Below are 72089 nucleotides of genomic sequence, written 5' to 3'. Positions count from 1 at the left end.
TTTTTTCTTTCTCTGTGGTACAATTTACGACATATGACAACAGTCTAAAAATAGACGGTATGCTTGTAAGTGGCCAATTGGATTCAATAGTCTGATGTCACGTCGCCCGGCAACGGCGGCCATCTTGGTTCTAAACAAAAACAAATCATTACTTTATATTTTTCATGCTGGCTAGAACTTTTCATATGTCTTGTGATCAGAATGTGGAAAAGTCAAAACATGATCAAATTTATGTTTTTTTTTTTCCTCTGGATACGCTTTTATGCTCGCCGGAGAAATATTTCATACGGGCGTCCGCCATTGTTCCGATAGTTTAGAGCCAGTGTTGCTAAGTTACCATGCGTCATTAGGAAGGAAGTGACGTTACGACTATTGAATCCTATTGAAATGAAGGAAGGCAGCAAGTGACGGCACACATAGCATGTGGCGTATGGCGAACATCTTTTTCTGTCTGATTCCTGACAAATAATTGTATACGCACCCCATAACTAAGATTATTTACAGCTCATACTCATATCGTGCATTTGACTGTTTCCCTCTCGGTGAGAGATCCCAGTCAGAACCAAAGTAAACCTAAATACTGTTGTACAACTCCTGGACAAAGACAGAAAGCCAATCGGAAGGAAATATTATCAGATGTAGGGTGATGGAAAACAGAAGATCCCACTTCAAAATAGGGCCGCTTTAGGGTTCTCAGATCTAAAACTTCTTGAGAATGATGGATGTTCATGTTTATTGTTTCTTGGATTTACTTGAACGCGTATCTGAGTGAGAGAGGAAGAAATGAATTAAAAGCTGTAAACATTTTTTTTTTGAAACCAAAAAATAATGATAATTTTTTTTAAAGAACAAAAAAACAAAAAACAAAACAAAACAAAAAAAAAAAAAAAAAAAAAAAAAAAAACAACCAAAACAAAATAAAATAAAAACAAAACAAAACAAAGTAAGAAAACTAAATAAAAACGAAACACTTTTTTTTTCCTTCCTTCACTTATTTTTTTAAAACACAGACAATATTTAGTCTATCTTCCGTTATCCCAATCAGTTGATCTAGATCAACAAAGAATGTTAGTTATAGTAAGTATGTTTAATATTCCGTCACGACAGTAATCCCAAAATACGGTGGGCGGTCCCGAGAGGCGGAGCGATTTCACGTTGTGTGTGCTTATTTCTTTCGGTTCTGGTCTAGGCGCCCGACTGTCGGGGTGTCTTTTGAGGGTAGCATTGGGCATAAAAATAAGAACCAAAAAAAAAAAAAAAAAACCTCTCCGTCAACCTAAATAACTGCCGCCAACGTCTCCAATGTGAGGAGTTGATACGCCGATGCCTGATCTTGCCTGCGATTACCTGTCCGCCGCTTCAATGGTGCCTTTTTTATGACAAAAGGATACATATTATTAGCTATTATCCCTCGTCAGTTACGGGTTTTGGTATCGTTACCTAATACAATGGAGAGCCTAATAACTGTGTCAAGTTAAAAACACTCGAAACACAAAGACGCTTGCTTTAACTCTTTATATTTTTTTTTAAATGATGAAAAAAAATTACATAAATGGCACTTTTCAAATTTCCATGCATGGTGAATCTTGATCTTTTTATCTCTCTCTCTCTCTCTCTCTCTCTCTCTCTCTCTCTCTCTCTCTCTCTCTCTCTCTCTCTCTCTCTCTCTCTCTCTCTCTCTCTCTAATCCCTAGACGTCTATGTGAAGATAAAATAAATGATGCCGAATTTTACACAAAATTTGAACGTGTATTTACGCGTGCCGGTTTTAGAATTTATATTGAAGGCTCCTTTTCTTTTCTTTTCTTGTCTACCTTATTTTTATTTTTATGATTATTGTTAATGTTGTCGTTGTTGCTCCTGCTGCATCTACTGCTTCAGCTGCTGTTGCTGATGTTGTTGTTGTTGTTGTTGTTGTTGTTGTTGTTGTTGTTGACGTTGTTGACGTTGTTGTTGTTGTTGTTTATGTATTATTTTTTGGTAATGGTTCAGGGGAATAAAATCGTACAAATGATTGTCCGCCAACTATTACAATCAGGAAATCCTTTTACTTCTACTTGTTTTTTATATTTTAGAAATATTTTTTACATACTCCTCAGAATTTTAGAATGAAAAATTGACTAGAATGGAATGAAAAATGAAAAATGAAAAACAAATATTAAAAAAAAAAGTGTGTGTGTGTGGGGGGGGGGGGGGGGGGGGGGGCGTGAGGAGGAATAGCATGGAGTAAGGAGATTTAGGTTTATGACAGACGCAGCTTTAATGTTATGGATTTTTAAAACCTTGTCTGTATTATTATTTCCTGTATACCGTGATTTAGGTCAAAAAGGCAATTAATTTGATTTAGCATGAGAATTTTAAAAGTATATATATATATATATATATATATATATATATATATGTGTGTGTGTGTGTGTGTGTGTGTGTGTGTGGGTGGGTGTGTGATGGAAATCTGCTCCAAAGAATAAATCACTTTAAAATACATTTTCCCTTTTGCAATCTTATCGTTGACAATTATTGCTCACGAATTCTTAGGTAAGTAGTTCGGTAGACTCTTAGCATTTCTGGAAAAGATGATAAATAAGAGGATGTCCGGAGTCTTGACATGTATATAGACCCCAGACATCTTTCCCTCCATATCCGTCAATCCAAAAAACAAACAAACAAACAAAAGTCTGGTTCCTTCGTTTTATTCTGCATGAATAAAACCCTGGCTGTAGGCAGTTAAGGGAATTGTAAAGTGTTAGTACAAGAAGGTCGCCTAAGAAAAGACATGGGTACTTCATAAAATGGAATTTTGATTCCACTCGGCCAGCTGGGGAAGAAATTCTAAAGTTGTTGAAAGTATCGACCTTGGTCGACCCATGAAATTGCGCTGCATAAAAGTTAATATCTATTTTTATGTTAATACAATTAATCTGCATATCAGGTAACATAGTCAATAAATAAGATTGGTCTGTATGTCGTGAGCAGTGCCATTAAAAAAATATATCTGAAAATGGTATTCATTGATTATTTCTAACCCTCGTAGGCCTACCACCTGGTCAAGGAAACATGTAGAAACGTCACTGGCACACCTAGGGACAAGATGTAGGACCCAGAGATAAATATTTATTTGGCCCTGGTCTTTTATCCGTGGGAAATACACTTTACTCATACATTGCCATTTGCGACCATGTTAATGTGAGTTATTAATAATAATTGCTGACGGATATTGCAATGTTGTTGTTTTTTTGTTTTTTGTTTGTTTTTTTTGCGTGGGGTGGGGGGGGGGGGGGATCCCTATAATATCTAGTCTCACAAATTACTAATTTGCCTTATCAGATCGTGTAACTCTTCAAAGTCCCTATATTATGTACATTTTCTTTGACATCAATACTAAATGTTCTTTTTAAAGACATTTAATTGAAATACATACATACATACATACATATATATATATATATATATATTATATATATATATATATATATATATATATATTATTTTTAATGTATCTCTGCAGTAGGAGCAGAAAAACAATCGTAATTCTACGAATTTGTCCATAGAAGTAAGCAGATCTGACAAATACTACCGATGACGATTATATGCATGGAGGACCTGGGGCAATGGCCTATTAATTCATGAAAAGTGATTTGCGTCTTTTTGTGACCATCAGCTCCAAGCAAAAGCGCATTTCCGTCTACCAGGACCGACCGCAGTTTGAAGTCGACCGGTGGAGCGGGTGGCTTGATAAACGCACTCGGACAGCTCATTTCTGCGTGACCACCGAGGTAAAAACAGTCAGGTATGCTGCCGGACTCTGTTAACCCACGGCGGGCCTGGCCGATACTAATGTGGGGTGGGTGGACCACTGGAGTGGATAAGTGCTGATTAGTGCCAGAATGAATAGGACTGACTTATTATAATATACATAATAAAATAAGAAGAGGTTGGTTGGGCTGTGTGGGTGGTTGTATGGTTTTCAACCCCTTGGTACTTAACTTTTTTTGATGACTTTATTAATTTGAGAGTGTCTGTGGATACACACGTCGTGAAGTTGTACTGGTGCTGGTAATACGAAGAGAGAGAGAGAGAGAGAGAGAGAGAGAGAGAGAGAGAAGAAAGAGAGAAAGAGAGAGAGAGAGAGAGAGAGAGAGAGAGAGAGAGAGAGGCGGGGGGGGGGGGGGGGGGGCTTCAAGGCCCCGTCACGATACGGTCTGTTTTGGTGACAGTTTCATTGTGACTGGATCACAGTACCCAGAGCTTTACAATAAATACGGCATAAGATGCCTCTGCCATTGTTAAATCCACACCTAACAAAGCGTAATTTCAGAATAGACGTAAGAAAAAAAGACGATTTATTGGACCAGCCGAACAATGTCTTCTTTATCCTTTGTCACTATATCTCGTTCGAATCCAAATCCAAACGCGCGAGTTTTGCTCAATTTCTTATCGACCGTCTGACAGCTTTGCGTGGTATTTTGCATATGTGGCCTTAGATTAAAAAAATAAAAATAAAAAAAGAATATTGTCAATTTAAAAGATGAAACCTGTATCTCTATCGGTTGTTGTGCAATCGTAAATTCCGTCGATGTTGGTGGTGTTTTAATTTAATCACACTCAATCACATAATTTTACCGTTATGACGGAGAACATAAAATTATGTTGTCTATTTTCAGTGGTGTAGCTCAGTAATTCTCAGAGTGATGGTCCATGACCCTCCTAGAGCCCAACAGCCTTCTTTCTTGTCATATTATATATATATATATATATATATATATATATATATATATATATATATATATATATATAATGTGAATTAATAAGCAAATGGTACGATCAGACACCGCCCGCATTGCATTCAGATTTATTGAGCATCGTGAAAAAAAAAACACACACACAGGAAAAAGTAAGCATGACTGAGGATCAACATCAACAAATGCATAAAAGTGAAGCTTTAATTGATTTAATTATAGCTTTGAAAAAAAAATTCAAATTATTTAGCGAGACCGGAAAAAGTGACATCTCTTGGTGAAAAGGGGAAATGGGATCACTGTCTAGAATCCGTTTGTAAACGTTAAATCACTGTCGGTTTTCGCGAGTGCTTTTCATCTATGCCCTATCAAAGATGAAGTCGAAACTTAAAGCCCTCCCTGGTTTCAAACACGCTGTCTTCGCATTCTCTCTCTCTCTCTCTCTCTCTCTCTCTCTCTCTCTCTCTCTCTCTCTCTCTCTCTCTCTCTCTCAAAAAGAAAAGAAAAAAAAAAAAAGAATTATATCATCTCTTCCTTTCCTCTTTCAATGAAAAAGTGATCTTTCTGTCCTATTGATGACGTAGAACACAAAAAGAAATCCTACTCGTGACCTCAAGATGAACTGATTGTATAATAACATTTGCATACTAAAACATCCATTCAATTTCATTTCATAAGTTGAATTGAATTGAATAAAATCTGTCGAACTCTTCAATCCGAAACAATCATCATCGTATCATTCATTTAATATTATTTATTTCATTATAAATGTCCATTTAACAAATAATCACCAATCAAGGTCGATCCAAACTACTGACTAATAATGAAATTGATAAATCAACATGTGACATCGTAAATCAATTGAAGGAAAATCTTTTTAAAAAAAGAAAGAGTTAATACCATTTTATTTTTAAATTCGTTAGATTATATTTTTTCTCTCCATATTATCTTATGTCGCATTTCTTCAAATCCGACGTGCAGGTCTGATAACTCAAATTGTTATGGGCTCATTGTTGTAATGGAAATTCTCTCAAACCAACATAAAAATTCTCAATTACAACAATGTTAAATCAGACCCATAATTGCTCTCGATTATCAGACCTGTAAACATGTGAACTTAGTTCAAAACCAATGATAAACATTTTCTAAGATGAATAGTAAAATGGCCTTTCATAAGTTTCGCCTTGTATTCTTTGAGTTTTCCCCATAAAAGAAATTAATAAGTGTTATAATACATTTCTGACAGAAATCAGGAAATTATCTCTATCAAAAATATTGTAAACTCGGTGTAATGCTCTCTGAAAAATATAATATAATTCACGATGTTAGTAGAAAAATCTTATTAATGTTTGAACGTCTAACAAAGGTTGTAAGTGACCGCTGATTTGAAAAACCTAAGTTTTCTTCCTCGAGAAATTAGTAAAGCGCTTAGAGTGTGAAATCAGTGTTGCTGTATGGCTGAGAAACATGGCGCTTGAATAAGAACGCAAGCCCTAAAATACAGTCCTTCATCAACAACACTGTATGAGAAAAATACTACAAATTAAATGACATGATAAAATTAGAAATGCAGATCTATGGGAAACGACAGGCCAATAAGAAATAGAAGTAGAAATTAAGAGGAGAAGATAGAAATGGCTAGGCCACACCCTGAGAAGGCCTGCAACAAACATTACCAGGCATGCTCTTACATGGGAACCAGCAGGGAACGAGGAAAAGAGAGAGGGCGGCCTAGAAATAGCTGGAGAAGAGCATTGGTGGAGGACAATGCTCTCTGTAGATTGCTATGATCGAGAATCTAAAAACTGAATGCTTATGATGGAGAGAAGCCGAGAAGATAGCACGAAACCGGACACGGTGGAGGGGATTCGTCGATGCCATAGCAATCTAGAAGGCATTGGTCGATGGCCTACGCTCTAGCAGGAGTGAAGGGCCTAAGTAAGTTTGAGTGCGGTAACAATAATCGCCGCTTATAAAGGATATAAAAGTTGTCAAAGCTTTTAGATTATTATTTGATGACATCCTCATCATCATCATCACCACCACCATCATCATCATCATCCTCATCATCATCATCATCATCATCATCATCATCATCATCATCATCATCATCATCATCATCATCATCATCGTCGTCGTCGTCGTCGTCGTCATCATCATCATCATCATCATCATCATCCTCATCATCCTCATTATCATCATCATCATCATCATCATCATCATCATCATCATCATCTGTATATTCCCCGTGTGAATATAGAAAGTAAATATAGATTTAACAGACACACAAACACATACACACACACGCACACACATACGCACAAAAAACACACACGGTGTGTTTATGAGAGATAGATAGATCGATCGATAGATAGATAGATAGAGATAGAGAGGGAGAGAGAGAGAGAGAGAGAGAGAGGGGGAGAGAGAGAGAGAGAGAGAGAGAGAGAGAGAGAGAGAGAGAGAGAGAGAGAGGGAGGAAAAAAAGAGACACGGGAGAAAAATAAAAAAATTATTATAACTGCCAGGAATGATCTAGTCCATTTCTTGCTTGGCATCCGAAACATCCGCCCATCACGAGGCGCCATCTTGGAGTGGCTTTTTGATCTTTCTGATAGAGCAATGGCAGCATCCGGCCATATCGGAACACTGGGTTTGGTTGTCCTCAAGCTGAGAACAGGCGATTTCTTTTGTAAATTAACAACAAAGATAAATCTTTCTTCTGGAGATATTGTTTTAATATAAAGAGGAAGATTATAATATTTAGACGTCTACGTCATACATTGCCACTAAGTAGAGAAGGATTGATAGGGTATGGTGTATTTTGATTTAAAATCTTCTTTCTCTTTCACTTTCGCTCTCTCTCTCTCTCTCTCTCTCGCTCTCTCTCTCTCTCTCTCTCTCTTTCTCTTTCTCTCTCTCTCTCTCATAGCATATCAGTTGTTCTATTTCTCTATTTTATTTGTCACCGTCGCTGTATTGTTGTTGTTGTTTTGTTTTTTTAATTTTAATTTTGTTTTATTTTTTTTTTATTTTTTTTTTTTTTTTTTTGTCCTTCAAAAAATAAATAAAATGCCCGAGTCTCTACAAAATTCCTGAATGCAAAGGTGAAACATTGCCCGTAAGCAGGAAATCCACAAAATCTGTTAATTCAGAAATGGGACCTCCTTTACTCATAACTTCTCCCCTCCCCCCCCCCCCCCCCCCACACACACACACAATCATATACAGTCGAGAGTTTTACCCCCCCCCCTTTTTCCCTTCAGTGATTATATACTTAGATCTATTATGTCTGGTTGAGAGCACTTTGAGATGTTATATTAGCGTCCTGCCAAATTAAGTTTTCAGTACTGGGTTCAAATCTTTCCTTCTTTTATTTATAGAAACATCAAGAATGTAATTTTCTTCTTTATTGAAGCCGCTATATCAATTTTGGTCAATAATTTTACTGTCTGAAGCTTCAAGCAGCCTAATATTAATTTGCCTTGCCACTGTTATTCCCTTTCAGTCTGACACTCAGACCAAATAGACATATTTCATCTTCGTCTCCATCTCCATTCACATTCTTTGATGGCTGGTTCGGTTGGGTCAAAGATTGTTATCAGAGCTTACCTGAGCTCGACCTTCCAAATGCATTATCTATTTCTTATATTATTATTATCATCCTTCTATTCATCTCCCCTTGTGTTTCACCTGAAAATGTTCGTGTTTGTTGATGGTCGTATACCTCGTTTGTATTTTTTTATATGATAAAAACAAGTCCAATGTATTATTTAGATTGTATGATTCAAATGTTTATTTGTTATAATATGCTTATCAAAGTTGTAATTGTATAATTCTTAAGTTCAATTCTACACTGTAATATATTATTTTAAGTTGTATTGTTTGAAATAATTGCAGTGATTCCTTTTATCTGGTTTCGTTTCTCCACCAATATTTAGATATAATTTATTGTTATTCTCCACTATTCATAAATACAATAAGTGCGTATTGTTCTTCTCGTTAAACAATTAAAACACACGAAAAGAGCAATCGTGTCAGTTTTATTGCTATTGTTTTCATTTTAATTGTCTTATAATACTGTCTTTTATATACATTATGGGAATTAAGAAAAGAAACATGTTGTAATGATTTTGTGTAAATACCATAGAATTAAACGAATGAGAATACGTACGAAGCTTAAAAAGTGTCCACCAATGAAAGCATTCAGCGCCATTTTGTTGTTGGCTGAGAATGTAGTAATTACCATTCATTCGGTATCTATGTCAACATAACGACACAAGAACAACAACAAACAATATCAAAATCCACAATAAAATGTTTCAGAACTGTTGCGTATATTTATGGCACAACGAAGATGTCAAAAAATGAAGTTAGAGAATGTGTGTAATCATGTATTATGATAACCTGTAATGTGTTTTCCAACCACCACATCATCTACTACTAAAACCACCACCACAATATCATCACTAACACTACTACTACAACCACCAGCCCCACATCATCATCACTACCACTACTACTACACCACCACCAGCACATCATCATCACTACCACTACTACAATCACCACAACCACATCGTCATCACTACCACTACTACTGCAACCACCACCACCATATCATCATCATTACCACTACTACCACAACCACCACCACACTACTACTACAACACCACCACAATCACTACCTCAACTACTACAACCACCACCACAATAGCATCACTACCACTACTACTACAACCACCACAACCACATCGTCATCACGACCACTACTACTACAACCACCACCATATCATTACCATTACCACTACTACTACAACCACCACTACAACCATATCATTACCATTACCACTACTACTACAACCACCACAACCACATCGTCATCACTACCACTACTACTGCAACCACCACTACCACTATATCATCACCATTACAACTACTACTACAACCACCACAGCCACATCATCATCACTACTACTACAACTACAACCACCACCACATTATCATCACTACCACTACTACTACTGCAACCACCACCACCATATCATCATCATTGAAATATTTTTTAAAATTGAGCTTTATATAGTGCAATATCTACTAAATGTGCTCAAAGCGCTTTACAAGGGGTCCCTGGTCAACATTGAACATGTAGGATGGGACATGACGCCTGTTAGGCGATATTACAATTTTTCGGACAAAGACAACTCTGTTAACGGCCAGGTACTCATTTTACACCTGAGTACGGTGAGAGAATGTGAGTAAAGAGCCTTTTCCAAGGACTCAACTATGCGCCGAGCGCGAGGCTCGAACCCAGGACCTTCCGATCCGGAAGCGAGTGTCATACTACTAGACCACATAGCCGCATCATTACCACTACTACTACAAACACCACCACCACATCATCATCACGACCACTACTACTACAACCACCACCACCACCATATCATTACCATTACCACTACTACTACAACCACCACCACATCATCATCACTACCACTACTACTACAACTACAATCATCACCACCACCACACCATCATCACTATTACTACTACAACTACAACCACCACCAACACCACATCACCTCACTAACACTCAGTACTACAATCACTACCATTAGGTTTTGGAGCTTTACTTCATTTGAAATAAGGAAACTTCGGAATTGTATTTGGCATTGTGTTTATATATCATAATATAATTCTAATCAGTTATCTATTTAGAACTAGACACTATACAATATGTATGCCAAATACCACCCAATTCCCCTTTCTTGTGTGCGGGAATTCCTCTTTCGGCATTGAAATTGAGTGTGAGAGAGTCATCACTACACACATAAACAACAGAAACAATTTAAAAACAAGACTATGACACGCAACCACTCACACACGAGGCTATACTATTTATCCTTTTCTCTATATAGAATAGGACAAGACAAACAATAGCATTGACTCTCGCTACACTTCGCATTGATGTTTGTCGTCTCACGAGTTCAACTCTCGGTCGACCTGTCAATATTCCTTTTTGCCTCGGACGTAATCATTAATAGAATGTTGTGTGGTTTTGACCGTGAAGAAAACCTTAAGAAGTCACATTTATATCATTTTAGAGAGATCGTTTTGAATAATTTTGAGTTAAACGAGCGAGCAGCAACTTGTTTTCATGAACGGCCGATCAGCGCTTGTTTACTATAGTAACGCGATTCCCAGCCAACAGCAAAATGGCGGATATTTTTCTCATCGAGGCCGCTGGTTGGTTAGCCAATAAGAGCACCGTACGGTTTCCATTGGGTAAATTCCTTGGTAAATACTAATCTTGACTCCAGTCTTTTGTCAACTTTTTAACTACTCAGGTTAGTCGTCACAGGCTTGCAGTGCTTACAAAAGCAATCCCATGAGTTGGGAAAGTGAATGCCATGTATTTTATGATTATTAACCGTATCCCTCTCTCTAATTACTTTTTAAAAAATACCATTGAGTAAATTTGACGTCATCATCGGTCCTTTAAACATCCTCCATGCCTTGATACGATGTGGTATTCACACATGATAACCTCTCGAGTTAATGGTTCATGCTTTACCTAAGTAAGTATTAGCCAATCAGAATATTTCCTGCCAGTTACCCGTTCCCTTCCTTTGACAATATTTCCAGTCAACTGGCAAACATTCCTTAATTGATGAATCGAGTGTTACTAATCATTAACCAATCAGAACATTCCCTGCATTTAGCCCGTTCCGCTGTTTATTTCATGTAAACGAACGGGACAGACGGAAACATGTCTTATCTCATTGATCTACTCCAAGAAAAAGAGATTGCCGAAACGGTACTTTCGTAAAGTTTTGGTCCCTGCCGAGTGGAGTTATTTGACCAATGTTTTGCTAGCCAGATGTTGCTGAAGGGAAATGGCAGTCATTTTTTGTTTGTTTGTTTGTTTTTTTTTTACTAAAATTTCTGCTACTTAAGGAAAGGGCATTTTTATATGAATTAATCGAATTATAATAAAATGAATGCACCAAAAGCATAAATAAATAAATAATTCATATTTAAAAAATAAAGAAAACAGATGAAAGGAAAAACATATTATGGATTGCATTGACAGGCGTGTTAGGTTTAATAAATATTAAATAAAATGATATACATTATTATGTACATTGCGATCATAATTAAAATGAATAATGATGCGATAAATCAAATAAATAGATAAATAAACATGAACATCTAGATAGCACATTTCACTGATTTATCACGCTCAATGCGCATAAAAAAAAATTCATCTATTCCCCCCAGCAGTTCATAAAGAACCATATTTCATATTGTACCTGTTTCATATTGCCTGTTAGGCGTCTTTTTGTACTCTTAACATATCGTCACTTCCTATAGTCAGGATTCAAAATTGGAACGATTGAAATTTTGATTAGACTAGTTCCAACAAAGTATACGAGAAAAGAGGTACTTATCAAAGGTATGCGATGTTCGTCGATTGAATAACCAGGGACTCACATTATAAGATTAAAGTGAATAAAGGTAAAATAAAGGTATCATGTCAATAGCTTGAAAGGCATAGCAACAAGAGGTCACGTGACCATTAAGCAGGAAGCATCGAATCCACAGCTTCTTTGCACATGCCAAAAAGTCAAATTTTGTCAGTCCCACAGTTCCTGAGTATCTATCACACAATTTTGACATCGCAATACATGACGACACTTTGCATTTTTTTTAAAAATCGTCTCTGTGTTGAGAAAATGAGAAAACTGACTTATTATGGACACATCCGGAGACACAGCACCATCCAAAAATCAGTGCTAGAAGGAAAAGTAGCTGGCAGAAAGGCACGGGGCAAACCAACGAAGTCCTGGATAGGAAATGTGGAGGCAACAACTGGCAAAGAGATTATCGACTGCTCGGTAATGGCCCTTGAGCGCGAAGAATGGCGTTCCATGACATTCAACCTCTGTAGGGAGACGGAACTCCGGTAAGGTAAGGTAAGGTGTTAAAATTGGGAGTGATGCTCAGGATCAGTGGAGATATTTGCTGCGGGTATACAAGTACTTAAGGTGATTTTGGGTCTTCGGTTCACGGGTAGACATCAAGAGCAATATGTACGTTATTCTTAATTTTAGAGTAAAAAATAAAGCTACTGAAATGTTTATTCGACTAGAGTTTTAATAAAATGTAGACCTACGACAATTTACATCATTTTCAAAGTGTATGCAATGTACATTAATGGAATAAACTCATACTATAAGATCAATGTTTTTTTTAGTTGTTATTTTTTTTTTAAAGCTCACCAGGAATTGCAACGTGAGGTCACGGAGGAACCATCAAATGCACCTTAATATTTCCTGATTTGTATTATACATCTAACCCAGTCGTTATGCCATTGGTCGGGATTCACATTAATCCTCTCCTTACCAACTATAGAAAAATCGTCACATTCGTTACGATACAACCAATCTTTTTCTTATTCAAATTACTTTTGTACGTCATAAAATTTAAAGAAAATGAACAGTGTGTTGTAGGATATGTTTTGCTACAGAAACCATGTATCGCAAGAATTTCACTGCTATTATGTCTGAGTGATAAAAAATCTATTTTGTGTTAGTTGGGTGTGAGATTTGGAGAAAATCTTGAAAATGGCTGGTAAGGAGAGGGTTAATAACGTATTGTTTTAAGTGAAAATAAGTTTTTCGAGAAACTTATCTACTTTGACCAAAATTTACTTTCTTGCATGTATTAAAAAATTGACGAACTTTGCTCATCATAATATTATTTGAAAGTAGTCCGTAAGAGCCATTAGGCCCACGGAGATGGTGTTTATCCGGGTTTTTTTAAATGGCTGGATTGCTTTTTGGCTCGCCGCTCTCTCTCTCTCTCTCTCTCTCTCCCTCTCTCTCTCTCTCTCTCTCTCTCTCTCTCTCTCTCTCTCAGCCAGGCGGAAAGTGTCGTATCAATTGTATTCAATAGTTTGATGTCACGTCGCCCAGCAACGGCGAGCAGCGGGTGGTTCTAAACAAAGAAAATCGGTACTTTTTATTCTTCATGCTGGCTAGAACTTTTCATATGTCATATGATCAGAATGTATAAAAGTCAAAACATGATCATATTTATAATGTGTTTCTCCTCTGGATACACTTTTATGCTCGTCGGAGAAATATTGCATAAGGGCGTCCGCCATTGTTCCGATAGTTTAGAGCCAGTTACTAAGTTACTATGCGTCATTACGAGGGAAGTGACATCATGACTGTTGAATCCTATTGGATTCCGAGTTTGGCTCTCTGGCCCCGTGATGTTTTTATTCTTTGTTTTCATCTAGCACTTCTCTATGCCCTATAGTTCTCATTATATTATACTATCTCACAAGGATAACTTGATATAATTAACCTCCCCCCCCCCCCCCCCCCCCGACCAAAATAAAAAAGAAGGAAAAATCCAAAAAAAAAAATCTGAGAAGAACATAGTATACGATGCTTAGTTGTCTACGCGTATTTCCAAGGAACAGTTCTCGCGTCGTCACATGGGGAAACGTGATAGTGTGGGTTAAACCAGGTTTGCCCCAGTTTGTGAAAGAAGACAATAAAGGATTAAGACAGAGAAGTCGACAATAAAAATGAGAAAGCACTTCCGTGGGGAAATTGCTGTGACATATATAAGCGTTCAAAAATTTAAAAAATAAAAAAAAAAACTAAAATAAAAACTAAAAAAAAAAAAAGGTTTAAAACACTCTAGTATACCTCCGATATTATGGAGGGTGAACAAGATCATTTGGAATTCGATGCGAGTCGGCGAGTGAAAAAAACAAACCCCGAGACAAACGAAGGATAAGAGATTGATGGGTGCTGAAAACCGGTAATCTTTACCGGGCAACTTAAACCGGTAATGATGGCTTTGCGGCGCTGCTCTAGTTGAAATCGCCCAGCGAAGGTTTCCCCGGTTTGCCATAAAACGCAGACCTTCAGGTGCAATCAATGTCATTAGCAGTCGACCTTAATGCATGAGGAACTAGACGAAGTCGGGCTGATGTGGGTCGGATTTAAGGGCATTGCGACGCCACCACGCGGGACGCCACATAGCCCCTTGTATATTTAAAACCAAAGCAAAATGTAGATAGAGAATAGAAAAGAGATAAAGATTGTCTGTAATTTAAGGTTGCAATGTATTGTCTCAATTGTTTTTTTCTCTTTTGTTTGAACGTGGTTATGACGTAACCTATGGTTTTTAGAATTTTCGTGCACAGTTTTGTCCTTTTGGCAAGGCTATTCATGGAAGGTTGAGTGTAGATGATTTTAAATCAAAGCTAAAGCATCCCTTTAACAAAATTTAAATAAATAAATAAACTTTTTAAAAAACACACACACAACAAAAACTCCATATTTTTAAGTCTCTGTTAGTGTTGATATCGATGTTTCCATCTTTTGAATGATAACTGAAAGTCCGCCTGTGTGTGTGTGTGTGTGTGTGTGTGTGTGTGTTTGTGTGTGTTTGAGAGAGTGTTAGTACTATTTAGATTGTCATACGTGTAACTGTGAAGCGCATAGAGCATGACATAGTCACAATCATGCCTTATACAAGTGTTATATATTATTACTTATTTAGACGAGTCTAGAGTTGATTGATTGTTTTATTTATGATTTTGTATTATTGGCAACAAAAGCTCTTCAACGTAATTAGTGTCTATCTTAGTGTCAGAATGTTAAGATGGTAATATTTCATATTTTACACTGATCTCATGGAGAGACACAAAGCCTATTATATTTTGACGAACTAAAGCAACTATTATTTTTCTTCCAATCTTTAATCGCAAGAATCTGTAAAAAGAAAACAAATCGGAAACATTTATTTGAACAAAGCACCTCCCACTGGTATCTTTAATTAAAATGGTTTAAATGATAGCTACTGCTACAAAAGAATTGCACATTGCCCCCCGAGTTCTATTTGTTTGGAAATCAAGCAATGTAAACTGGCCTAAGCATATGAACACGAGATAAAATGGTAACAAGAGAGTAAAATACAACTAGGATCGCACACCGTGTTGTAGACATTGCATTGATTATTACGCTCTCATGATACAAATCTTTCCCCATCCCACTAACTCGATGTGTCCCGTCTCATCCAGACACAAGCACATGTCCTCACTAAGAGGAAAACACTCAAATTTTTACAAATCATATATAATATGTAAATAAAACATAATAAAATGCATAACAGAGAGATGATTTACAATGAAAAAAAAATAGCATCTCCCAAAACTAACTATACATTAGACTGTTTCCCTCCCAGCTAGGGTATATATATTGCGCAGTGTCCACTAATCGGGGGTCCCGATAGCTCAGTTGGCAGAGCACTCGATTCACACGCAAAGGTGACCGATCCCTGGTGAAGTCGATATTTATTTCCAGATCCCAAAGGATAGCAAGTAATTGCTATTGTCCGTTTCACGCTACAGAAACCGGGGTAAACTCCGGCTCCATGGGCCGAATGGCTCTGAAGGACTACTTTATCCACTAAATCAATTTGCTCAAAGAGCCAATAGCAACACTTGACATATTATAAGACGAGACTCGTGTGAGGCGATATTACATTTATTTTGCTGCAGAAACAACGCGCTACTGGTTAAGTACTCGTTTTACACCTGAGTACGGTGAGAAAATGTGAGTTAAGAGCATGTTCGCCGCCAAGAACGTTAGTCGAACTCGCGACATGGGAGGTTGTCATTTGCGTCACTCCAAAAAAATAAAATTTACAATTAATTGCAGCATGACTGATTTTCGTTCATATTTTTCATATTTAATTTTCGGCACTTGTGAAAATAATCAATATTGTGAACTTGCAGCCAAAATATTGCCCAACCATCTATATCAGTGACATACAAAGTACACCTGGTTACAACAAAAATACCCCCCACTGCCTTACAGGCTTGGGAATGTCAAATGAGTTTACATGATACATATATACTCATAAGGCCGCAATATATATGTGTGCGGCTAAGTGGTCTTGTGGTATGACACTCACTTTCGGATCGGAATGTCCTGGGTTCGAGCCTCGCACGGCGCATAGTTGATTCCTTGGAAAAAGGCTCTTTACTCACATTCTCTCACCATATCCACGCGCAAAATGAGTCAACAACGTTGTCTCTATCGAAAAAAATTGTAATATCGCCTAACAGGCGTCACGTCTCGTTCTACATGTTACGTGTTGCTGTTTTGGTCAGGGACCCTTTGTAAGGCGCTTTGAGCACGTTTAGTGGATATTGCACTATATAAAAAGCTTGAGTTTTTTTTTGTTTTTTTTTTTGTTTTTTTTTTCTTTTTTCTTTTTTTTTTTTTTTTTTTTTTGGGGGGGGGGGGGGGGGGGGGGGGGGGTTGGTTAATGTTAATAAAGATAGAATGATGAAAGCATAACTTTTTCAAAATTAATGTAACGTGGACTTCGTTTTAATAAGAATATCGTTATTTAAAGATTGGACAATTTTTAAACAAATGAGACATTCGATATTTATAGAGAGGTGATTGGCAGACCATTGTAACTAATCCGATCAATGTATGTTTTCCCATCTTTTCTTTTTTCATCCATCATCCATGTCAATTTCTTGTTTTCTTGCAGGTCTTGTGTTCTTTGTATCGTTAGTCTTGAACGTGTTTATCAGCATGACGTCCTAAACATTATGAAAACGTGTTATTCAATTTATTATGAAATGCCTCAGGTGAGTCAAGCGGTGGCGTTATTTTGACATTGCAGTATTTATTAACATACTGCCAATTCTTGGATGTCGCGCCAATTTTCTCTAACTTGAAGAGAAAGCCATCGAGAGAAATGGCAGATTTGCCTTTAGTTGTTTCTCCAAAGTTCGAAGACATCCTTCTGATCGTGCAATTATTGACAAATGGAAAGAATTCACCGCGTAGATGCGTTTTATACCAATGCTGAATCCAGTTTTGTACATGACAACGTAAACGCATTCTGTTTATGCATTTATTTGTAATTTAGCAAGGAGTCACTAAACTCTAAAACCAACCCTAAAATAAATTACTAACAACGTATTCATGTCTTATTTCGGCGAAAACAATGATTAGTTTATCATAAAGTTCACAAAACATTAATATCGAAAGTATCAATTGTAAAAATCAGTGCCACAAAGATAATACCAATAAGGGCCTTTGTCAACAGTAATACCGACAATGTAATATTTGTTTTATCTTTATTGTTCGAAATGAGTGCTGCAAATGTCATACACCCCGGGACGTAATAGTTCAAATGCGAGTGTCATATCACTAGACCATAAAGTCTCACCCTGAAATATAATTTGAATTTTTTTGGAATTTAAGAAATTGTATCTATTTTCCACTATAACGATTATTGTTAACAAGTCCGATAACTGTGGCTACACATTCAATTTCCAGCAACTAGTTCCTCCCGACCGCTATGAAACGATGGATCACATTTATGAGGTCTTCCCGCCATGGAACTTTGTCTGCAGTTCCAAATGTGTCTATTATTTTCCCTATTATGTGGATTAGGACTAGATTTTCCCTATTAATTCCCTATTATGTGGATTAGGACTCAACAATGACAATAGATTCTTTCACCAAATTATCTATTTCATCTATTCGACTTTGAATTCGACAATTATTCTGATTATTTAGATTTCCATTAATCCGGATACTTCAGCTAACTTCTGTCCGAATTTAGTGCAAATTGGTTGGCAAAAACTAGGGTTATAAGTTTTGGGGTTTCAATTTTTGTTGTTGTTGTTGTTGTTGTTGTTGGTATGAGGCAGTTGGAATAAGGAAGTATATTTTTTAAAGTTACATAATACAGACGCATAGATCTATAGTAAGTTGAAAACGTTTCGGTCTCAGTTCACGTTTTTAACGTCAATGCGTATTATTTGTTTCACAAATAAGGTAGCTTAGCCCTCTGGGTCTCCGTTCGTAGAACGGGAATACCTGCTAGTACATGTAATACGAGTGGATGCTGATAAAGACGTTCGATTTACTTGATGTTTTTGTTTTGTTTATTTATTTATGTTTTGTTGTGTTGTTATTGTTGTTGCTGTTTGTGTGTGTGTTTGTGTGTGTGTGTGTGTGTTTCAAGGTTGAAGTCAATTTAAATTAATAATAAAAATCAAACGGTCTTTTTGCCCTCATATCTCAATTACATGGCCTGTTGCTGTTTTACTACTGATAATGGATCTTTCCAATGGAAGATAAACACATTAACTTGGTACCATGATTATGAAAATTATGGGCAAATCTTCAGGTCAAACTAAAAAGTGATGAATAAATTAAAATGTATCATAAGTTTTGACAGTTGTGAATAAAACTCTTGATTTTGGATCATTTTGAAGACATTTCAAATTGTAAAAAATGACACAGATACATGATAGAAATTGTTATAAACGACAGCGTCAACAAAGCCTATTCCATAATATGTTTCACACACACACAACCATAATTTAATGACCAAACACTTTGTCTCTTTGCCCAAAATTTCGCATTCATTCTACTTTTTCATGCTAATCCATCACGGTATAACTAAAGACCAATTTATGCAAATGACAGTACATTATATTATGATCCCTATTTCCTCTTGGCGAGCGATATGTCCAATGTGTATGATCTAACTATACAGGTAGAGTAAATAAGTACGTTATATTATAGATAGCTAAAAAAAAAAACTTCACAAAGGAAGACCTAGCAGGCTCTAGCCCAAGGGATCGAGAAGATGTCAGGGTTTGAGTTATAGTGGGCCCTGTCCCCGGCGTCCCCCTGACGAGGAGTAAATCCTGTCGGGATCTTTAGCTGTCTCGGCGATGGACGTCACAGCGTCGGCAAAGGTATTCAATGGCCATAAAAATGGATTAACATAATCCACGTTGACTCAATTGGTCATGCATGACTGGTCGGAAAGATGTTCCTTCTATCCTTTCACCAATGGGGTCCTGCTCGCACTTGTGTTAAATTATGGCAGGGGATATCCACCAAAACAGTTTGTCATTTTATTTGTCTTGTGTGTTAAGGTCTATAAATACATGGTGTGAAAAATAGAACGGCATATTGTTAACAGCATTACACACAAGATGGCCGACTTCACGACTATACATTATGACCAATGGATGATTTATGTAAAATGAGAAATTATGTATTTTAAGGTGCTTGCTCACTTTAAGGTAAATTCAACGCCCTTAAGAAGGAGCATATGTCGTGTGTTCCTTTTATTTATTTATTTATTTATTTATTTATTTATTTATTTATTTATATATTTATTTACTTATTTATTTATGTATCCATTCGTTTCTTAATTTCTATGAACTGCTTTAAAAAAAAATAATTTATGTTTTTGGAATCTAAATATTCTACCCAAGGCCCAGCTGAATCGTGATTATGGTCTCATTAAAGAAAACCGACAGAAAGCAAGAGGAAGTCAATACATAAAATGAGAGCCCGCAATTGTGATAGAAGGTTGACAAGTCGTCTTTAAACATAATTTTGAAAAGAACAGAGAATGACAATGGCACACAATAAACAAAACAAAGCAAAATAAATAAATAGATTTTTAAAATATACACACGCACACACACACCCACCCCCCCCCCCCCCCCCCCCCCCCCACACACACACACAAATATTATATCAAAAATTGTTGTTTTTTCCTCCTCGTGCATCAAGAAAATATTTTTAAAAACGAGAAAAAAAGAAAATAAAAAGATGTTTGTTTTGTTTTGTTTGTAAGGATTTTACGGCGTTTGCGACATATTTAGGTCATTTCAGCGCCAGTAAAAAGGAGGAAAATGAGATAGTAATAAGATTATAGAATTACAATTAAAAGGACATGAAAAAAGGAAGAAAAGGGGAATGGTTTAAATGGGGAACAGATGTAGATTCCAAGAATTTACCATCAATGTACTTAGTTTGAGATCACCTAAACGTCTCATCCAGACACCAGCGCAGGAACTCACCAGGAGGAATACACTCAATAAATGTTTACATAATATATCCAAAACAGAATATATAACTAACAATACATAACAAGGGAAAAAATATCATCTCTCAAAATTATTACTAAACATTTGACTGCTTCCATCTCAGTCATGAATCTTCAAGATATTCTGGTCAAACACAATCTCAAAAGAGGACCTGATGGGGCATGTCTGTCGCAGACCTGATGAAACGCTGACAAGGAAGGCTCTGTGATAGACACCCGAAAGAGAGAGGAAGCGAGGCCGCCCCAAGGAGACTCTGAGACATACCGTAGAGAGGGACCTAAAGCAGAGAGGCCTGTCCCTCGAGATGGCCCCAAGGATAGCTGCTGACAGGACCAGGTGGAGATCCCTTGCATCGCCTCAAGTGCCAGCAGGCCCGGAGAGGATTGAGGTAGTGAGTGAGTGAGCTCCAGCGTGCATGCAATGTGTGTTGGAATTCGGCGTGTTAGAATCCAGAGAATAGGGAATGAGATTAGCGGAAGAGTAGCGTCCCTTAATTGGACGTCACCCATAGTCTGTGACGTCACCGGCGGAAGTGACGTCACAGACTATGGGTGACGTCCAATCAAGGGACGCTACTCTTCCGCTAATCTCATTCCCTATACTGTATTCGAGTTGGAGTGTAATTATCATCTCTGACAGTCTTCCTCTCAGCAAAATGCCCCTAACAATGCCAGGGCGAAACTAAATGGCTTTATTTCAGATCAAGGACACGAAGCCACATGAAAAGGATAAAAATGATCTAGGGAAGAGATTCACGACTGAAGATCGATTTAGAACCATTGGCTCTGGTGCCAATGTAACCCCTCCCTCTTCTGCCAACCTTAAACTGTTTTTCATTACAAATAGAGCGGTTTGTATTTTTTTTAAGGTGTATCAGGCTTACTAAACATGTTATTACATGTATCATATTGATAAAGCCAGTTTTTAATTTTTGTTTGATTGTTGATTTAAAGAGTTTTACGACGCTTGCGAGACATAATTTATGTCAAATCAGCGCCAGTAACAAAGGACAAAATGGGATAGTAAAAAAAAATATAAATATAGAATTACAATTAAAACATCCAAGAAAAAGTAAGACTAAGTGAAATTGGTTCAAATAGGAAACAATAGATTCCAACAGCATACCATCAATGCATACATAGTTTGAGACCATCTAAAAAGTCTCATCCAGACACCAGCACAGGATCCAAATAAGAGGAATACGCTCAAAAGTTTACAAGATGTGTTCAAAACAAACAAAAAATAACTATCAGCACATAACACAGAGATTATTTACAAGGTAAATAAATATCACCTCCCAAAATTAATACTATACATTTGACTGTTTCCCTCTTTGCCAAGGACTCCGGCAAGTGCCATGACAAAACCAAGTAATTACATTCCAAGACAAAGACAGAGCAATTCAGAAAACAGATATATGTAGAGGGATAGAAGACACAGCCAATGACCTCGTGCCCACCATGGGAGGTCAAAAGACCCCACCCAAAGTTTTGAATTATAGACACATTAGGACAAATACATATCAAATCTTTGTGCATTAATTTAAAGCTTTTCTACGGCCTCACCATGCTCAGTGCGCTTCATAACATTTCATCTATCTCCACCCCCAACAGACCGTATGAAAATCAATTTTATTTCATAAACTACAATCGCCTGTTAGGCATATCTTTCACTACCAATTGCCAGATATTCATTCTTTCCTGGTTGAGTGGGATTAGTATAAAACTTTATCCACAATACAGCGATGAAGTAAGTGTTTTGCTATCATTGTCACCATCTGGTCACTAACAGCGCTAAAATCGCTTGACTTATATGCCTCTAGTAATCATTCAATTAATTGACCAAATTTCGTTGTTTTTTTTTTTAATAAGATAAGTAGACAACAATTTCCGAAAATTTTCTGAATTTCAGAACCTATGGACATGTTGGGATATTTAATAAAGACCAATAAAAAAAAAAGCCTTATTCTATGTAACCACATATTGTGAAACCATCAGAATAAGGCAAATGGGCTTTCTTGGCCACGTATGTCGACGAGGGCACATTGAAAGCCTAACGCTTAGTGACTTAGTGGTCACATAGAAGGAAAAAAGAGCTCGTGGTCGTCAGAGGTTGACGTTCCTGACCAGCTTAGAGCTGTCAACGAGCAAAATCCCTACAAACTCAGAGTACACAAGGGAGGCACAGGATAGATCGTCGTGGAGGCATATGATAGGCAACGTGCATATAAGCGCAGACCACGGATAAGTAAATAAAAGAAAGCCAATATACCTATATGGTCCTAAATAATGGGAATATGTGACCCATCCCGTAAATCTGGTATTAAGTAGGAATGAACTAGACCAAGAAAATTTACTTTTATCCAGTTAACTGCCGATCTCTGGAAAAAAAAAACACGCAGGTATTAAAACATTTTTCCAGAAAACTCGTCCTTCAAATACACGATCGATTTAAATAACCCTCATCTTGGCAAAAACTCTCAGGGACTCCCGATAGCTCAGATGGTAGAGCACTCGCTTCACACCCCAAAGGGACCAAGATCAATCCCGGGTGCAGTCGAGATGATTTTTTACCCCCTGTCCACCCAGCAGTGAATGGGTAGCTGGTTCTGTTAGATTTGGCAGAAAGTAGTTTGCGATAGACTAGCGTCCGATCCAAAGGATAGCAAGCAATTGCTATTTTCCGTTTCACGTTATAGAAACGGGATAAACTCCGGCTCCTTGGCTCTGAAGGAATACTTTTTGGCAAAAACTCTCAAAGCTGGGACCTCGCAAGTCCCAGGTTTGAGAGTTTTTTGTTGTTGCCAAAATGAGGGTCATTTAAATCAATCGATATTGAAGGACGAATTTTCTGGCCAAATGTTTAAATTTAAATACGTGTCTTTCCATGGTACAGCAGTTAATCGGTTAACAAAATAATTAGCACTATGAAATGATAGCTTTTTCCTTTGTTTTTTTTTTTTTTAAAGAGACTTTATTATTTTCCTCACAACAAAACGTATAAATTTAAGTTTAGTCTCACATCTTTGGTTTGAAGTTCTATTTTCAGCATCTAATTTACCCTGACATAATACCGTATTGAGACGGTGGTTTACCTATTGTATGTTTGCACAAAGTCAGCGGCATGACCTTTCTGGTGATTTTTTGCTGTTGTTTTTGTTCGATTTTGTTTTTTTTTTGTTGGTTTTTCTTTTTTCTTTTTGTTTTTTGTTGTTGTTGTATTTTAAAATTGTCTTTTAATGTTGTTGTTTGTTTTGTATTTTTTCTTAAAGTAATGAAGAGAGAAGAGCTTTGTCAAGTACAAAAATATTTTTCATTTATGTTACATGGGAGACAACCCTAAATAATTAAAAACTACTCGGAATCTATTGCTTGGTTCCCTTGCATAGTGGCATTTCAGGAAAGAGGGCGAGATAGATAGATAATACAAATATATATATTATATATATATATATATATATATATATATATATATATATATATATATATATATATATAGAGAGAGAGAGAGAGAGAGAGTGTATGTGTGTGTGTGAGAGTTACGACGCTTGCAACACATTAAGGTCATATCAGCGCCAGTAAAAAGGGAAAAAATGGGATAGTAAAAAGTTCTAGAATTACAAATAAAGCACCCAAGAAAAAGTAAGACATAGGGGAACTGGGAACAAATAGGGATCAGATGTAGATTCCAAGAGCACACTATCAAAGTACTTAGTTTGAGACCACCTATAAGTCTCATCCGGACACAAGCACAAAATCCAACAAAGAGGAATACACTCAAATGCTTACATTATAAATTCAAAATAAAAATATAATAATACATAACAGAGAGATGATTTACAAGGAAACAAATATCATCTCCCAAAACAATAACTATGCATTTGGCTGTTTCCCTTCCAGCTAGGACTCCGGCCAGGGCCAGGACAAAACCAAGTAATCTCAATCCAAGACAAAGACAGAAAGCATGTTGGAAAACAGATATAAGGGGATAGAAGACACAGTATGTACCCCCCTGCCCACTATGGGAGGTCAGGAACCCCACCCAGAAAATGGGAGAGTAAAAAGTTCTAGAATTACAATTAAAGCATCCAAGAAAAATGAAGACAAAAGGGGAATTGGTTAAAATAGGAAACAGATGTAGATTCCAAGAGCACACTATCAAAGTACTTAGAGATCACCTAAAAGTCTCATCCAGACACAAGCACAGGTCCCAACTAAGAGGAATACACTCAAATGTTTACAAATCATATATAATATGTATACAAAACATGATACGGTATATAACAGAGAGATGATTTACAAGGAAAAAAATACCATCCCCAAAAACTAATTAGACATTTGACTGTCTCCCTCTCAGCCAGGATTTCTGGCCAGGGGTAGGACAAAACCAAGTAATCTCATTCCAAGACAAAGACAGAAAGCAAGATGGAAAACAGATATAGGGGGATAGAAGACACAGTGTGTACCTCCCTTCCCACTATGGGAGGTCAGGAACCCCACCCAGTGTGTGAGAGATAGAGAGATAGAGAGAGATAGATAGATAGAGAGAGAGAGAGAGAGAGAGAGAGAGAGAGAGAGAGAGAGAGAGGGAGGGAGGGAGAGAATTTGTGTGGAAATATCAAACCAACACTACTATATTATCGAGCCAGATGAGTCACAGAGATAGTGAGACGAAGGGTATGGGTATGTGCTATTTCTTTTATATATACACTGTATATAAATTTAAAGTTTCAATCTATCCATGTACTCAATCTCATTCCTCCACCCAGATGCCTACAGGTGGGAAGACGACACAGAGCTGATAAAATACATCATCACAGAAAAAAAAAAAGAAAACAGAAACCGAAGGCACATCTACGAACTGTCCCACTCAACTCGAAGGATCCCAGACCAGGACAAGCATGAAAAAACAAAAACAAAGATCAAATAAAGCTCTATTATTATTGCCGACAACCATCCTAGAAAAAACAGGCGTGTGCACACATATACATACATGACATACAGAGAGAGAGAGGTTTGTTTTTTTAAAAAGGGTTTTGCGGCGCTTGCAACACATTTAGGTAACTCCAAAGCCAGTAAAACGGAAGAACAAGTGTTAGTCATTTTTTAAAATAGCTACAAGTAAAGGTACTGTACCCAAGAAAAAGCAAGACAAATGAGAATTTTGGTTCCAATACGGACCAGATGTAATTCCAAAAGCATATCATCAGTCCTACTTAGTTCGAGATCACCTTGAAGTCTCTTCCAGACACCAGCACAGGATCCCACAATGGGAGAATTTATGAAGGACAACAAAGCCGAAAGGACTCTGTTGACCGGATGACGTCTTCGCCAAACATGCAGCTTCGAATTGCGTCAGGGAACGTTCACACCATTTATGAAGCAGGAAAAAGCTCCCAAGTTGTGACGGAGATGAGAAGATACAGGCTGCATATACTTTGAGTAAGCGAAACCAACTGGATACAATCTGAACCGAATAATCTCACGTCTGGGGAGAAGATTTTATATATGCTGGAAGAGGAGACGGGTTTCATACACTGGGAGTAGGACTATTTTTTGTTTGTTTTTGTTTTATAAGGGTTTTACAGCGCTTGCAACACATTTAAGTTATATCAGTGCCAGTAAAAAGGAAGAAAATGGGATAGTAAAAAGTTCGAGAATTACAATTAAAGCACCCAAGAAAAAGTAAGACAAAGGGGAACTAGGAACAAATAGGGATCAGATGTAGATTCCAAGAGCATACCACCAATGTACTTAGTTTGAGATCACCTATAAGTCTCATCCGTACACAAGCACAAAATCCAACAAAGAGGAATACACTCAAATGCTTACACTATGCATTCAAAATAACAAATATAATAATGCAAAACAGAGAGATGATTTACAAGGGAAAAAATATCATCTCCCAAAACAATAACTATGCATTAGACTGTTTCTCCCCAGCCAGGACTTCAACCAGGGCCACTCATTCCAAGACAAAGACAGAAAGCATGTTGGAAAACAGATATAAGGGGATAGACGACACAGTATATACCTCCCTGCCCGCTATGGGAGGTCAGGATCCCCACCCAGTAGGAATAATTTTCAGCAAGTTTGCCTAAAATGAGAGGATGGGAACAACACGAAGGAAGGATCATTATGGCGTAAGAATATCAACATGAACATTGTACAGATCTATGCCCCAACAAATGAGGACAAAGATACATTTAATTTCTGCGGCAAGCCATTGACAAGCTGCAAAGGAAGGACATCAACATATTGATGGGAGATGCCAATGCTAAGATGGGACAGAATAACGTAGGATATGAAGTTATCAGTGGTAATCATGGCATGGGAGAGATGAAAGACAATGGTGAGAGACTTGCATATTTTTGTGCGTTCATCATTTTGGTGATTGGAGGATCCGTGTTTCTCCATAAGAGGAAGGATACGCCAGATGGTGTGACAGAGAATCAGATCGATCATTTTTGTAATTCTCGAAGATTCAGACGTTCATTAGAGGATGTGTCAGTAGGGAGAGGGGCAGATGTTGGATCAGATAACCAACTGCTATTGGCAAAGCTTAAGCTCTGACTCAGAAAACATGGGACCAGATCACACACAAGAAGAAAATTCCAGGTAAATGCACTAGATGAGGAAAAGAATGAGGAGTTCAAACTGCAATTGAGTAATAGATTCCAACCTCTAGCTGATCTTGAGGACATAGACGTAAAGTCACATTGGACAAAGATCAAGGAAGTCTACATAACAACTTGTCACGAGGTGTTGGGTGTAAAGAAATCGAAACATAAAGAGTGGACAAGTCCAATCACCTTGGAGCTGATTGAAAAGAGGAGAACAGGGAAGGAACAAGTGAATGCAAGTCGGACAAGGGCTTCAAGACAGGACGCACAAAAGCAGTATCGAGCCACAGCTAAGAAAGTCAGAAGATATGTGAAGAAAGACAAGGAAGCACTCATGAACAGGCATGCAGACAAAGCAGATGCAGCAGCGACAAGAGGACACATGAGGATCATTTATCAAACTACCAAGACACTTGCTCGATAATATGGGAAACCAGAGGTACCAGTCTAAGATAAAGATGGGAAAACTATTTTTGGAAAAAGGCTCAATCTAAGCGATGGAGAGAACATTTCGACTGACGTCTGAACAGACCACCACTAGACAACCCACCTTAAATTTTGCCTGCAAGGAATGAGCAACCAATTAATCTATTTGTTTGAGAATTCACCCTACAAAGTCAAAGGTTTTAAGGATAGATATGCATCAAAGGGAGCAGATCAAAGTAAAAGATCAAGAACTTGAAGATATACTTTCTGCTACTTTGGGAGTATACAATAAAGATGGAGGCACGGAAGCAGAGGTGAAAGCATGAATTGGAAAGGCAAAGGCTGCATTCATATCTTTGAACAGAGTTGGGAGAACTAAAGATATCTCCCTTCAACTAAAGCTGAGATTTTTCAACTCAAACGTGAAGCCAGTCCTACTGTATGGATGTGAAACTTGGAATGCATCGCAGGCATGTAGTATAAGGATACAGATTTTCATAAAAATGTGCATGCGTAAGCTACTCAGAATAAATTGGATGGACAGGATTAAGAGTGAAGAAGTATGGAAAAGATCACAGCATAAACCAGTGGAAGAGGAAAAAGTAAGATGACGATTGAGGTGGATTGGATACACCCTTAGAAATAATGACTCCACTGTAACAAAGAAAGTATTGGACCAGAACCCTCTGGGCAGAAATCAAAGGGAAGGCCATGCGGAACATGGAGAAGAGTTAAAGAAGCTGATCAGTGACATACAGAGAAATGATAAGTCATGGAACGAGATAAAAAAAAAAGTTAGCTCAAGATAGAGAGAGAGAGATGGAAACCGTTTGTCTGTGGCCTATACCCTGATTCAGAGTGAAAAAGGCAATGATGATGAAAAGAGATACAATTATAAAAGAGACAGTTGGACTGGACTTATAACTTATCTTGAACCTCAAAGTCCGGAATTTCCAACAACCCTTATACATTGCAACATGACAGGTGACGTACTAACTAAGGGAGAATAATTTTATAATCCAACAGAACCATAATTCTCTAAGTATGAGAGTCAACATGAAAACCTGTTTCTGTAGCGTTAAACAGACAGTATGAATTGTTTGCATCCTATGGATAGGATGGTATCTGCTATAACTAGTCAATCGGAAATTACTTTCAACCAGATCTAAAATCCAGCCATTCAATCAATACTGGATGAAAACAAAAATAAAAGAAATTTTACCCTGGATTCGAAACTAGAAATTTGCATACGGTACAATAATGTGACCCAACCCGGATTCATAACCTCAAATATGAAAATGGGAGTTTATTTCTCTTCGTTAAGGTTGAGTATAAAAATTACTATTTCTTGCCTTGTAAAAACAATTCTAAAGTCCTATTTCTCATCTCTAAACTCGCTTCTCTGGGGTCTGAACCATCCCAACATAATCCCGTTTTGAGACGATGAGTCACATATTATAAGAGTCGTGTGCTCTATTCATTTAAGCTGTCTGAACAAATAATTCAAATGAAAACTATATTCAATTTTGTAAAGAAAAAACAACAAACAATTTGACACATATAAGTTCAACCATTTATTCATTGCAATATTATTATTAAAATATTATATCAAATAAATATTACTACACCCCATCACAAATGTAGTTGTTTTATCTTGCCAATATTAAAAAAGTAACAATTGAATGCTCTTAGTAGAGAGTGGATTGGATGAGTCATGCAAGGATAAGCAGATGCTAGATCATTTGACTTTCACAATTATTATTACTAAAATAGCCAATCTGCCACGAGATTGTTTTAAGAAAATTTAATACTGCCCTCATTTAACCTATCAATAAGTCATGATATACTTCTTACAGACTAGGTATTTTGGATAATGTTTTATTTACAACTCCTATATTTGCAGTTAAGGACATGCTGTTTTATAACATAATATGCATAAATAGTATAAATTCAAATGTAAGGAAGGCAAGCCAAATAGCATAATTGTTAGATATTCAACTTTGAATTGGGAGGTCCACATTCGAACCCACTTGGTACTAGTGCTGACACTTAATAACCTTATGTGTTGAAAAGGATGTAAATGTAAACAAAAACTAAACGAGCCATTAGGTCCATAGAATCGGAATCAGAGTTTATCTCGGTTTGTATTGCATGAAACCAAAAATAGCAATTGTTTGCCTACCCTTTGGACAGGACGTTAGTGTATCCCAAAGTACTTTCCTCCTAGCAATTGCTTACTATCCTTTGGTTAGGATGCTAGTTTATTGCAAAGTACTGTCTGCCAAATCTAACAGGAACAGACCCAGCCCTGCTCGACTTCACCTGGGATCAATTTTAATCCTTTTGTTTGTGAAGAGAGTGCTCTACAAACTGAGCTATTGGGACCCCAAAATCCTAATGCTAAACAAACAACTTTTAAAAAAACTCTCATATTGTGGAGCTTTCATAAACGTGACTCGTCATATTTTGTAAGTGTAGCGATCAACTCAATCTAAGATTTTTATATGTAGGTAGACCTTTAAACTGTTATGGATATGATGCTGAGTTTGCCTTTCATCGTAAGTAGTAGCAGTAGCACATGGCTACATCTACAACTTAATCTTAAATGAATCATATCACATCAATCATAACAAATATTGCTGAATTGCGTCTTGTTTTTGCAAGCCATTTTAAGACCAGCTGTATTAAATGGTTAGGCATTCATCACTCATTATTTTGAACACATTAAACAATATAAACATGAAAATGAAATAAAAGTTGATTTCATATTCTTTCCAATGTGGTCTTTAAACCACTCATATAAAAATATAGAATTTAATTGTTAAGCAAAGCGTTAAGTTAATCATGAGTATGAATATATGAAGAATGGATTGTGCGATGAGTTAAAATTGAAATCAAAAGTAAATTTAAAACAAACTAAAAACAAAAAATAAAAAATAACTCTCATGACAAAAGACCATTTCTGATCAATTTGATTACACTTTGTCAATAGACTTAGATACAAATTTAATTATTTATTTCTTAAAAAAAAAAAAAAGTTTTAACCATTGGCACACGATAGATAAATGTTCAGATCAATCTATTAGTCTCTAATTTAAGTCTTTAACTGAAATAGACTTCTCTATGATTTTTGCACGAGAGAATCAACAAACCAAGTTAATATTATGTACTGAATATTGATTGTGGAATATCCTGCATGGGTGCATTTTATCATTTTTCAAAAATTAAAACATCCATTGATGCAATAATGCATCAGTCCACACAACTGCTTACTGACTAAATTACAAGTTAGAAATAATATTTTTTGTATTTGTATAATATTGATGAAAACAAATTAATACCGTAGGCCTATAAGGAAAGGATTTTTAAAATAAATAGTTTTCTATTATGTATGAATCAGAATGAAATTATCAAATTAGATACTCTGCTTTTCCACGGAGTCCGTATTTCTGTATCACAAACAAACAAACCAACAAAATAATAAAAGAGTGTTCAACATTTTTCTAAATAACTGTCAAATGTAAAACGAAAGTTTTGGTAGCGACACTGTCCACTTTTCTATCAACTATCATAAACATGATTCTTAAGTGAGCAGAGTGCCAATCAGTGAGCATTTTATTAAAGGTGCTATATGATATGACAAGCTTAAAAAAAGGAGGGCTTTTTAAAAACTAATTTGGGGGGGGGGGGGGGGGGGGGGGGGGGGGGGGGGAATCCTTAAATCGTGACAAATGATTGAAAGTAATAATGTTCCATATATATCACAAAGTTAATTTCGTGAACATTAAAACCTGATTACAACACTATAAATAAGGAGACCTTTTTATAAGAAGGACAACAAATCTCATTAAATATAATAGTATTGTTCTTTTGTAGGCCAATATCCATTCAATTTTCAACTTTTACTATACCTCAACATTCCTGATTAAAATGAACAGCGCATGTAAAGAAATTTATCTTTTTAAATTACAAAAAAATCATAAATCATTCTGCTTTTAAATGATCAGTTGAGGCACTACTGTGTCCATTATCTTCCTCTGTTATATCACTGTTTCCAGTATCAGTTGCCTCTGGTATCTGAAATGTTGATTGAAAAAAGGTCAATTGTATTATCAATTCCGAGTAAACAGGTCATATCAAAATCATTGGCTTAAGTTTTTTTTTTTAAGTAATAAGAGCAAAAAAAAAACACACAAAAACAGAACTTCATTGTGCCAAGTCGGCACTTGTTGAAATGGCAACGATTCTTTGCATCTATTGATGAAATTGGCAATTAATCAGCTTGCATAGATCTGATATGAACTTTGATCCCCAAATGAGCTGTGCTGTCTTGAGGTATGACACATTCCTTCACACATGTAGCTCTTTGGTTCAAGTCAAGCTGTGGGTGGCATATAATTAGCACCTGGCTGGTAAAAAAAAAGATTTACAAGATGCCTTACTAGCATCGGTTCTTTTCCTACAGGTTAAGGGTTGTCGTTGTCTTGGAATACATTGTAAATTGCTTTGAGCCCATATAGGTCTAATAGACAAAGTGGAAGTTGTGCCAGAAATTAGTGATCATGAAGCAGTACTTGATTGATATGCAGGGTAGTAGTAATGATTGTTATTTAATTGTTTAATAAATGGCTCTCAACTTATTATGTAAGACATTTCAAGGGACAAGGAAAGTACTTAAAAATTACTCCGCTCGGTAGGGACCACTATTTTATGAAAGTATCCAGAATTTCTTCTGCCTTTAGCAGTTCCACCTTCTGCCAGAACTGTGTTTCCCCGTTTTTGCACAAGCTCATTGACTCGCTGGAATTTGAGTCCGAATACCATGGGCATGTGAGACAATTCAGAGTCTGAATTGCCACTTCGATGGATTTTAAAGATCGTAGTGTTTTTATACGTTGACGGTGTATCTTAACGGATCGTTTTTATACACCTCCGTCACGCATGCACATCCCACCCAAATTCATCAGCGATATCGTGTTTCTGTATTAGGACATGGCAAAAGTTATATTGTGACATTTGGAGGATGTGTCTGTTAATAAATTTATAAAAAAATAATAATAATTTAAAAAATCGAAATATGAAACCAGAAAAAAGAAGTTGCATTGAAGGTAAAATAATGTTTTAAAAAGACATTAAATGTGATGAACAGTCAGGTGGCTCTGTAGCACAGTGGTCAAGCTGTCAGACTCTTAACTTGAAAGTACAGGGTTCAATTCCCATTGTAGACATTTTTAAAAAATTGACTTTATTTTTGTTTGCTTTTTTTCTTTCGTTTTTCTTTTTTTTTTTTTTCAAAAACTTTTTATCATGTTTTTAAAAAACTTCGATTTTAATTTTCTAAAATTATTTATTTATTTGAGATCAGTATTTGTGTGCCATGTTTCTTTTTACTTTTGATTTTTAAAATTATTGTTATTATTCTTTAATTTATTATGGCTGCGGTTATTCAGAGTCGACTCTGAATAACTTTCTCCGGTTATTCAGTCGACTCTGAATAACTGTCTACGGTTATTCAGAGTCGGGGAGTCCACTCTGAATAACTGTCTACAGTTATTCAGAGTCGGGGAGTCCACTCTGAATAACTGTCTACAGTTATTCAGAATCGGGGAGTCCACTCTGAATAACTGTAGACAGTTATGAGTGATGAACTTCCAGTTACCAACCACACGGTTTTTCTGTTTGTTTTTTTTCTTCTCTCCCACCTCTGTTTAACCCTACGGGGAAAAATCGTTTTACTTTTTCGTATATTCTTGTCTCTTCTGTCATGGCAGTTTTTTGCATCGGTGATTTGCATTGCGGCCGCAAAATTTGCAATTTTTTGCAAATTGTCGAGATTTTGCAAAAAAAAAAAATAAATAAAAAAAAGAAATATTTAAAAAAATATAGTGGGGACCAGTGATGATAATCTTCCGCGGATTTCTGGGATTTTAGGATTTGTTCATAAATGTTCCGTTGTTTTTTGTCATGTCAAACATTTTCTGCTCAGTGGTAGTTCAGGGGGAAAAAAAACAATAATATGCCTTCTATCATTTTTTGACACCTCTGCTCAGTTGCATGAATTTTGGTGACACTCCTTTATCTATGACCTTAGTCTAGACACGCTGGCGCCAAATGTCAAAGGCAGCACAAGACACATGGTGGCCATGGATGAGAAGATGATCGAAAGGGAAGGGGATGGAGCAAACCGGTGTAAATATTTGTGTACTTTTTAGCTGTAACATGATAATACATTCATTTGACGATTTTATAAGGTTTATAAGCGTGTCTTTTTTTTTTCTTCCTTTTTAAGTTTTGTTTTGTTTTTGTTTGATTGTTCTGAATTTGTTAATAGAATTCATTACAACTTGTGTCTAATTATAAAACAATTTAAAAAAAAATAAAAATCAATTCATTAATCCTCTCTCTCTCTCTCTCTCTCTCTCTCTCAGCCACCCTTCTATCTTCATATTATGTTTATAGATATCATTTGGTAATAGAGAGATAATAAGTTAGGCTGATCGATTTAAGAAATGGTTGTTTATAAGCTAATTTAAATTTGCTTGTTGATGGAATATGTTTTGCAATTGATTAAAGATTCTTATTTATAAGCGACTGAAGTTGAAAAATCGCCAAGTTTTAAGAATTTGGCACTAAAATTGCCAAAGTCACAAAATAACCGTAGTAAACTGGTATCAAATTGAAAGAAACTCATCTCGCAAGAACTCAACTCGATAATTCGATAGGCTACTCGGCTCTAAATATCTGTACACATGGTTATCCAGGGTCAACTCTGAATAACCATCTACAGTTATCCAGAGTCGACTCTGAATAACTGCCTAGAGTTATCCAGAGTCGACTCTGAATAACCACTTCGTTTATTATCATTGTATAAACGTACATCGGTAATCACTAAGCAGTGTGCTACAATCTAAAACTATTTAACCCTCATGGACGTATGCAGCAACATTTTCATTAATTTACCATCACCCCCTACGGGGATACATAAAAACGGTGCGTTTTTGTACACCTCCAACGGAGATTATTATAGTATAGTATAGTATAGTATAGTTTTCCAGCGTATTAGGCGTTTTGTGCCTTTGCTGATCTTGGCATTCAGTTCATCGAGATAAAAGTCAATAAAAAGCCCTAACAGATCTTTTGACCTGTATCTATAATATATAAACTTTTTGATAAATTGAAGGCCCTAACCCTAACAGATCTTTTGACCTGTATATACGTCTAACCCTTTGATGGGATCTTAATGGGCGGTTCAACTATGCTAAACATGTAATCTGCTAAGTGGCTATCTAAGCTATTTTTGAAGGCGTTGACACTTGGAGCATTGGTCACCGTTTCAGGGAGACTGTTCCAGCGGTCGATCACACGTTGATTAAAGTAGTGTTGCCTAAGCGATGTGTTACACCTTGGTTTATGCAGCTTGTAATTATGACCTCTGGTTCCATTGTTTGCAAACACGAAAAGTTGACTCTCGACTTGATACAAACTGTGTGTAAACTTGTATGTTTCAATCATATCACCTCGTACTCGTCTGTATGTCATGCTTGGAATTTCAATACGTTTCAGTCTATCCTCATATTGCTTATCTTTCAACCCAGGAATTACTTTTGTTGCTCTGCGAAGCACGCCTTCAATAAGTTTCTTATCTTTCTCAAATTGTGGTGACCATACTGAGTTGCTGAACTCGAGATGGGGTCTGACTAATGCAGTAAATAGTATTTTCATAGTTGCTGCATCTAAATAGGTAAAAGATCTATTGATGAGTCCAAGGATTCTGTTTGCCTTATTAACTTGTGTTTCTATATGCTTTGAGAATTTTAATTTAGTATCAACATGTACTCCCAAATCTTTCTCAAGTTTTGACTTATTCAGAGCTGTTCTGTCGCTACAGTGATGCTGTCTCATATCGTAGTGAAAGATTTTGTTTTTCGTTCCAAGATGTAGCACTGTGCATTTTCCAGCGTTGAACTTCAGTTGCCAATCGTCTGCCCAGTTGACTAGATTGTCAATATCTAACTGAAGACTGTCTCTATTTTCTAGATTGTTTACCTTTCTGTATACTTTAGTATCATCGGCATACATTGAACATGAGCTAGACAAAATACTTGGTAAATCATTAATGAAGATTACGAAAAGAGTTGGACCTAAGACGCTGCCTTGTGGCACTCCACTAAGAACTTCTGTCCAATTTGACACTGTGCCTTGCACGCTAACTCTCTGTTTCCTGCCTACTAGAAAATGCTTAATCCAGCTTAGAGTATTTCCTTGTACACCATGAGCTTCCAGTTTGTTTAAGAGTCTTTGATGGGGAACAGAATCAAAAGCTTTAGCAAAATCTAAGTAGATTGCGTCAACCGAAGATCCTTGGTCGAGAAACTCTGTCCAATCATTTAAAGTCTTTAGGAGGTTAGTTGAACATGACCTGCCAGAAACAAAGCCATGTTGGCATTCAGACAGTAACTTGTTGTTCTTTAGGTGAGTTATGACATAGTCTCTAATAATGCTCTCCATTATTTTGCAAACCACTGAGGTGAGGCTAACTGGTCGATAATTGCCCGGATTACTCTTGTCTCCTTTCTTGAATAACGGTGTAACTTGTGCTTCTTTCCAATCGGGTGGAAGAGTTCCTGAGTCAAGTGATTTTTGGAACAGTAACGCTAATGGTTCGGAGAGTTCTTCTGACAACTGACATAATACGCGGGGGTGGAACATGTCAGGTCCTGGGGACTTGTTCATATTGAGTTTGTCTAGTTTCTTCTTTACAGTGTCTTTGTCGAATTCTATATCTGATAGTATGTTGTTTACACTTTTTCTTTCACATGTAGGTATATTAGTAAGATCCTCGTTGGTGAATACACTGCTAAAGAACTTGTTAAGAATATTGGCTTTGTCAATGTTAGATGAGGCTGTCTTATGATCATCATACAAATCCGCAATACCGTCTTTAGTCTTCGTTTTTGTTCTAGCATATGCAAAAAACTTTTTCGGGTTCACTTTAGCCATACGAGAAATAGATCTCTCATAGTCCTTTACAGCAATTCTGCATGAGCTTTTGGCTTGATTTCTGGCCCTCGTGTAATTAATATAGTCTGCACCCTCTCTAGTTTCTAAGTACTTTTTGTAAGCTTGCTTCTTTTTCTTGAGTTTTGCCAAGACTGTAGGATTGATCCACCGAGGTGAAGTTCTGTCTGAACTACTTTTAACTTTTGGTACGCTGATGTCCACTGCAGACATAACTTCAGATTTGATAATAGTCCATGCATCGAGTACAGACAGGTTTATTATTTTTTGTGTTAGGTCTGCAGCTGAGACTAATTCAGAAAGCTGTTTGTAGTCGCCTTTATCGAAACAGTAGCGGGGTTCGTTCGAGTAACATTTCTTTGTGTAACATCTAAAGTCAAAATATAAAACCTGGTGGTGACTCTTGCCTAGTGGAGCCTCATGTCTTATTGAGTCAATCATTGAATGTTCATTTGTAAAAACCAGGTCCAAAATATTTGGGTTTTGCTCTGAACGGTAGTGAGTTGGTTGCTTAACGTGCTGTGTTAAGAATGAATCCCTGACAGCTTCCATGAATTTAGAAGCAGAGTGATCTGAGTCCTTGGGGGATAACTCGTTTGCCCAGTCTACTTCAGAACTTATACATCTGATGCTCTATGACATATAATATTGTCAATTCAAACGGGCCAGAGGTGGGAAAAAAAGTATCTACTGCTTCAATCTCAGTTAGATCTTCATCTACTGTATCTTATACCAGAGAGGTTTTACACTTGACTCTAACTTAGTCCCGAGTCAAGTCTGTACTTTATTTTTAACTGGCCAAGGATGGAAATGGAAATCATACTTTTTTTTACTTTTGTTGAGGCAAATGATTAAATATCTACTTCAAATTAAAGCACACATATTTTCAGGATTAATATAGAGTCCTTCACCACATCCTTGTAATAATTTCTGAAATAGTAGCAGTGAAAGGTTGATAACTATTATATTATAAGCAAACCTTTTTCTTTTTCTGCGGCATGGGACACGTCAGGTTACTTGTGACATAATTCTCAGAATTACTCCATATCTTCGACAACCATGGTTGAATGAATTTGTGGAATATCCATAAAATAACGGGGATGAGAAAGCATGGAACACACACCATTCTTGTAAATGTCAGTATATATAATATATAATTTATTATTTGATATTATTCTTGGAGAATGACGATGCTAAAATTAGGATTGGTATTGCCGATGTCGTCAGTGTTGTTTTGACTTGACCCGATTAATTGGGTGTATTTCCGTTGAAATGGACAAATAGTATCTAGTTATATTCGCAGAATTTATTTTATATTTCGTGAATAAAATGAATCCAATTTGAGTAGATGGATGTTTCTTGAGTTATATGGTAAGTAACCTTTAGCTATCATGAATAATAAATCAATTTTTATCACACTTCAGTCTTATTTGTAACGTAAGTTGCACAATAATGAAATTTTGAAAAATTCATTTAAAATTTCGATCTTTTACAACTACGTTGAACTTTAGTCATCACATTGTTATAGTTCAATCAGTATAGTACTGTTTACTGTGTTTACAACTTCCTTTTCATGTTAACATGCCATGCATGGTAGTCATATTATTTATCTTATGTGTGTGAAAAATAATTAAGCTGACAAAATGGGAAGGAAATTGAATGTTCACATCCTCCGCTACTTAAACAGGGAGGACTTCAGGGTTTTAACAGCTGTACGTATTTTTTGAACAACCTAATGATGATTCAGAAAACCAATATTATATTATGGCTATGCACTCTTCTTAATCTTAACAATTAACAACTCTATCTATGGCTCTATGGCTATGATCGGCTATGGCAATGGCAATGGGGAATGAAACTTGAAACCAATGTCATGAAAAAGCCAGCGACATTGATTACAGATTACAAACCAGTTTTGATATTGTTTCTTAGTTAGAAATGTAGTTATTACAATTTAAAGTCTAAATTTTCAGATCGACTAGGCCTAGGCCTATCACTATCACTTTTACCCCTGCCCCTACACATTATTTTTAGCATTGGAAAGTCGAAATCGTGTGTCGTTAATTAAAATTAAAAATGAATTAAATAACAGTCAATATGGAATTCTTATTAATATTAATTACACTAATGTTCGTTTTCTAATTGAGGACAATTTGTTTACATAAATAAAGAAGAATATAAACATTTGAAAATAACACATTATTACATAATTATGATGCAAATGTTACATAATTAAAATCGGTTGGGCATAAGACTGAAGACTAAGAAACTTAATTTCCTATATCTTTTATCCCTAATGTCTCATTGAAACAATTGCAAATAATTCTCCTATGTTTTTGTTTCTTTTGCATGCAGGTTGAAATGGGAATGAAAAATCATGAACTTGTACCATCAGCATTGGTGGCAGCTATTGCACATCTTTCAACAGGTGGTTCACATAAAAAGTTGCGAGAGCTTCACAAGCATCGTCTTGTTGCATATGCTCAAGGCGGGAAAAGATGTATGTTTGCTATATAACTTATTGTTGACAAAATTCCCTTTTTTTGTCTCATTTGTTCTCTATTTGTATAGAACAATTTTTTATTGTAATAAGTAATCAAAATGAGACAATACCTTTTTTTATATTTTTATAATATCAAATATATCTTGAATGTTGACCTTACAACAATCATAAATAGTAATTTTTATTCACTTTAGTATTGTCTTTGTTTTATCTTCAGACCACGGGTATCGCTTGACAAATGCAGGTTATGATTTTTTGGCATTGAAAGTATTGACTGCAAAGAATGCTGTTCATTCTGTTGGCAATCAAATTGGAATCGGAAAAGAATCAGGTAAGCCTGTTTTTTTTTTTCAAAATCTCAACTCAACTTGTATGATTATAAATAACGAAATATTTTTGATATTAATATTAAGTTTCTGATTTGGTCTCATAGGCACTTAGCTCTATGACTAAGACACAGCTCTATCCAACATGTATCGGTTTATTTATAGTTCATCAAAAATTTTAATGGTGAGTTTAACTTCTGACCTGTAAATTCTCAGTATTAACTGAAATCAGTCAATTCGTCAAATTCAAACATTTTAAAAAAGGAAAGAAAGAAATGAAGAAAAATAGAATTCATGAATCGTAGTCAATGACCGTAAGGTAATAAGGAATGTTCCACAGCATTACACATAGCTCATGGGCCGTTTATATATTAACGATGAATATATTGCCAAGGCTGAGCGACGCTTTTTAGAATTGCTGTGTCTGAACACATCCCAGTGTATTTTCACACAGCCTTTGTGAAATTATTTTTTCACTTTCCAAACCTGTCGTGATCCCAATGGTAGCCAATTTTAAATGAGCCACTGAGCGATAAATTTCACTGTTTCGTCTGAGCCAAAATTGACCACATTTACTTGGTGAAAAGTAAAATGCGAATTCTGGAAGTGCGTTATGTAGACACCTTCAAATCGAAAGTTTTATGATTGCTACAAACACATCTTGATTGCCTCACATTGTAGACAAACTGGTTGACCGTTTCTAGTTTCTTCACTGATTGGGTACCTAATTATAAGGTAAGGAACAATGGTAAGTAGCCTAATTAATTCCCGTGGAAATTAGTTTTCTGCCATTGTCTTGCTCAAGCGAGCTTACTGTTTATTATTCATTTCGATTCTTTGGATTTTTCCGCTATGAATTAAGAAGAGTTTCAGTCAATTTTTACAGAGCTCATTTACAGGTCTAATTTTCAAAGATCTCAGTTCATTTTAATTAATGCCATTTCTGAGAAGGGAAAAAAAGTCTTTAGCTATTACTGTGATCAATCAATGTTGAATGGGCAATAATTATCCCCCCCCCCCCCCCCCAAAAAAAAACCAAAAAAAAACCGAACCATAAAAACACTGGAGTAATGCGATCTTACCTGAAGAGATACTCCATTGATTTCCTTATTTGAGTGTGTGTGTGGTTTTCCTTTTCTCTTTTTATTTGCAGATGTATACATTGTGGCTGATGAAAATGAGAAACAACATGCTATTAAATTTCACAGGTATGTTTGAACTGCACTTATGGTTGCAAATGAAATTGTCTAAGAGATTGTGGATACCAAGATGAGACCATGCATTTCAACAAGTCAACCTTTATTGTAATCTCCCATCAACTCACTTCAAATTATTGACTCTCTATGCAATAAACCCCTCTCCAACAAAAAAAAAATTGATAGAGGGAAAGATTTCAACAAATGAAAAAGATCTCGAAATAAATGTTTGTTGACATCTATGAGTACAGAATTATTTTTTTTTTGGTTCAGACAACAGTCTAGTTTTTTTTTGGTGGGGAGGGGGGGGGGGGTCTGGTCATTTCTTTTTTTTTTAGGGGGGGGGGGGAGTGTTTTGCTTATTGATTATATTTAGAACTCTGAAAAGGAGAAATATTCCTCCTGTTCTGTATCTTCTCATTTCAGTCCAGTTACACTATGGTGATAAATCACTTTAAATGTTGACTTGACCTGGACCTTAATTTTTAAATTATCATAAGCTTTTTGGGTGTTTTCATGGTGTAAGTAGTTTAAGGGTAAGACTTTCACATTTAGTCTCTTTGTTTTCTCATTCAAGTATTTTTTTTCCATACTTCAGATTAGGACGCACATGCTTCAGACAAATAAAAAATAAAAGAGACTACTTGAAATACAGGAAATCTGCTTCCTGGTTGTATTTAAGTCGACTTGCTGCTACAAAGGAATTTGCCTATATGAAGGTAAAACTTGTTAAGTAAAATTTTTGGCTTCCAATTATTATTATTTTCTTCCCCCTCCCCCCTTCCCAAATAGCTCATCTTTCAAACTATTGCTACATTCTTAAAAAGTATGTATGTTTCTATCCGATTCTGGCAAAATGGCCAACCTTTTATCAGGCTGATGACCTAATCCAAGACCATATGTTGCTCTCAAAAGTCTAGGTCTTATAACTATTATTACATTTAGTGTTTTAAATTTAGAAAGGCATTTTACAGAAATTATTAACTTTCATGTGTTGACACATATATTAAAGATTTTCAAGCTCAACCAGAAAGAATAAAAGTGGTCGTGTATAGAGGGACTGATCCTCATTAGTCAAGCAAAATATAAGAAACAAAAGAATCACTATTTTTGTTGATTAAAACTGATTGCTATGAATTTCACTATTCGTAAAATATTTTTTCTTCAATGAATTACAGACTTGAGATTTGGTGCTTTGTCATTTTACAGAATTGCATATTTATGGGCTTTTTATGTAATTTGACTTCTGCTTTTAATGAGCAACTCATTTAATGCTGGTATAAAAGAGAAAATGTTTCTCATTTTTGAATAAATAAATATTTATTCGTTCCTTTTCAGGCTTTATATGACAAAAAGTTTCCTGTACCTAAACCTGTGGAGACCAACAGACATGCGGTTGTCATGGAACTTTTAAGTGGCCATCCAATGTGAGCATCAGCTGAGCAGTGTTACTTTTTTTTTTTTTTTAATGTTTTAATAAATTCCCTTAATTCATGCCAAGGGCACATTCGTCGTTAGGTTGAAGGGGGGGGGGGGGGGGGTGAGAGACTGAAATAATTTAGACATCTGTCCTCCACCCCCTGCAATATCCCACAGAGGGCAATAGGTTCTCTAACTTTGAAAAAATGGTTTGATGACAGGAGGCTGGGTCATTTGGGTGTAGGTGCAGTGCCTTATCCAATCAACCAATGCCCCCCAAACCACCATTTAAAGCACTGGGAATAATGATAATGATTGTAATGATTATGTATTTACAGTGTAATCCAATCACTCAAAACTGCTCCAGTAAAACTTAATAAACTGAAAAGAATCCAACATGTTTTACTTTTTTCTCCCCTTTTTTAAAAAAAAAGTATATCAATAGAGTTTCAGCAGTCTAAAGAGACTATCATCATTTTGGCTTTGCCAGTTAACACTTCATGGTACACATTTATCATTTACTATTCAAATTTTTCACATTGTATGTAATAGGTACCATAGGTCAGTATATTTTTTATTTTTCTGAAATTTCCAATCCACATGCATATTTTGATTTCTGCTTGTGCCAGGTGTCAAGTCCATGAGCTTGAGGATCCAGCCACTGTTTTCAATGAGTGTATGGAGCTCATTGTCAAACTGGGAAACCACGGCCTCATCCATGGGGATTTTAATGAATTCAATTTGATGCTCGATGATAAAGACAGAATCACTATGATTGATTTTCCTCAAATGATTTCAACGAGCCATATTAATGCTGAAATGTAAGTTAAGGCTTTCATATTTTAAACCCCATAGTAGTGACACACAGTCTTAATTTAAAAGGTAGTGCTCTTAATTGTCCACCTTTTTGCAGAATTCCATCTGCCCCAGTATCAGCATCATGTTTGTCACCATGTTCTTTTTTTAAACACTTCATTGTGTCGACCTTTCCATACCGATTTGGTTGGTGTACAGGTTGAATGAGTTAAAACTCATAATTTATCAGAGACTTATGTATGCTTATTATCATTGTTACTTTCATGATTATTTTTGTCATTAATATTTCATTGTACTATGAACTTTGTGCATTTATGATTCATTCGATCATGACCAATTTTCAATTACCAGTATTCTATGATAGTATTTTTCGATTTTACAGTGCCATATTGATACATTTTTCCTGACATTCAAAGTTGTGTAAAACTGTCTGTGACTGATACAATGCAAGCTATATGAGATTCTGTAATTATAAACTATTGTATTTAAAGGATAATTCCTATTAAGCCTTTAGTAAGATACGGTAAGATAAGATAAAACAGCTGAAAACAGTTTAAAATATAAAGGACAAGGTGACACCCAAAAAAAATTCTTATCTGGGTTTTTATAAAATCTCATTCAACACATGGACCTTTTCTGCAAAATAAGTAATATATCTTCAATATTGTTGGGTTTTAAAAAATTAATTTTAGAATTGGTCTATCTGAATTTAGTTTCTTTTTGCATTAATAAGATTTGAGATAAAGTATTGAAGTAATTGTATGTAAGCTTTTCTTTTCTTTTCGCAGGTATTTTGATCGTGATGTACAGTGTATTCGCAAAGTGTTCGCAAAGCGCTATAATTATGAGTCAGAACTTTACCCAAAATTTTCAGACCTGGAGTAAGAATTTCTTTTTACAATTTTCTCTTTTTTGATCATTGTGACTTTATATATATTCATTGACAAGTTTAATGCTGACCATCTGAAAATTGATTAAAGAAATGAAGAAAAAAAAAAATAGCAATGACAAATATGAATGAGACATAAGATTAGAAAGTAATTTTTTTGGTGAGATGATTTGTCCTAATCTTGGTCAAATTTATTGTTTGTCTTCATTGCTTATTAAAGGGAGACATGAAGCGTCCATATCATTGGTTATTAGTATTGAAACTGGAGCTTACATTCAACGTCAATTATTTTTTAAAGCTTGAAGCAGAAAATTTGCATTTACTTACATTTTGATGTCATCAGACAAAATTCATTGTTTCTCGAGAGCAAATCATTTTATTTAGAAGGATCAGTCAATGCATAAGATATGACTTATGTCAAGTTCTGTTTTCTTTATCTCTGTTGTAAAACTACTTTTCTTCTCACTTAATTTTCATTTTCATTTTGATTATTCTAAGGTTAATAGAGTAATGAATTTTGATTTCCTTTTTTGAACTTTAACATTAATTTTTATTTTTTAGGAGGATAGACAGTGTTGATGTTGAGGTGGCTGCCAGCGGATACACAAAGGAACTTGCTGAAGCTTTTGAGAAGGTATTAATTACTGTATGCACACTAAAATTGTTATGATGAGACAAATGTGTTAGTCGCAGTGAAAATCCCTTAAGGTCCAGAATGTTATTATGCAGTCTTCCTTGATTTTGTTAAAGCAGAATCATATTCAAATCATTGCCATCCATAATAACTATCACAATGTTAATTTGAACTCCTTGATGAGGCTTGTATGATAATTGATATTAATTTACTTTTGTGTAGTCCTCCTTTTGTTTGTCAATAAAGCTTAACTCTTTAGGATTCAACCCGACAAAAACCGCCAACGGCATAATATTCATGGGCGGGGTAGTCAAGACTGGCCTCAGTAAGTAAAATCCAATCGTTGTGAAGGAAATGACAGGCCCTGCCACTGCCGCAGGGTGTTTTCAGCTTTGATTTTTATAAATTTGCCGACAGAAAAGAAAATACGTTTCAGAAATTGCGATTTAAATCCTATTTTATTTGCGGGTGAAAATCATTGACATTGCACTTTGTTTGGTAAAAATCGGTAAAAAATTACGACTTTGGTGATGAAAAATGACTTTGAAGACCATTATTGTAAACTTTTAAAAACATGAATAATTTATAACTTCCTTATTTGTGGGTCGATTTTGTCATTCGAGGTATCAATTTTATTGTAATAAAGAGATAGGAACTTCAGAGTTATTTTTTCTGATGCGAAATTATTACCAAGAAAAATAGTCGGTAAATAAATTTGTTACACCTCTTTGATAGACCGCCGGGGTCCGTTCGTGTAGAATCGTGAATCAAGCATCCCAAAGTGTTCGACCAATCACAGGCTATCTATCCAGCTGGCCGAAACAAAGACGCTTCTCACCGTCGATGTATTACGCTATTGTTATGCAAGGAATATAACACCTTATGGAGTAGGCCTAAAAGCTAAAATCTAATAGTAAAAAATATAATTCTGAGGAATTTGAAAGTCACATTGCTGAAATCAGCTTGAAAAAGGAAGTACATTGGTCTGTGTTTCATAAAAATCGGTTGAAAACCAACTGTTTTACGAATAAATTTGATTTTAAAAATTGCTTTTGTTTATTTTAGCTTTTTTTAGCAACTTTTTTATTTATCGGCCGATTTTCTTGATTTTTATATCATTCTTTATATCTCAAAGAGACGAGATCAGTGATATACTTTGTTTGTTTCAAATATAACTAGAACTAGACCTGCATGTGTGCCGACAATTGTCGGTTTTCCGACAATCAGGGTCGTTGCGATCTCCCGGATCACTTATTTTTTTATTGCTAAAGTAATCTGATTGCGAGTGACGTCAATTGTCGGAGTGTCGGCGATCCCCAACTCGACCGGCGGTGAGCAGTCAAGTGCCGACGAATGGGCGTCGGATTGCCGACAATATTGTCGGCACTCTCAAGCACTCGTTCGGCAATTATCGGGAAACTTCGCTAGTCTCAGATTTGACCGCAACTCTTCACTGTCTGAAAAACGAGAAGTGTGTCGATATAATCGAGCTTGCGCAGTTCGTTAACTTTCGTTTTCATACTTTCGGTATTCCATTCAAGTAACTTTTGTTTTTCAATTGAACGTTGCTACATTTCAATTTTATTCGCTCTATCAATCAACTTTCTGGATTTGTCGTTGTATATTTTACATTATTTTTTTGTTATCATGCCTGAACATTTCTTTGACCGTTTGTCGGATCTGAAGTCAGTTGAGAATGGTGTTCGAAATCTATTCAAATGGGATCTGGAAGAGAAAGACTGCACCGATGATTTTCTCTCGGAGTACGTGAGAAAGCCAGCACAGCCGGGTGCTGCATTTTTTAATTTTTTTTTTTTTTTGCCAGTGGATTAAAGTCTAATGATTGGGATGGTTATTGCTCTTTAGAGATAATTTCAATTATTCCAGGTTAAAACTACTGTGGGGGGTCCGATTACGGTGGCAAAGGAAAATCATTCATAATGTCATAAAGAGGCATTCTCAAAGTGAAAGTGAGTAACACAAGTACAAGAGAAAAAAAACCAGAAAAAAAAACAACTCAGTTGTTGCAGCTGTTTTCACTGCTGAGACAGAGACTCATCCTCTCTCCAAGCTTCACAAGGAACTCACTCAACCCTAGCCCTAACTGAAACTGATTCCAGTCTGTAGGTAGACAGATGCCGATTAGCCATTGGACAAGTGAGCGCAACTTTGGGTTAAAATTTGAATAACACAATTTCACATAATCACTGTTGCATTATTTTTCACAGTATATGAACGGCTCTGGTATCATTTTAAAGGGCAGAGATCAAGATTTCTTTTGATGTGATAGAAATCAATGTTGACATATTGTATCCAAAATTATAAATTGATAAAAATAACGTCATTTTAAAACTTTTGAACTCTTTTTCAAAATTGAGATACCAAAAAAATAAAAGTGAAGGCATCTAGATAATTCATTTGTCTATGTCTATATCAAATTTCATAAAGATTGAAGACAGTGCAGTATGTTTAATGTTGACCACAAGTGACCAACCCTCTTTTTTTCTATGCTAAAATCCCGTTTGATTCAGTAGTCACCTTATCGAGAGGCTGTCCAGTGGGGGAATTCTCAATCAATTTTGAGCTTTTTGTAAGAGTAAATTTAGAGTAAAATCATCATAACTTTGGAACCGTTTATCCTAGATCCAAAAGTAAGGTATCTTATTAAATGGTTTTTAAAGGCCTATCTGTCTATGTAAAAAAATAATTATAAATTTTTATTTTTGAAAAAATATCAAACTACCACTCTACCTCCATGCTGTCCCTTCTCCCTATAAATTTTTGGTACTTTTTAACATTTTACAATAAATATATGCTGTAGGACAATCCAAAAGAAAAATGTATATGACTAAATACTGAGTTACAAAATAAAAGATCTCGTAATGCGATATGTGTGAAAAAGTTCAGACAATTTGGTCAGGACTCACATGCAGGTCTATAGAACATAATTTGGCTTTTTTACCTATCAACCATGCCTGGATAATTTATTCAACAACGTGGCGATGTGACGCAACTATTCCATGGCCGTCTTCCACTGCATCAACGATGATTCAATTCATTGTTGACGGCTGTTGACACGTGAGCTGCCAGAACGACCAATCGTTGAAGGGTCAAGATGTCCAGTAGCCAATCGTTCTTCGGTCAAAAAACTTATGATCTCACGAGAACAAAAGTTTGAAATTTGGTGATGGACGGACCTATGAAATCGTTTCTGGGCGGAGTTTATCCATGAGTGACCGTAGAAAACGAAAAGGCGACTACAGATATCAAAGAGTAGGCTAATATCATCAAAGGATGTCTACATGATTGACATGGCCATATAGGGAACTCATTATCTACTCCCCCAAAAAGAATCTGAACACGAGAGGGTTAATACCTTCTCTAAGACAAATTGCCCTTAATTATATTTATCAATGTGAAATAACATTGCTAAAGATTCTTATTCACCCCTTTGGATATTTTTTGCTCTGTTATTTATATTCATGAAATTTCTTTGATAGTTTTTATCAAGATTTCTATGCATATAAGTTTCTGCCAGTTTTGCCAAAATCATGATGTAAAAAAAGCAATATCCATAGGTCACTGAAATTGATTTCTCTGTCCGCCTCTCAGTGACATGATAACCAGAGTAAAGTTGTCACCATTTAGATTGGGCTCTTTCATTCACATTTTTTAAAATTTGGGTATAACTAACGGAATGCAAATGTAAAGTGAGCACATGGCAGTAATAGAGTGAGTTGCCAAACAGTGACTAAGAATGAGTCATGAAATTAGGTCAGATTCATGTAATTTAGGGAAATATCAAAACTGGTATCATGGTAATTAATAATCTACAAATTTTAATATGATGTTTGAAAATTTTTCATAATTTTGACTACTATCTGAATTTGTTGCAATAATTCGTCCAATTTTTCAGACTCTAGATGAAATGGGTGTCCTACAACATACAGAAACCACATTAGAGGATTATGGTGATGATGACGACGACGAGGAGGAGGACAATGAGAGTGAAGAAGAAAGTGATTCGGATTCAGAGAAAGAGAATGAGTCAGATAAAGGAAATGATGAGGAAGAGGAAGAGGATGACACACAAGTTCCACCTGGAAAAGATCCAAGAATTTTGAGGTGGCTTGAGCAATCAGATGCCAATGAGGTAGCTTCAATGGAGAACAAGATGGAAGAATTGAATATTGAACAAAGGAAAGAAGTGCATGAGGATAACGAAGATACAGCACAATCCAGTGACAAAAGTGGTTGTGTTAAAGACAAAGTAAATCCACTCAGCCATTCTGCTCCATCCGAGTCAAAAGAGACAGACAATGACCAGTCAGGTATGAAAGATGAAGGAAGTGAAGATGGAGGCTCTGAGAATGATGAGCACCCATCAGAATTATTAGAAGATATTAGTAAAAGTAACAGACAACTCAGACCATTCAGGAATGAAGAGAGTCGACAGCATGTCAATGAACATCATAAGTTTTCAAATACTGAAACTGCATCCACATCCAGATTCACCGCGAGTACAGCTTGTTCTAGCATTGCCCCTGAAGAAGCTCGTAGTCGTATCAGAAGCCAGGCAAAACGAAAGCAACAAAAACAACAGGCTCGTAGGGTAAGAAAGAGTGGTGAAGCGGCACTGGTAACAAAAGAAAGAAGGGAAAATCGGGATGAAGTGAAATTGTCTTTGAGTGCCGTGTGGTACTGAATTTAGATCAAATGAGCAGTGGATTTTGTACATTAAAATTGAAAGATCTGTAAAATTTTGAAAAGTTGTTCTTGTTTTATTACTAATTCAGATTCAGAAGATCTACAATTACAGTCATAATTTTGTTATATGCTAAAAAGCATACATTTAATTTGAAATTGCAAGTATTAACTCACTCAATCCTAGAGATTTTTCTACTTTTCAAAACTGGAAAAAATGTATTAGAAATGAGCATGTGCATATATAGTTTTATTCAACTACCACTAACATACAAAAACTAAACACTTTAGCTTTGATAAAATGATTATAATTTGTCTAAGAAAAATGTAATAAAGAGGCATGGGATGAAAGTAGCCCAGGTAAACCACAGATATAGTCGGTGTTAGGGTTGTGAGCTAAACAGACAATTACAATTTTTTTTTGTGTGTGACTATTTGGATAGTATATCAATCTATTGCAAAGTACTTTTGTAATTCCAAAGAGATCCTTCTACTCATTAATTGAAGCGTGGCATGGACAAAAGGGTCAGGAAAAAATAAAGCTCAGACTTTATTTAGATTTTTGTTTAATTTTTTTTTTTTACATGTGGATGTGAGCCAAGTGCTTCACCAGTTTAGCTATCCAGGTCCCTCTAGTGAAGGAGCTTTAAAAAAAAATGTTTCCTTCTTCTGCCTTTAAGAATCAACCATGAGACAAAGTCGATGTCCTGATGGAAAACGTTTCAACAAAACTCCACCACCTCTGCTACCACTACTACCTCCATCATCATCACAACCACCTCTACTACTACAACCACGTGGTCATCATCACAACGATTATTGCAACCAACCACCTCCACATCATCATCACTATCTCTACCAACACCAAATATCTCTGCCATCATATCAACATCATTACCACCACCATCATCATCACAACCGCCACTCCACATCATCATCATGATCACTTCCGTCACTACAACCAGCACTACATTACATTCACTACATAACGACACCATCATCACTGTCACTTTGGGCGGGGTTCCTGGCCTCCCATAGTGGGCAGGGTGGTACTTACTGTGTCTTCTATCCCCCTATATCTGTTTTCCAATTTGATTCCTGTCTTTGTCTTGGAATGAGATTAGTTGGTTTTGCCCTTGCCCAGGCCGTAGTGCTTGGCTGGGAGGGAAACAGTCAAATGCATAGTTATTGTTTTGGGAGATGATGTTTTTTTCCTTATAAATCATCTTTCTGTATATGTACTTTTATATTTGTTATTTTGAATGTATAATGTAAACATTTGAGTGTATTCCTCTTAGTGGGATCTTGTGCCGGTGTCTGGGTGGGACATTTAGGTGGTCTCAAACTAAGTAAATTGATAGTGCTCTTGGAATCTACATCGGTTCCCTATTTGAACCAATTCCCCTTTGGCTTACCTTTTCTGGGGTCTACTTAAATTGAAATTCTATCCCATATTCTTCCTTTTTACTGGCGCTGATATGACCTAAATGTGTTGCAAGCGCCGTAAAACCCTTAAAAACAACAAAACAAACATCACTGTCACTATTGCTATATCTACCACCACCAACAGGCTTGCCAACCAGTATGATTTCTCATATTTTGATACGCTTTGGGATCCAAAATATGGGAATCCGTATTGACTAAAATGTGCTAAATGCAAAAAGTCAAAGAGTTTGTAACAAAAAAGGGAAATAATGATAACAGTGGAATAGTTGAAGGTCATTAAATATCGTCTCTACTTAGGTGAGAATCTGAGTAGCCATAGGTTGTCATAGGAATTGCAGGCTTTTCCTTCCCTCTACTTACTTGATAAGTGTCCATAAATTCAGTGAATGTAAAATTTTGAAGTTTTGGTTGGTTGCACATATTGAAAATATGATTTTTGGAAGAAAAGAAATATGAGAAAATTATCCTAAACTTTGGGGGATAATATAAAGCTTTTCAAATGGTTGAAGTTGGTTAATGAGGGTAATTTAAATCGATCGATATTTGAAGGATGAGTTTTCTGGTCAAATTTTTAAGTAAGACACAATTTATTCCAAATGGTATTTTACAAATGATATTTTGGCGCAATTGGTAGAACTTCTATCCCACTCCCACATGATTTTTTTGTCATTGTCTTAGAATAAGACCATCGAGTTCTGATAAGGATAATTTATCATAAGAAAAGAGGAGCACTGTTTGTTGTTGTTGTTTTGGGGTTTGTCTTTTTTGTCTTCAAACGTTGACTAATTTTTTCCCCCTCATATCAACTGAGTGTTTATTTGTATTAGTGTTGGACAATATGTTACCAACTGCTCCAGAACAGTATTATTTCGGCGCGGACATGACGCGGAAATCTGAATTTAAGGAACCCAGAGTGGGATTAATCTGCTTCACAATATGACTATGACTGAATGAATAATGAATGTCTTTTGGTAAAATTCAAGAGACCAACATTTTGTGATTATGTCTAGTGAATTTGACTCAACATTCAGTTTTCATTATTCAATTTATTCCGACATTAATACCGTTTCGATGTGTTGGGTCACATGTCAGTGTCCATCTCTTGACTGGGATCCTGTGAGACTGATAGATCCTTGATGAGATTTACTTCAGTTCTTTCCTTTTATTGATATTTGTAGTGAATTTATCATAGACCATGCTTGTCGTTAAGATTACAGAATAATGGGACAGTGGAAGGTCTTTTTCTCCCATGGTAAGGAGGTTACTGTTGCTGTAGTGTATACATTTGAGTGCATTCCTCTTGGTGGGTTTCCGTGCTTAAAGTCTGGCCGAGAATATCAGGTGATCTCAAGCTCTTAAACTTTACTGGTGTTCCCTATTTGAACCAGTTCCCTTTGTCTTACTTTTTCTTTGGCGCTTTTAATTGTAAATCTAGAATCTTTGACTTTTCCATTTTCTTCCTTTTTACTGGCACTGTTACTGATATGATCTAAATGGTTGCAAGCGCCCCAAAACCCTTAAAGACAAACAAACAGAATAGCGGGATTGCTGTATAGCGAAGTTTCATTTTATTTATAAACAATAATTTCGATATTTGTGGTTTCCCTTATCGAAAACATACTGTCATTGCAGAATCGATAATATTTTTAACCAATGTTTTTTCCACTTTAGTGGACATAATTTCATCTCCTTGCAACAATATATGTATATTAGGTCATTCTAATGCCTGTGATGAGAAGATAATATAATAGAAAAAGTATGTACGTTTAGTTAGATTGAGCTAATATGCACTTAATGGGGGGGGGGGGGGGGGGATATAGAGGAGAAAGGTTTAATCAACGATTAATTTCTGGTTTAACGAGATGAGAGAGAGAGAGAGAGAGAGAGAGAAGAGCAGTTTTAAAGTCATCATAACTACATATATACTTTTAAACCACCTAATCTTTCCCACATTGACACTGACACTGCATCGGGATCTCCGTCAAAAGAGATGTAAAATGGTTACATTATATATTACAATTACAAGCTTATCAATGCAAGTAACTGACAAAATACATAATTGAATGGGAGTATGGAGAGTATTTCTACGGAAATAAATACTCCCTGACCAAAAAAAAAAAAAATATGACTGAAACTATTGGGTTCATTCCTGAGACACAAAGTCACATGGGAAGGACAATGATATAGGGGGATAAAAGAGAAAGCAAGGCTGTTAACTCGTGAAGAATCCACAAGACCAGTCATCTTTCCCCCATCCTAAGGGGAATTCTACTCAGTCTTAATCCTCTCTATGGATTGGATTTGGTGGTTGTAATTATTACATAACGAAGAAAAACGGAGGATAAGCATGTCATTATTGATCTTAAATCATTAATTTCAATTTTATTCATGTACACAGTTCAAATCATGCACCGGCTTTAAAGTCTTGCTCTGAAAACTGTGGGGTGCATCCCTATCTTGGTGGCAGGTTTTAAAAAATTGTTTCCGTCGTCAATTTTCAATTGATCGTTGTCATAATTTACTGGAGGGCCGTATTTGGTGCCTAGATCAGATGCCACGCAATTGTGGCACCAAAAATAGTTATCAGAGTCGTATTTCTTTTTGATGGCTAGTAGGCTGTTGTAAGTTGAACTGTCTTTCCAGAATCTCACTTTCCAGTCTGGCATATCCTCTGCCGGTTCGTTGAAGTAAGATCCATCGCCAAAGGTGTATAAAATTTCTGCCATATTTAACGCTTTCCTGCTATTTTTAGCATCTTCCACTGGATTGTAGGCCCATCCCAAACCACAAGATGCTGAGAAAATACCATTTCGAAATCCTGGATGAATTGGTGTCGCTGGACGAGGATTAGATTGGATAACCTTGCCTCCTATCAAAGTCATGGTGCAGGCGATACCGTCTTTGACCTGATTATACAGGAAATCTGTATACTTGTCCAGGTTACTCGGATCACTGATGCTTGTCGGCTGTACGAACGTGTTTGCTATGTATGTATTGTAGTATTCCGGATCTTTGGCCGTTACCTCGTACTGAAGGAAAGTTGGGAAGTTAGTGTCTGATTTGGAAATTGGGTTCGTTTTGGAAATGATATCGTCGACTTCATGGTTGCTGGGCGAGCTGTCATTGCCATAATGAATTAAAGACACGAGTAGAAGGTCGTAGAAAGTAGTTTGTGGAACAGGTCCTGGTAAAATTACGACATACCCGCCCCAGTCTTCAGATAGTTTATTAACATCTGATAAAACTTTCTTGACAGATGACTCATACACACGTTTACCGCTTGTAGAAGAATATAATGGGTAGAACAACACTACGTCACGGAACCGTTCTGGAGCGAAGTGTAACTTGTAGGTAAACGAGACAACAACACCCCATGTTCCCCCACCGCCTCCACGTATCGCCCAAAACAATGAGGTGTCGTCGCTCTCCCTCTTTGTCCCATTGATGTCCTGAACAATAGTTTTATCCTTTGATAGAGTCAACAGGTTTCCGTCAGCAGTGACAATTGTTGCCTCCAATAAATTATCTACAGCAAGTCCCAACTTGCGGCATATTGGGGCGTGTCCTCCACCTTGAGTGTAACCCCCCATAGCCACCGAGTGGGCGCTGCCACCAACAACCACTCGACCCACCTTATTGCCAGCTTGATCAGGGCCCACTACTTTGTCCACTTCTTTGAAGACTTCAATCCACGACGCTCCAGATTGTACTCGAACTTCCCCAGCAGGACTGCGAGATGATGTCAGACTAATATCCACAGATCGCATCAGTTCCATACTCAGGACAATTCCACCTCCGTGGGTTGACCGGCCGATGTAGGAGTGACCAGAACTGCGAATGCTTAAATGGATGTTACGGCTCTTGGCAAAATTAACGACTGTCTGAATGTCTTTGGAATTGACCGGATATACAATGAGGGCTGGAGTTCTCATCACTCGCAGATTGTGAGTACGCGAGGCGTTGATGTATCCAGGATCCAGCGGTGAAACATATTTCCCATCGATTTCATTGATTAGCCTTCCTATATCGGCGTAGGTTGGGAATTTTGCCTGTCCGTCGTATACTCTGTCTGGCCATGTTCGGTTTTGGAATGGGATTAAGGCTGTTGTGGTGGGTAGTATTAGCAATATAAGAACGGAAAGGATGAGGATCAGGTTGATGAATCTGGAGAAGACCAATAAAGTAAAATTATTTGGGTAAATTGAACAATCATATTTTCCCGGCTTGCTTTAAAAAAAAACAAAACAATATTCATTTCAATTTGTCTTCAGCATAATATTTGTCATATTAATGACGAGACCTTTACCTTTTGCTTCTTCTTTTTTTTTTTTTTTAATGATAATTTATTTATTCTTTTTTATTTTTACTTTTATTTTTACTTTCTTTTTAAAAATATTTTTTGTTTGTTGACAAAACAATTGAAAATTAGAAGGTTTGAAGAAAATGACTTAAGTGGCTCCACTGTAATCCATTCTAAAATATTTCAATCCGAAAAGGAGTGAGAGGCAACCACACGACCAACTATTCAAATCGGAAACGCATTTAAAATTATGCCACTTGGGGTCACTACGACTTATCGATGATTAATTTGATTGATCGGGAGTGGGAGTGAAAAAATATTTATGTAAAATGAAGAATACATGAATACTGAAATAACATTGGATTGTGTTTTTAATGTCTTTGTATGAAAATTATATTTTCTAGTTTCTAGCAATTGCATGCTTGAGTTTGTTGGTAACCAAGGTAAACATCTCTAATAACCTATAGCTAGCTACGATTAAGCTTAAACTAAAAACTCTCTCCAAAAAATAGATAGACAACTAGATAGATAGATAGATGGGGAGATTAGATAGGTAAACAGATAGATAGATAGATAGATAGATAGATAGATAGATAGGGAGATAGATAGACAGCTAGATAGATAGATAGATAGATATGATGATTAATGATATATAGATACATAAATAATAGATAGATGGATTGATTGAATAATTGATTGGTGGCTTGATTGATTGATAGAAAACGAGAGAAGCGTAGGTAAGTAAAGAGTGTATTTGTGTGTATGTGTGTGTGTGTGAGAGAGAGAGAGAGAGAGAGAGAGAGAGAGAGAGAGAGAGAGAGAGAGAGAGAGAGAGAGAGAGAATATTTATTATACTATATTATGAACTTGCCTTGGCTCTACGCCAATATCCATCATGGAAATTAAGTTTGGAAGTTGATTCGATCAAGTTTCCGTGAAAATCAGAATATAGGCGCTATAGTCCAAACACACCTTACGATATCTAAAAGGCCAAGATAGCACCTATATTTAACTTTTAATGATTTTTAAATGGATAAGGTCAGTTATAGATAACGAGTGTGTTGAATCGTGTAACACTAGTTTTAGTCATATCTATTAATAACACTTTAAGAATCAGTGGTCTGGGTGTCATAAAAAACAGGCATTCAATGAACTAATTCTATTGAGACTTTGTAACACATCTTGAATTGTCATGTGCATGGTGTGTTGGTGTTTACTTGTGTTAGACCTTATTTTATTCTATTCTAGGCTACGATAATATAAGGACCTTTGAACTCCAGATCAGCTGGCCGTGACCGAAAGCACAGACAACAGTCCTTTATAAACCTGCTACATGCGTAGAAGTCACACCACAAAACATCATTATCATGCTGCTGGGTCTGTCAGCGTCGATCAATGAATTTGGTCAGTTTTAAGGACATGTAGGCTATTCCGCATCATAGATTGGATTTGACAAAGTTACTAGGACGCCAGTTTTGTTGGGTTTTTTTTTATTATTGTTTTTTGTTGTTGTCTATTATTATTATTATTATTATTATTATTATTATTATTATTATTATTATTATTATTATTATTTATTTTTTTTTTTGGGGGGGGGGGGTAAAAATTCATTCGATACTTTTTTTTAATCGACGGGCACGCGCGCGTCGCTTTTATTCAAAGACCATTCATTTAAAAGGGGGAAAATATATCATAATGGTTAACTACACTGACTTTATGTGGTGAATGAAACTTGGCTTATACTTTCATTTAAAATGTGAGATAAATACTAAAATAACTGTAGTATGATGGTTTCATACTCCTTGTTTTTTTTTTTTTTAATAGCACTTCTATTCGTCTTGCGGTATGCTGCGCACCGTCGCACATACCACGCACATTTTGGTTGCGTGGGGAGAAAGGATAAAACTAGTGGCGCACCTCGCTTCAACGTCATTCGCCTCCCGACTCAAGTTGAGAGCGCTTTAATTTAAATAAAAATATTAGATAGTAAAATTTAATAGTGTGTTAGTTCTATTTCTTTATTTGACAGTGTCGCCCCTTCCTTATGAGAACCAATCACGACCCTGAGTATTGCGCAATAGAAAACCCAGCATATCTCTAGCGCAAAATAAGATCTAGCTTTGTTCTTTCACTCCCTATTCATTCATCCCAAGCCTCAAGAAGCCTGCCAAAAGAGCGGCACTGGCAACTACATCTCATTCTCAACAACAAAACTACACCTCATTCTCAAGAGATATCTCGCCATCAAACCTCTCAGAACAACTCCATACATCCTCCCTATTACATCTCCCTCATTTAACTCCATCGACTATATTACACCCTCCTCATTGAAAACTACAAAAGATACTACATTGTCCCCCTGCAACAACTCGAACTCAAGATATTACATTGGCCCCCAACGCATCACATTTAGATTATATCAGCCCCAGTAAAAAGGGAGAAAATGGGATAGACAAATTCTAGAATTACTGTTAAAGCACCCATAAATAAGTAAGACAAAGGGGAACTTGGAACAAATAGGGATCAGATGAAGATTCCAAGAGCATGCCATCGATGTACTAAGTTTGAGATCACCTCAAATACACTCAAATGCTTATATTATACATTCAAAACAACAAATATAACAATGCATAACAGAGAGATGATTTACATGGGGAAAAAATAAGATGCAAAAGCAATAACTATACATTTAACTGTTTCCCTCCCAGCCAATGACTCCAGCCAGGGCCAGAACAAAAAACCAAGTAATCTCATTCCAAGACAAAGACAGAAAGCAACTTGCAAAACAGATATAAGGGATAGAAGACACAGTAAATGCCACCCTGCCCACTTTTCTACCTAATGTGTTGGGCAAGCCGGGTTACATTGCTCGGTCATATTTTTCCTGCAATTAAAAAAAAATACACAACAGTACTTCATTGTATATCTATCATCTGGCATTAAAAATAATAATACATAATAAAATACAGGAAACAGATAGTTACATGGTATATTTATTTGAATACTAATTACATAATTGATAAATTGTATCTATGCATAAAAGTTACACAGAGCATTTAAATGTTTTTAGAACCAATTAGCTCTTAAACGATACGATACGATACGATTTAACTTAGCAACCTTCCCTCTTAGCAAATAGCTACCCTGGTACTGGGGTAAAAGCAGATCTGCCTACTGTTACGGAAAATTCGTAGAATTACGACATTTTGGCTCCCATTTCAGAACTTTATGAGCATATCTAAGTCATTAAAACTTGTTGAAAATGAAAGTTGATGCCAGACCACATCATTTTAAGGATTTTGAAGTGTTATCTGAACCTTGTGAGGGTAAATAGTTGATTTTTAATATTAATTACAGCGATTACAATTTTTATATCCCCAAATACTTCGAATCAAAAAAAAAAATTCAAGTAGGCAGGTCTGGACCATAACATTAATGACAGGTACCAGGTAAAGGAAATGACAAACCATGGCTGATTTTTACAGCCTACAACCGAACTTTTAATTCTGCTAATGTAAATATGCAAAGTATGAGTAGAATAATTTAGTATGACAAATGTAATCTATGATTATTTGGGCAATGAAAAGTGGGATTTTAAGTACGAGAACTATAACTCACATAAATTTGTTGTACTCACATTTTAATAAACAGCGCAGTTAAAACAAAAACAAAAAAAACAAAACAAAAAAAGTTTACAGAAAACTGGAAAAAAAAGGTAAAAAGTACACAACATAGATAAGCGTAGCTCGGGGTTCCCGATAGCTCAGTTGGTAGAGCACTCGACCAAGATCGATACGGGTGCAGTCGAGATTTCTTTCTGACTCCCTCCCTGTCCATCCAGCAGTGAATGAGTAGCTGAGTCAGTTAGATTTGACGGAAAGTATTTTGCGATAGACTAGCGGCCTTTCCAAAGGATTGCAAGCAATTTGCTATTGCCCGATTCACGCCATATAAACCGGGATAAACTCCGGCTCCATGGGTCCAATGGCTCTGAAGGACTACTTTTTTGGTTTAAGCATAGTTCCGTCAAACGAAAGCTCTCTGACACCACATCTTAAATACCTTCCGAGTTCCATTATTCTAATAATTAGTATACGGTCCCACAATAATCACACAATCATGTGAAAATAGGAAGATGACTTCTCTAGTCCCGATAATTCGCGAACGCAGGGCTCTCCAAGAGAGGAGAGTTTTTGTGTGTTTTTTGTTTTTGTTTTTGTTTATTATTATTATTATTATTATTATTATTATTATTATTATTATTATTTTTATTATTATTATTATTATTATTATTATTATTATTATTATTATTTGTTTTTTTAAGGCTTTGTCGTATAATTTTGATACTCTACCTCGGAACGGTAGGTCCCTGGTTCAAATCCGCTATGGGTGGCGCAGTTGAGTCCTTGGGAAAAGACCTTTTATTCATAGTTTTCTCGTCGCACTCAGATGTAAAATGAGTAGATACATGGCCGGTAGCAGTGTTGTCTGTGTCGAAAAAAAAATTGTAATAGCGCCTTAAACGCGTCTTGTGTGGCCCTACATGTTTAGTGATGCTGCTGGCTTGGAACCCCTTGATCACATTTAGTGGATATTGCGCTGAAGACGAACATAAGTTTTTTAAAGGACAATCGGATGATGCCAACCAACTGGATAACGCAATTATGATAACCATCGAGAACAATTTGCTTCCCTCTTATCTTCTTCTTCTTCCATTAAGGCCAAAACTTCAGGCTGAAGATTGTATGGCCGTCTTTTCAGCAACAGGGGTTTTAGAGGGAAGTAGGGAGCGATTGTTTGAAGTCATCCGTCGAAAGGGCTTGTTTACAAGTCGTTGGTAGGAAGTTCCAAAGTCGGATGGTGGAAGGGAAGAAAGAGTAAAGATGATGCTTCGTTCTTGAGTGGGAGATTTCAAAATTAAATTCTGAGTTTGTTTTTTTTTTTTTTTTTTTTTTTTTTTTTTTTTTTTTTTTTGTTCCGTTTCAAATGGCTAGTTGGAATTTCGAGTTTTCCGTTTTGTACTTTGTGGAAAACGAGGGGTTTGTTGATGGAACGTCTTTCATGAAGCGGTTTCCATTGGAGATCGTTCATGAGCTGAGTTACGCTCATATCCCGCTCATAGTTTCCACTGACAAATCTGGCCGCCCGACGTTGGACCTTTTCTAGCTCATTGATTTCCTGTGCTATAAATTCCAGTATGGGCCTGGCATATGCTTAATAGCATTTCTTTTTCACAGATTGGTGGCAGTCTGTTGAGGAAGGCCATGGTTCTATTTGCCTTAGTAGCTGTGTTGGCAATATGCTTCTTCCACTTCATATTACTGTCTAGGGTCACTTTACATTCTCCACATATTGTAGGTTTCGTTATGGATTTCATAGTTGGAGTCAATTATGTTTTTCTTTTTGTTCGTCACCCTGAGGACATGATACTTTTGGGGTGGAATTCCATTTTCCATCTTGTCTCCCAGCACTTCAATTTATTTAGATCTTGCTGTAGTATGACTGTATCGTCCCCGCTTTTTATAACTCTGTACAAGAGGCTGTCATCTGCGAACAATTTCAATGTGGACCCCGGATGTAGACCACCTGGCGTGTCATTGATATAAATGAGAAAGAGGAGTGGCCCGAGAACAGTGCCTTGCGCTTCTCCTGACTCAACTTTTGTCGTGTTTGACTCTTTACCTTCGACAATTACTTTTTGGACTATGTTACTCAGAAAGGATTCAATCCAGTTGTAGCAGACTTATGTTGTGGACTTTGTCGAAAGCTTTTGAGAAGGCCAATCGAATTGCGTCTGTCTATCCTCGATTATCTTAGTAACAAACCTAAACGAGGCTTTGCGATGGATTTAAGATTTGACATTGTTGCCAGAGAAGGTGATCTCTTGACAGCATAAAAAGTCAGTAGTGCTCCACATTGCAAAAAAATCTAATCACGATGGGCTATAAAATACAACATATAATATTGATCTATTAAGATGGCGCGTCACAGTCTCAAACTTGAGACTGCTGAGACAAGATGGTGGTCATCTTACTCTATTGATGTATATGTTAAGAGAACACAAATGCATGTCTTGCTTGATTGAACCGATTAGCGACTAACCGTTACATTGAAATATGTACACATATTATGGACTATGAATCTTCGAATGCAGTGCGCCGCGGCTAAAAATAAGAAAACCAAGGGATGGTAATCATATCTAAGTATTAAGTTATTTATTATTGTTGAGTTACCTCCTCTGTCAATTAGAGAGATATTGTGCGCTTGGCTAAGAATCTGAAGAAACTCACAACATTGCCATCCGGAAGTAAGTTTTGTTTGTTGTTTTTAAAGGTTTTACGGCACTTGTAACACATTAAGGTCATATCAGCGCCAGTAAAAAGGAAGAAAATGGGATAGTAAAAAGTCCTAGAATTACAATAAAAGTACCCAAGAAAAAGGAAGACAAAGGGGAATTAGTGTTCAAATAGGGAACGGACTATAACGGACTAACACATAGAACTATGTGTAACCTTAAACGTTTATAGTCTGTTTAATATAGTATCGTGAGAATTATTCACAAACATGGATGGCAAAAACAAAAACAAACACCCAATAACAACGGTCTGAGTGACGTCATCTTCGTTCTATCTATACAGACTTGAAATTTAAACTCGGTACACTAAACAAGAAATTATTCTGTCCCCCTCCTCCTTTTTTTTTCTTCTGATTATCCATTATCTGGAAATACCCACTAATATATTTTTTATCAGAGAAAAACAACCACAAACAAAAGAGAAAATATAATCAACAAAACAAACAAAACAAAACAACAAGAACAAGAACAGCAATAAGAAGAACAGCACCAAAAAGATAATGTCAGTCTTGCTTTATTCAATATATATTTTAAAATGTTTAGATCGACTTGTACTTATTTGCAAGTCTGATCACCCAAATTATTGTTATGAGCTCATGGTTGTAATGGGAATACTCTCAAACCACCCCAAAATATTGTCCATCATTAGATCCGTTATGTGGTAACTAGTGCTAGTGGTAACCCTCTTATTGATATTATTTTTCAGATAAGAGAACATTATTATTATTATTATTATTATTATTATTATTATTATTATTATTATTATTATTATTATCATCATCATCATCATCATCATCATCATCATCATCATTATTATTATTATTATTATTATTATTATTATTATTATTATTATTATTATTATTATTATTATTATTATTATTATTATTACTACTATTATTATTACATCAAGCTCTTACACTGTTAGTACACCATGGGTAGGGCGCTTTTCCAAGATATTTAACTTAAAAGCCGCCACTGAGCAGATGTGGTTGATGACGAGAGTGTTAGTGGAGATCGCTTTACTGTTGATATTACAGATTGTGTTTTAGCATATCATGCTTTTGAAATCATATGACAATGGACGGACAACCAGCGTGATTTAGCTGGATAGCTCTGTGAGAGAAATACCGATTATCATAAAGGATCCTATTATAAAATAATAGAACAGAAAAGAAAATGTATCGTTTCAGTGATGAAGAGGAGGATCTTCATCATTTCAACTTTTTACATTGAGATGAAAACACCGAAAGAAAACACAAGTCACGTGATTCAGCATGGCTGACACCGATGAAGATCGAACTCCCTCCCCTCCGTTAGCGAATGGAAATGACGCAAATAACCCACGTATCGTTACAATTACCAAAACATCAACTGGATTTGGTTTTAATGTAAGAGGACAAATAAGTGAAGGGGGTGTTTTAAAATCCATCAATGGAGTATTGTACGCACCCCTTCAACATGTCAGTGCTGTTCTCGAAGGGGGCGCTGCCCAGAAAGCTGGGATACGCAAAGGAGACAGGATACTTGAAGTGTAAGTTTCCACTTTTATACTTTTATCTTCTCCGAGCGCATGATAATTAAAATTTTTAGAATCTGGTTGAAATTACTGGACTGACGAACTTTTAACTTAAGACATTCCAGAGTTGATCGACTAGAAACTTAAGTCTAAGTGACAGGATTTGAGTCTTGACCAAGAATAGAAAGACCATCCCCCCAGCCAAAACTCCAATCCACCAAGACTAAGACTTCCCAGTTCTCAGTCTCAGAGCAGAATCAGACGAATACTATTACTAATAGTTCATTACCGTAGGCCATAATCATGCCTCAATGGTAGACCTTTTGACTGAGAGATACATATAGACCAAACTGTAAACTAAAAACGGACCTAGAGAGCTGAGCCGGTGTTACCAATACTTAGCTTCTATAACCAGGACAAATAATTCGTTTGGACAGAAAAATAAATAAAAACTTACCGCTTACCGTCAAAAGCAGTTTAGATTTGAAGATACATTTGTTTTCTATCAAAAAACATTCGGTACTAGACAATCCTTGATGAATTTCAAAAGTTGTGTTTGAAATTATATCCTAAATATTTTCATGCTAAATCGTGTGTTTTTCTCGTCTGACCCATAGGTTGGTGCCCCCTAGTGCCAGCCGCCTGCCGCGCAATAGCCGCGCAAAACAAAGGTTTTTTAAAAAGTTTATTGAGAAAAAGATACGGAAAAAAGTGTCCCTAGATAGGTATGCAATTTGGTGCATAAGTGCAGTAAAAATTGGTGCGCAAAATTAGTTCGTAGAGGATGCGAGACTGTGTGTGTGGTGTGTGTGTGTGTGTGTGTGTGTGAGTATGTGTGTGTGTGTGTCTCTTTCTTTCTTCCTTTTTTTTTTGGGAGTGCCTACGTACACGGTAACGGGGCATCTAGCCTCAGGATCTATGTACACGTAAACCGGTTTACCGTTGCAACATTCTGTCAGTGATGGTCCTCGCTGTCGTGACCGCGCGCGCTCGTGTGTGTGTGTGTGTGTGTGTGTGTGTGTGTGTGTGTGAGTTGTTTTTTTTAAATCAAAACAATTTTAACCATTAATGGCGAGATTCCATCTTACACTCCCCAAACTCCAGATCTTAGTCTTAATGGTATCATTAAAAGACAAGCTTTGCGATTTATAGTTTAATTGAAGCCCGAGTCGAAATATACTCTTACTACTGCTCTCTTGGTGGAAACGATTTATTCTGCATAAGCAATCTGGAGAAAAAAATCAGTGTCACTGTAAAAGGTTAAAATTTCACGAAGTACGCTCCGTGAACACCGCTGTAACAATCCTTTGATCTACGTCATCAGGCAACCCATTGTTTCTTTCATCTTTACCCATTCCCCCTTACTATCCCCCCATCCCCCGCCCATCTCTCTCTCTCTCTCTCTCTCTCTCTCTCTCTCTCTCTCTCTCTCTCTCTCTCTCTCTCACCCTCTCACCCTCTCTCTCTCTCTCTCTCTCTCTCTCTCTCTCTCTCTCTCTCTCTTGTCATAATGTTATCCCTTCCCCTTCCCATCTCAATGTAAAATGAAAACGTTCTGTTGTTTGCAGATACATGTATGATTGTTTTGTTTTCTCTCTCTCACTAGGCTAGGATTAAAAACCAAGACATCAGGTAATGGGTGTCTAATGCCAAAGTATAGATTCTCTCTTTGGCCAATTTAGTCACGCATGTGGCAGTCCAGCTATTTACTATGTTCTGCCTATACCACACAATAAGTGGGATTTTGGGGGGTGGGTACGAAAGAAATCAAGGTCATAAGTAACCGTGCACAAGAGCTGTATAGGGAATTGGTTTCTGGGGGTCTTGCAAATACCAAATATTTTATGGAAAGCTTTTTCGAACTCCAAGACGTCTGGTTTGTTTTGCTATCTTGGAACAAACGAAACAGAGATGTCTTGATGTGTGGCCTAGTTGTCTGATTTTGTGACCTGGATGTAAGGTTTTGTGACTTAGATGTATCCTTTTGTGTGTGCAAGCCATGCGGGTAAGTACGGCGATAGCTTGCCAGTTGAGGAAAAAAAAAGGAAGAAGCAGCGTATCCGCATTTGAAAAACAAAACAAAACAAAAACTGAAAAAACAAAACAACTTAATCTTTTAAAGGCGAATATCAATCTTACTTGGACCAAAAATAAAATCTTACCGTTTTCATCAAAAGACAAAAAACAAATTACAATTTAAAAACTTGAGCTTTTATATAGAGCAATATCCACCCAACGTGCTCAAAGCGCTTTTTATCAATATTCTTACTGCTCTTATGGTGGAAACGTTTGTTTTTTCTGCGTTAAAAAATAATATAAATGAAGACTATTATTTGAAAAACAAAAAAATCAGTGTCACTGGCAAAGGGTTAATTGCAGTACTCCTGCATCCAGTGAGACCCCTACGGCACTTGCTAATCATAAAAAAGGAAATAGCAGCAATCAACAATACTAAGGTGAAAAAAAAAGAAGAAAAAAAAAGGTGGGTAGGGGGGAAGAGCAAACCCAATAGCAATGCAACCTTTTAGCGGCGAAATTCGATCTTTGACCTAACACCAAATCTTCTATCATCAAAAGACAAGTAACGGCAAAACTATTATAGACAATTGAAGTCTGAGTTGCGATAGTCTGACTACTCTCTTGGTGGAAACGCTGTATTCCCCGTTAACAATAATAAAGATAAAAGCAAACTACTATCTAAAAGCAAAAAATTAGCTTCGCTGTTAAGGGGTTAAGAACACCTGCAACTGCAACTGCCAGCATCCTTGAGATGTCTACGTCACCAAGGTCACCAATCGACACGTCTCCCTCTCGTCGGCATGCACCCCCCCCCCCCCCTCCACTCTCACGGTGGTGGTGGCGGCGGATAAAAAAGGCCTTTTTTTCTTTTATTCAATCAACTTGACTGCTGGTGGACCCTAGGCCTCTCTACAAGTCCAAGAAATAATACTCACTTTTCTCTTCGCCAACGAAAATATCTACCCCCTACCGGTCTAATTATTTGTAGCAGACGACAAATTTCTCAAAAAGGTCACGTGACACTGTAAAAACAACACAGGAAGTCCATGAAAGCTTATTTACGACATTTCCTTTGAACCGTGTAAACAACAAAATTTCGTTTTCATTCGACTCAACGGGTCAGATTGGCCGGTATTTTTTAACGAACTAAAGTTCTGAAAAATCAAAATGTTTCTTAGAAAGGTGAAAGATGCTAGTTTTTGAAACAGAGGTAGGTTTTTAAAAAAAATCTTTATATTTTACGTGAATGCATGCTCAAGGCGAGTTGGACGTGTGGTCACCATGGCGTTATTTGTGAATGTGACTAATTTTGGTATCATTAACATTATAAAGGGCACAAAACAAGCTTTCTAACGGTGTATTTCATTCTTAATTCCTGATTGTATTTCTCAGAAAGCTTATGTAATAAAAATTTATAATTTTTTGAATTATAAGAACTTTTTTAATTATGGATACATTTTAATTATACTTCATACATCGATAGACAATTAATTGAAGAATATCTATGCCAAATTTCATCAAAATTGATACACTCGCTCATTATTTAATTGTTCCCGCCACCAACCCAACTTTTTAGGACAAAAACCTCATATTTTTTTCCATTTTCATTTATCCTTAATTTTTTTCCATACTTTCCATACATGAAAATGATTTATATGAAAATAAAGCTTATTTTCTGACCTTTAAAATGATATCTAACACTTGCCATTTATGTTTTTAATTGAAACAAAATTACTGAAAACAATAAGTGGGCCATGTTGACTGCAAGACTCAAAATTTCCCGATCGCCGCGAGATGCTGGTTTTGAGGCAGCGGTGAGATCACAGATTCTCTCTGTAAAATTGACAAAAATTTCAGTAGAAAAATGTAAATAACTCTGGCACCGCAGGTCGTAGAGAAACAAATAAGGTATCAAATTTTATGGGTTTTTTTCAAGTCCTATCACCCTGACTGAGTCAAATCAAGATATTTTGAGTTTTAAAATTTTATCAAAGTGCCTACTTACTCATACTCTTACACTTTTACTCAACATCAACGCCAAGGCAATCACGTATAAGGTAAACTTATGAGTCTATATTTTATTTTAATTATAAGTAAAAAATCAAATTGGCATGTCTGAAAATAAAAATAGAATGAATAATGATATTAATTAAACTAATAAAGATGGTTAACTTTTTTTCGAAGTGGCTATTCGGACTCTGGTCTGAGTAGTCTTCCGTGTGCTTACAGAGGGGCAGACGACACAATGTGGGTAGTAGTCAGAGGGAAAAACTGATAAAGAAATAGAAAAAGAGTTTAGAAGTAGAAGAAATTCTGTTTGCCCATATCACACTGATTCAGCTCATACCCCTACTTTGGACTGTAGAAGTAGAAGGCTTGTTGCCTGTCTCACACTATCAGATGTAATTTTTGAATTATGTATTTTTGTCCTGATTTTATTTGGACATCGTTTTATGTTGTTAGAAAAGCTTTTCATTCATACCACAGTTACTTTTGACTGACTTTTGTTACTTTCTTTTTTAATTTCTATCTGGACTTCCAATCGATACATGATTTTGTCTTTTTCATCAAATAAAGCAGGTTTAGTAGACTACCTGTTGATAGTTACCAAAATCGTAATTTTGATTTGCATTAATTTTATGTAATTATCAACAATGAAATAAAAAAACAAACAAAATGCCCAACAAAATCTATACTGCCACGGGAGACTATTCAGACTGAGTCCGAACAGCTTAAGCCCTTTTTTTCTTGTACTCACTCATGCCTCTTGTGTATGATGACAAGGTGCTTTTTATTTTTAAAGATAAAAAACAGACTGCTTTCAGTTGTGAAGATAGAAATAATTTATTTTGAGCAGACATGAGTTTGGAGGCGAGGAAAAGCAAACATAAACATTCTTCTTCTTCTTCTTCTTCTTCTTTTTCTTCTTCTTCTTCCTCTTCTTCTTCTGTCTGACCCGGTCATTTTGAATACTTTTCATTCAATTTACTGCCGTGTTTATATCAAAAATTAAAAAGTTTATGGTACTTTCCCCATATGTCTGGATTGCATCTTTAAAGGTCTCAATATATTCTTCAATAGTATGAGATACTAACAGGTAGAATGCTCAGTAAGTGGTACATATTTTTGAAAAATAGGTAAAAGTCAAAGGACTTTTTCAACATTAGCTAATTTAGGTGTATGGAGGGAATGAAAATTTGATACTCCCAACTTTATTTTGAGTTGGCCTATCGCCATGTTTATAACTATAAGGCTATTCTGTACCACTACTTCCGCCTAGTGCAGTAGCATAATTTTGCTATCTGTATGTCTTCGCTGTAAATTTCGGCAATGCTTTTTTAAAAAAATCAGATTTTTGGTGAGTTTTTTTTCATCACCTGGCATACAATTTGTGTACAACTGGAATGGATATATGTTATATTTGATTATGTACTTTTGCGGTATCAAAAACATGATAAGATTACTTTCATACTGCTATTTACTATTATCATTGGGTTTTTCAATTTGGGATGTGAGTAATCAGGTGGCATTTTTGTGGCATAATTCAGGAGGGGGAGCGGGTGACCTTTTCTGGGTGGACATGCTGGAGTTGGTTTTTATTTTAGCTTCCTACTTTAGCTGTGGCTGTGACCTTAATGAATTTGTCCTTTATATTCCTGATGAATAAAGTCTGCCTCGCCCCAAATAATTAGTCTCAAATTGCAAAGTATATTGATGATCTGAAAAAGAATACAAACAGTGAGTTGTTTTCAATATAGTATAAAATCAATGGGATATGTTGTCTTGAGCACTACTGAAGATAACACATTATTTGATGGTTGTCATGTTACATTGTAGTTTAATTTGGGGGGTGGGGGGGGGGGGGGGGGGGGGAGAGAAGTCAAGCGTTAGAATATACTACAATAGCAATCAAAATTATCAAAATTTTTGGGCTTAGAGTAGATAGAACCTGTTTTTGTCTTACTAGATTTGTGCCATGTTAGCAATGTCTAGGTCCAGACAAAACTGTATTCTGTAAAGAGACTGAGAGAAATTTAGATGAAAGGAAAAATTGATGAAAATAATATTTTCTGTTTCACAGGGCTAACAACAAGAAATGTGTGAATTTATGACTTATACATTTTAACATGTCTTATCATGAGCTGTGAAAAACACCACTTTATGATAAAGCTTGCCTTCCAATTCCAATAATCAAAATATTCAAAGAATTTTCAAAATCAGAAAAGGAAAGAAAAAATCCCAGAAAAAAATGTAGTTAGGTAAACCTGTTTCACATAATTGATAATTTTGAAACCAATTTATTAATTATCGCTGAACCCGAGCTATCAACGTAACCATTACTGCAGTTGGTTTGTTTTTATATGATGTAAATTTCTACTTAAGTACCAAAACTCCAGTAAAATCATTCATTTTACATAGCTGTGAGGCATGGTCAGTGATAAAAATGTTGAAAGCACAGCAGAATTTACAAATAACTTACTATCTTCAGATCCACCATCCAATTAATAGCTAAGATTACACATTATACCCCCCCCCCCCCCCCCCCCCCCCCAAATAAAAAAAAATAAAAATACAAAACTGTCAACTGAAGAAAATCATATTTTTCCATACACAACTTTTTTTTTTTTGGAACAAAGTCAGTGGTGCCATATGAATACTAATCCCTAGATTTTGAAAATGAATTTTGTTCAAATCATCATTTCTTCTTTTATATATTTTCGGGCTTAAAAGTTTTCACATAAAAGAGTAGTTACGTTGATTTGACTTAAGCTCTCTTGAAACTCATCACATCATGGTTATTTCTCGTTTGGTAAAAAAGAATAAATTTATAAAGTGAAAATGAAATCAAACCAGGCTATGGCAGCATATTTTATTATTTATATAACAATTTTGAGGAAGACAATCAGTAACAAGGACACAAATATACTATTATAGAAAGCTACCTGTACAAAAGATTGTTGACATTGGAAAGACTTCACAACAATCTTTTAAAAAGCAATTGTACTATTAGAAATACAAATACAAGATTATCTTTTTCAACAGTCAAAGAGATGTGTTTTAAAAAAATTGTTTATGTGTTCATTATTTCCCCGGATGTGGAAAGGAAACAACGCTTGAATTAGTATCAATTTTATTATCCATTAAGCTAATGTGGCTAATGTTGTTCCTACCAAGGCTTCTGTCAGAGCTGCTGAAGACTGGAGTACAGATTGAAGAAAAATTTTTAGACAATGTCATTATCTTAAAATACGACAGCAGCAATCTTAATTAAACAATGATGACATGCTGCCTTGGGATAATAGTTCTACATTTAACTAACTACAAGGCTGTGTTGTAGAACATCATAAATTCAATTTTATAAAGGACTGGTTGATTGTTATTGTTAAAGCATTTAAGGGAGGATCTATTTCAATCGATATCATATTTTTGTTTTTACCCTTTTCACCAAGAGAGAAGTAACAGCAATGAGATTCGGGCTTCATTTTGAGACTGAGTCCAGGCTCTGGTCCAACCTGTATGATGTCTCACATTTTAATATGTTTTGAGGTGCAAAATGTGATGATATGGGAATGTTTCCATAATAATTTGTTACAGTGAATGACATAATCAGTCGGATAGTGAAAAGGTTTGAACTGAGATATTGCCAAGTTTAGCTTGAAAGTAATTTTTTAAATCAAAATTGAGTTCTTGTCATAAATGATTACATCAACCCTTTTTGTACATCTTTGGGAAATATCTAAGCTTCATTTCACTTCTAAATATTTATTACAGCTAGTCAAATTGAAAAAGTATGAAATTTGAGAAAAGTTGCTGGATACCTTTCCCATACATCTGACCATAACTTCATGAAAAATCACCCGATTTACTTCAAATAAGGATTAAAATGCTCTGGGACCATATTCTTTCAGAAAATGCACATCCAAAATTTCCATCTTCCGACTGATTATGGTATGCACTGACACATGCTGAATTCAAAATTCAGAAATGTAGCAAAAAGTTATAAACAAAAACAGAAGTGGAGTTGGAAGAGTTTGGAAGTTATTATCTCCTGCCAGATTGTTACACGAATTAGTTGGTTTTAAAAATAATCTTTTGAGCCTTGATAAGGCTCAATAATTCAACAAGTGAGATTTGTTGTTATACATATATGTTGAAAATATGATTGGGGGGGGGGGGGGGGGGTAGAAAATAAGGCAAAAGTTTGATTTTAAAAGAAAGATACATATTTCTTAATGTCACTACTAATCTTCCCTCTGTGAAAATGGCTATGCATGTATTTATAATCGAATCATTATTTGCATTCAGTCACATTATCAACATGTTTGATATTCTATGCGAAGATTAAAAGAAATCTTTAGTTCCATCTAGAGAGGTATGTCTCAAAAACACAGCCCCTCCATAAGACAACGAACTGATTTTCTCATTTCACGTCTGCAACATATTATTTTCATTGTGATAGTTTGAAAGATGAACTTTTTTTTCATAAAAAAAATCCGTTCAAAATTGAAGGAAAGTCTTCTATTTATCTATTTTTTAATTGAAGTTTTATATGACCTTGACATTGGGGTTAAGTTGTCCTTTTAGGGCGCGCCTCCATAATTTATTCCAGTTTCATAACCTCCCTTTTAAAATAAACGAATTACACAATGGCAAAATTAAGCAGCTATGCCAATCGATTTCAAAGAAAATTAAGAGAAATTTCTGCTTTTAGAGAATTAAAGATGAAAACAAGGGCAAAACCAATTTCAGATTGATACGTGGATCAGAGGTTGAATCAACATGCATCTGCTCTTTGAGAATGTAAATTCTAAGTGCGGCCAATAGCATTTCCCTGGGAAATAGCTTCGTTGTCTTCAAAAGTATTTATTTCTTTTACTCTCTCTCTCTCTCTCTCTCTCTCTCTCTCTCTCTCTCTCTCTCTCTCTCTCTCTCTAATATATATATCTATCTCTATCTCTCTCTATCTTACCCACAAAACTGTACTATGTCCAACTTTCTGTTTTTCTTTTTCCTTCAACGGGTCCTATCGATTGAAAGGCAATTCCAGGTGCATTGATAAATAAGTCAATGAGGCATTGTTGTGGAAGTATAAAGGATATCATATGAATGATGTAGTTGTAGTATGTAGTAATGGTCTGATTAGTAGTCTGATAACTGTGTCATCGTATTATCTCTGTGATAAGATTT

At 36.1% G+C, this 72089-nt stretch overlaps 4 protein-coding genes across 4 annotated transcripts in view; 2 read left to right on the top strand and 2 right to left on the bottom strand.

Moving 5' to 3' along the window:
* Window positions 1-29319: 29319 nt before the first annotated feature.
* LOC144965971 (UPF0729 protein C18orf32 homolog) lies at window positions 29320-38213 on the bottom strand. The gene is made up of 2 exons (XM_078901889.1): window positions 37758-38213; window positions 29320-31837 (listed from the first exon to the last, which is right to left on the bottom strand). Exons 1-2 carry the CDS (start codon window positions 37902-37904, stop codon window positions 31745-31747), a joined length of 240 nt encoding a protein of 79 aa, XP_078758015.1. The 5' UTR covers window positions 37905-38213; the 3' UTR covers window positions 29320-31744.
* Window positions 38214-38333: 120 nt separating this feature from the next.
* On the top strand, window positions 38334-49330 carry LOC144965970 (serine/threonine-protein kinase RIO2-like). Its single transcript, XM_078901888.1, has 10 exons — window positions 38334-38490; window positions 39134-39278; window positions 39499-39612; window positions 40761-40815; window positions 41402-41522; window positions 42142-42230; window positions 42852-43043; window positions 43827-43919; window positions 44489-44561; window positions 48478-49330. Exons 1-10 carry the CDS (start codon window positions 38422-38424, stop codon window positions 49264-49266), a joined length of 1740 nt encoding a protein of 579 aa, XP_078758014.1. The 5' UTR covers window positions 38334-38421; the 3' UTR covers window positions 49267-49330.
* A 2926-nt stretch (window positions 49331-52256) lies between these two features.
* LOC144965969 (uncharacterized) lies at window positions 52257-56230 on the bottom strand. Its single transcript, XM_078901887.1, has 2 exons — window positions 55883-56230; window positions 52257-54875 (listed from the first exon to the last, which is right to left on the bottom strand). The coding sequence occupies exons 1-2, from the start codon at window positions 55906-55908 to the stop codon at window positions 53129-53131; spliced, it is 1773 nt and encodes a 590-aa protein (XP_078758013.1). The 5' UTR covers window positions 55909-56230; the 3' UTR covers window positions 52257-53128.
* Window positions 56231-62382: 6152 nt separating this feature from the next.
* Window positions 62383-72089, top strand: part of LOC144965968 (sorting nexin-27-like) — a 55499-nt gene continuing 45792 nt past the window's right edge. Inside the window, exon 1 of the mRNA XM_078901886.1 lies at window positions 62383-62897. Within this exon, the coding sequence (XP_078758012.1) occupies window positions 62641-62897 (257 nt within the window). The 5' untranslated portion in view covers window positions 62383-62640. The remainder of the gene's footprint in view (window positions 62898-72089) is intronic.

Source organism: Berghia stephanieae, chromosome 2, assembly GCF_034508935.2.
Source record: "Berghia stephanieae isolate SIO BIC M18660-M18661 chromosome 2, UCSD_Bste_1.3, whole genome shotgun sequence".
Taxonomy (NCBI): domain Eukaryota; kingdom Metazoa; phylum Mollusca; class Gastropoda; order Nudibranchia; family Aeolidiidae; genus Berghia; species Berghia stephanieae.
The sequence above is the reverse complement of the archived record's forward strand: the minus strand, read 5'-3'. Positions and strand labels throughout refer to the sequence as shown.

Excerpts from the sequence above, each read along its gene's own strand:
- LOC144965971 (XM_078901889.1), bottom strand. The coding sequence starts at position 37,904 with ATGGTGTGTGTTCCATGCTTTCTCATCCCCGTTATTTTATGGATATTC. Across the intron at positions 31,838-37,757 it reads TGCCGCAGAAAAAGAAAAAG|ATACCAGAGGCAACTGATAC; the intron begins GTTTGCTTATAA and ends TCAACATTTCAG.
- LOC144965969 (XM_078901887.1), bottom strand. The coding sequence starts at position 55,908 with ATGATGGATATTGGCGTAGAGCCAAG. Across the intron at positions 54,876-55,882 it reads GATATTGGCGTAGAGCCAAG|ATTCATCAACCTGATCCTCA; the intron begins GCAAGTTCATAA and ends GGTCTTCTCCAG.
- LOC144965970 (XM_078901888.1), top strand. The coding sequence starts at position 38,422 with ATGGGAAGGAAATTGAATGTTCACATCCTCCGCTACTTAAACAGGGAG. Across the intron at positions 38,491-39,133 it reads ACTTCAGGGTTTTAACAGCT|GTTGAAATGGGAATGAAAAA; the intron begins GTACGTATTTTT and ends TTTTGCATGCAG. Across the intron at positions 44,562-48,477 it reads TTGCTGAAGCTTTTGAGAAG|ACTCTAGATGAAATGGGTGT; the intron begins GTATTAATTACT and ends CCAATTTTTCAG.